Below are 72,089 nucleotides of genomic sequence, written 5' to 3'. Positions count from 1 at the left end.
AACCCTTGCCCAAGGGGCTGCCCCCTCAAACAAAACACACACAGACACACACACACCAATCCCTTGTGCTTAAGTAGTTTCTGCCTCCCCCGGGGGCAGATCGGCCTAATAGAAATAGACCGATCTACCCCAGGGGGGCAGAAATCAGAAATGGAACTAAAATAAATTTGCCCCCCAGGGGAGCGACCCTTGCCTAAGGGGTCCCTCTCCATCTATAAAAAATAAAAAATAAAAATTCCCTAGTGTCTAGTGGTTTCTGTCCCCTGGGGGGGGGGAGGGGGGGCAGATCGGCCTAATTAAAATAGCCTGATCTGCCCCCAAGGGAGGGCAGAAATGGCCTTAAAAAATATTTGCCCCCCCAAGGGAGTGACCCTTGCCTAAGGGGTCGCTCCACTTGTGTGAAACTGACGTAAAAAAAAAAAAACCTTGGGGGCAGAAATGGCCTAACAACAATTTGTCCCGTGGGGAGCGACACTTGCCTAAGGGGTCGCTTCCCACATGTAAAAAAACAAAAAAAATATTATCCCTAGTGTCTAGTGGGTTCTGCCCACCCAGAGCAGATCGGCCTAAATAAAATAGGCCCTTTTATAAGGGGTGCTCCCCTTATATGTAAACAGATATAAACAAACGCAGACACTGGTGTCTAGTGGGCATTCTGCAGCCTGATTGTGAATGCTCAAAGAGACATGAAAGGAAAGGTAAGGCCTTTCCTTTCATGCCTCTCTGCCCGCCCCTACCCCCGGATCGGAAGAGAAATGATTTCAGCATGATGGGGGCGGCCTCTGATGACATCAGTGTGCGATGGCGCGCTGATGTCATCAGATGCCATGGGGGTGGGGTTACCAGGGGTGGAAGGGGAAGCAATTCCCCTTCCATTCCTGTCCTGAGGAGGTGGGAGGGAGGCCCATGGGGTGAGCACCTGGTCCAGGACATAATGGTCACGTCCTCAGCACCCGAGCTGTGCTTCAGAGGACATAACCGTTACGTCTCCAGCACAGAAGGAGTTAAATGCAAAATCGCTATTGTTTTCTCAGCACTTCATGAAACCAGTCACAAACTCTACGTAAGGTAAACTTGCTTTTCAGAGATGCAAGAATTCTGTCATAATTATATTCTGTATGCTTAACTCGTTAGTGTTCGCTGTGTGCGAGTATGACAGAATGCTAGGACTGGCATAATGGTTTTCATTCTAGGGATATTGATTGCATCCGTGGTGCAAAGGTGCCTACCCATGGCATAATGGCAGCCTTGGCAGTATTGTGGTAATTCTTGGCATGTTCTGGACATCAATTGATCTATGTTGGCAAGTACAGCGTGTTAACCCTGCCATTGTGGTGGAAATTCCAGGCATTTTTTTGGCTTCCATGACACAGTGTGATTTTGGCAGTATGATTGACATATATACCATTTAACGGGCATCCTTTTTACAATGGTGGTGATTCTTGCCATATTATTATGGATAACCATGGCACCTACATCTGTTGTATTGTTAGCTTAGGCTTAATGTAAGTAAATGCTCACCTGTTGTGGGCAGTATGGTATGATGATGCCAGGGCACAAATTAATATAAAACGAGAACCAGTGCAAGTGGCATACTAAATGTGCATGCTAGTGTAGATTCTTAGCCAAGCCTGTCTCTAAAACATAGGATGAATGTATATTTGTCAGTGCCCACATTTTTAAGAAAGAACTGGGAAAGGTAAAGCAGTATTGCTTTCATAAATGTTAAAAAATGTGTCAATCCTGCTATTTGCATATCAGGAGAGATTGTCCTTACTATGCAATGCATTCAACCTAATACACTTTTAATGAGATACCTATTGACTTTGTCAATACTTAATTCATGATTTTTGAGGGGTTCAGAGCAGACAGGTATAAGCCCTTAATTTGGTTGGGGAAGCAGGGTCAAGACAGCAATGTATGAGTGTGCAACCTTGTTTTGCGGAGGACAGGGGTATGGAGACAACCTCTTATCAGTTGTTCTCTTTGGTGGGTGAGGAGGGGTGGTGGGACTGCCATCAGGGGCAGTACTATGGTCATTTATTTCTGTGTTGGGCAGGTGTTTTTTTTTCGTGCCTTTGGCTTACACATTAATACAAAATGTCTCTGAGTTAGTGTATGTTTTGTTGATAGCAGAGCTCAGAAACAATAAGAGGCAATTACAACCATATGTTTCTAAACTTTGCTGTCACCAAAAGACACACTAAGATATATCAAGTTAATGTATCTGTTATAGATGGCAAAAAGAAATGCACAGATCAATTCTGTGCTCACACAGTGCAGAAAAAGGAAGCTTGATACAGCACATAGGACACTCTGTTTTTGCTAGAGGTGGAGAACAGGTCAACCAGGTATGGATCCTGATTTACGGAAGTTGAAGATGACAGGTAACCAGTTTTGAGTTGTTGTTTCTAGTTTAACTGGATTAGGAACAACCATAAATTGACCCATGCTTGTGTTGAAGAAAGAAAGTGGCAGGCCATCCAGGTAGGGTAGTTGTTTTTGTAGGGGATAATGTTTGCCAGACAAACAAGGTATGGGCCTTTGTTTTACTTTTAGGGATAGTGGGCAGGCAACCAAATATGGGTCCTTGTAACTGGTGGAGCAAAGAATGGGGCAAAACAACCACTTGATATACAGGGAAAATATGTACTCAGTGTTTTATTAGAAGTGGTTGCATCACAGTGTGGCTGTTTTTTTCCATACCCACCTTATAGATACTGTTTTCTCCCACACTGTAACCATGAGAAAGTAGCACACGCAGTTGTGAAGGCCCTCAATGATTACATTGCCTTTCACAATGTATTTTCCTTTAATAATGACCATGCTGCTTACATTCTTAAGGCAGATAACCCTGTTTAAAATGATTTAAACACGCTCAATTCACATATCATGTTTGTTCTACATCTGCAACCTTATTGGTGAGTCATTAAGTAAGCCCTTTGTAGAACAGAATGACCTTCTGCTGCAGTTCTCAAGAATCTTCTACCTCATTGGTAGATTAAAGCAAATATACCATCAACACCTCTTTGAGGCACAGAGAATAAAAACTGCAAACGAAACCTGACTGTTGCAGTGCTTGGTGGAGCTCTCAGTTTACTGCATCATTGTGTCCCTGCAAGCACAATAACATGTATGCTGAATTTGTGGAATTCAAGAGGTATCCCTGCAAATCATCCCCACAGTCAATAGTATAGCTTCTAAGGATTCAAGGATTCAAATAAGTGAAACCATGAACTGTGTCAAAGTTCAACATGACATAGTGGTGAGCATGTTTCCTGGCATTCTAACTCTTCCAGAGTCAAATACCAGCGACTACAAAGGGGTACAATTATCTGGAGGACCTAAAGGTGAACAATTCAGTCCAGACTTTGGATTTTCTTTAAGCCTTCATGAACATCAATGAATAGGCAAAATTTACTATGACTCAGAAAAAACAAATCATGGCACAGCTCCATGAAGCTTTTCAAATTCCCTAGACAATGTGGAAACATACTTTGGTGATGCAATCTAGTAGTTGATTTCTTCAAGCAAGAAGCACCTGCTCAATCCTGTACAAGTTGACATCTTACGGCGAGGCAAGAGTACATATTCATCTTGCTCTGGTTCAAATGAGGCTCCAGAAGAGATGTTTCACCTGTGTTTTGAAGCGGTTTTTCCTGAAGCAGCTCAGGAATCTGTATGGAAGGTGATTATTGACAATGGCCTCTATTGGTGTGGGATAGCCAATAGCCTGCCAGTCATGTTACAGGTTGCTGCTGCATATAATGACTGTGTAATCAGTTCTGCTGATGTAGAAAGGAGCAATGGCCTTTACAAAAATATTTTTAATAGAAAGTTGTTGCTCCCTCATAGAGCAACCTATCTGTACATTTGCACCTTTGCATTACAAGCAGCAAGAGAATACTGAACTGCAGTCTGGCTCCTCGGAGGACAGGAAAGTTGTAAGCTGGATCCAAGTTAGGCTCGACAACTGCTGGTTGCTTAAAAGTGGGGCCCCGGTAATGTTGTCGACGATGGTGGAAAAACTGCGAATGAGCAAAGTCCAAAGTCTGTGACTAGGAACGCCTTCATAACACAAATGGAGAGTCAGGGAGATTGGAACCAAACAATTTAAGACAAATTTAAAGGAATCGACCCATACTAACTCCCTACATATAAAGCCAAAAACCACAAAAAGGGTATGGGGTTCACTTATATGAGAAGCTGTACCCAAAGGAGATTTTCCTGGGGCTCCTTGACCTCAATGGGTGTGTGAATGAAGTGTAAGTGCTGTGAAGTGGTGAATGGGGGGGGGTTCCTTTACAGACTAGGTGGTCTCACACACTATATAGTGTCATGCTTCATCATTTGACCACCTACCCCCAACCAGGTAGGACAATGCCACCTGGGCGGACTCAACCTCACTGTTAAAAGAACGGGAGGGAGTGCATACATTTTTTATTATCTGGAACTAGCGGGATCCAGCTAAGCTAGGGAAAGATATAAAAACACCTAAGCAGTTACCAGTGCTCAATCTACACTTTTAATAATGGTGTCTGCTGGTGTGTTTAAAAACAAAGATGGGACACCTGGGTGAGAACAAGGACTCACTGGGTTACCTATCTAAAAATGGCCGACATGTTTCTGCCCTCTACAATGAGCCAAGGAAGGTCTGGGGGCATGCTTCAGGGCCTAGGATCCCTAAACGTCATGCAATGCAGAGACAGACATCCAACACTCAGTAAGAGAGTGGGTACAGAAAAGTAAGAAATGATGCGGCCTACCTGAAGCGAAGAACTACCTAACGTAGGCCCCAAGTCTAAAGGCTACTTGCCCCAGTTTCCAGCAGGGGGAGTGTCCCTTTATAGTCACACTTACATCAAAGGAGGCGTTCCATGGTGAGCAAAAGAACGATGGATTAAACCCAGGTCTGTGACTGGGGGTGAGTGTTTGACAATGTTCAGCATTCCGTCCATCACTTGTTGTTTTTGCTTTGTCGCCCTAAGTGGGAAGGGTATGCCCAGACGTGGGTCCCGTGCTTCCCATGCCACTGGATTCAAGCTAGCCTGGCTGATGAGGGGTGAAACCCCGAAACCGGTCCCAGGATGCTTGTTTCCGGTCCAGTGAGGACCTGGCTTGGCAGTTCGGGCTGGATTGTTCCCATGAGGAACAGGGTCAAGACTGATTTGCATATGGCTGGGTCCAAACTGGGGTGGCATGGTGAGCAAAAGAATGATGGATTAAACCCAAATCTGTGACTGGGGGTGAGTGTTTGACAATGTTCAGCATTCCGTCCATCACTTGTTGTTTTTGCTAGGTGTGAACTATATCTGCCAGTGACAGATTAGGCATCATTTGAAGCTCAGGAAGAGACTGGGCATATCCCCCAGGCCATTCTACTAAAGGAGAAAAGACGCCCCTTCACTCCCAAAACTTTTGTCCATCTCATGCCAGGGGAGTCGTCAGGTGATACTGGACACTGGCAGAAATGCCAATCTTTGGCTTAGGCAAGAAAATGTGAACTCTATAAAAGTCCCAGTTTCAAAATATTAATAAAAATAACGATTAGACTATTAAGTTAAAATACTAAATTACTATTAAAAAAAAGTCCTGATACATTTTCTAGCTGCTCCCAAACTGAAACTAAAATGAAGAAGAAGTAACTACTCCCTGAGAGATACATTTGAAATTAATATTTCTATAAATCCCCTAAGAGAAAAAAAGATGGATCAGCCCTTCAGTTGCTAATCCACCTCAGCATAATAATTCTTTTTTGCCACTTTAGGTAACACTATTTATTGTATGTATGTCCAAACCTCCCACTCAATGCAATCTTTTGTATGGTTTTTAATTTTCATCAAATGCAAATCATTCATCTAAATTATGCATGATCAAAGATATTTCTGTATAGGTAAACATTTTCATGCACTGTTGGTCATAAATTGTCTTAATATTTTAAATACATCCAAATACATTGTTACAAATGTTCCAACCATTCTATAGAAATAGGGACTCTAGTAGGCATAGAGCATCCTTGTGTATATAGGTTCATCCGGACCAGTGATTGTGTTTTGGTCCAGGTTCAATAATGGAAGCTGTGTTATTTTGGTGGAGCCAAATTATTTTAGCACCTGCTTGAATACACCCTGTAGCCACTGTCTTGTGTTCTTAGCTAACCATAGGGTGGTACTCCCTGAGGGAATTATCAACGTGTTTCCGCTTTGTGTATTTCTTGAATCAGGCACATTCAGGAATTGCACAAGTATCTAAACATTTTTCTAATAATATGGTGTCTAAATGCTGTATTGACTGTCCAAAATGAAGTGAACAAAGCTGTAAAATCTATCGGCATGTAATATGTGCACCATATTATTTTAAACGCTAACAGTGGAACTTGTGAAGTGGTTAGTGGCACAGGGTTGACAAAAGGGTAATCATGGCTAATGGCAATCATGACATTTTTGTAGAAATTCGGACATAGGATAGAAGCTCTTCTGTCCTTCTTGCAAGAGGCTATGGCATACTTTCCTGGGTGCATTGAACTCTCAGATACTTAAATTGGGACCGGTGCTTTGGAAGTATGAAATAGATGCCTAGAGGATGTGGTACCTCGACAAATGTCTTGTGGTATATCTTAGGAAACAAGGTGTAATACTTTAAAAACATTGCAAGAATCACCTATAGATATAGAGTTCTGGGATCCCATTCCCACAGACTCTAACTATGTTCCATTTATTAATACAGTGTCTTGAATGCTGGTGTTATGGGAATGGACACTTAGGAACCAGTGACAGTAATTAAAGTAACAATACTGGTTTGAAATACCTGTATTGGAGTGATGTGGTTATTGTCCTCCAATACTGTTATAATGCTTATTTTACATGATGATAATATTGAATCCTAACTCATCTAATTACCCTGGTACCCTGAAATGTCCTCTGTGATGTCAAATCGTCTCTTGATGTAGAGAACCCTGACACCTCTGGGTCTAGTTTGCACTATATAAAACCTGTATGTGAAATATTTTAAAAAGTCTGCAAGTGGCACTCTAGAGATACCCTGCCATTGTACGCCTCCTCAAGAGTTGATTTGTTTATGTTAAGATTGTCTGTTTGAAATACCTAATTGTTAAATTTTTTATTTTGTTTTTATATGGAGGTTTTGGTGTTTGTTGTACTATATCTATTAGTTTTATTTTTTAATTACAGACGAAACAGAAAACTCCAAATTCCCATTCATTACCAGGCCACTTGCAAAATAAATTCACAAATGGGATACTTTTACATGCCCTGGAGGTAGAGATTGTTGGACTGCTGGTGAATATTGGTCTCTCTCACACACACACAAACAGTCTCCACCTTTTCACCACAGAAGTTGATGTTTCTCTCCAGGGCTCCGCTTGGACTGCTGGCCAGGATACAGATGGTACACCTGACCCCAGGGTGTGATACAGGGAATCACTTGGACCACTGGGCATGACACAGATGGTTCTCTTGACCCCTGAGTGTGACGTAGGGAAGAGGCCTCAATGCTTGGACTGCTGGGCGTAACACAGATGGTACGCATAGGCTCTGGGAGTGATTTATGGGCAACACCTCAATCTTATGTTTTAGGCTAAAGGTTTTCTCAGCACTACTGGTCTCTTAAACACTGGTGGTGCCTGAAAGAAGTGAGAGATGTTATTTGTTTGGACCGCTCGCCGTGACATAAATGGTATGCTACGCCACTTGGTGTAAAACACGGTGCAATTTGGACTGTAGGGAAAGATTCAGACCTTGGAGATTCGGTGTATCTTGTGCTTGGCTGAGGAGGGGCTGTAGTTGTCGAGATGTTCCCTCTTCCCTGAGTAAATTGTTGCTATCTTTGTCCCTAAGCCGATATTGCCAGACTACTGGGCTTGCTTAGTCCCATATACCACGCAAAGCCTCCCCCCGGCATCAGGCAGTGTGCACTAGAAGCAGACTCTGTGTTTTATTGGACAAAGTCATCATTTTTTCTTTGTCATTTTTTCCTTTTTCTCTTTATTTCCATTGTGGCTTTCAATTGATGCATTGTTGATGTTGTGGTGCTGATAACCTATTGCACCTATACTTCATGTTGAAATGTTATGTTTTGTTAAGTGATTTAAGGAGCATATGAAGGAATAGCTAATTCTCTCTCACAGATCTTTATTCCATATCTGCAACTGAGCTGCTAAAAAATGGTTCATGTTGAAATGTTATGTTTCATAATGTTTTGAACTAACCATTGCACTTGCATCATAGAACACACAAGGACACACATTCAGAACAAATTTGCAGGATGAAAGAAGGCTAAAAGAGAGGAACTGTTAGAACTATGGGCCATCATCGAGGTGGCCCCCACCTACAACCACCCAGGACGCGCAACCAAGGGTTCTGAACCTCCTCCACCATAGATAGGTGTAGGAAGTTGGCTCTCTATATAGTGTACTAAAATGAAGTGCACTGTGCAGAGAGTCCAGTGGATCCCCAATTGCTATTGCAGAGGAAAATTACATAGGACTAATGCTCTATTTTTGTGGTAGTTTGAGCGAGCAGTTAGGCTTATCAAGGAGTCGTGTTAAGCATCTGTTGTACTCAGAGAGTCAATAATGAGACACACACTCAATCAATAAATCGAAGACCAATTTAGAAAAATAACATTTGCTTTTATATATGCTTTGAACCAAAGAACTTTGTTGTATGATAAGCAGATTTTCAAGCATAAATACTTTGCAGTTTCAAAAATCAGCACAGTTCAATTTTTTAGTTTAGCAATGTTAACCTGTGGGAGGGAAACAAGAATACAGTTTTGCAGGTAAGTACAAGGGTTAGAAATGTAGTCTTTGGGATTTTAGGTCAACACCAGGCAAGGGGCAAATCAGTACTGAGAGTGCACCTTCGGCAGCTCATGGGTGGCCAGGTTCAGAGGACAAAGTCGACACCGGTGCCCAATGTTAACCAATGGAGACTGGGGGGTGGTCAAAGATGCGCTGCTCATGGTTGAGTAAAGCAGTGTTAGGGGTTGATCTTCTGGAGCTGTGGTAGGCACAAAGGGGGCCGCAAGGCAGCACCAAACTTACACCCTCAGTGGCACAGGGCTGGCCAGGTGCAGAGTGCAACCACAGTTATGGGCGCCCAATGTTAACTAATGGAGACTGGGGGTTATTGAAGATGCGTTGCTCACAGGTGAGTAAAGCAGTGTCAAGGGTCGATGTCCTGGGGTTGAGGTAAGCACAGGGAGGTCCTCAAGGCAGCACCAAACTTACGCACTCAGTGGCACAGGGGTGACAGGTTGCAGAATGCTATTGCAGTTTTTCGGCGCCCAATGCAAGTCAGTGGGAGAGGTCACTTTTGGAAAAAGGATGCAGGATCAGGCCAGCAGGCTGAACTAAGGAAACCTACAGCTGCCCAGGAAAGCTCTGATGCTAGGAGACATAGGGACATCCAGCTCCCCACGACCCAGGGGCTCATGTTCGGGGGTGTCATTTAGTGTTGGGAACAGATTAGTGGGCAGGTCGCGATCGGTGTGGTCTTTGGTTTGAGGCTGCTGGCTTTGAGGCAGAGTCCGACAGTGGACAGCCCACAGTGGACTCGGACTCAGAATCACCAGGGAACTTTTTCAGGACTGTTGGGCCACTTGGACTCAGGTGGGGGTGTTAGGTGCAGAAGGGGGTCCGGAGACAGTTTTGTTTTTCCTCAGGGCAGAGCTCTTTTTCTTTTAAAGTTGTTTCTTCTTGAACAGGTCCGCTGTTCTCTGGAGATCTTGATCTTTGTCAAAGGCAGGCAGTCGTCCCAAAGCTTTGAAGGTCACTGGGCTGCAGGATGGGTCGTCTTCTGGCACACGATCATAGAGAGCTGAGGGCAGGTCAGTAGGGCTGGGGCCAATTCAGTTGGTGTCCGCAATCTTCTCTGCTGATACAACTCTGTAGTGTCCGGCTCTTCTTAGGTCATCTGGAATTTGAATTCTAAGGATCAGGAGTTCCACCTAAATACTGAATTTAGGGGTGTTACAGGGAGTGCCAGATGGTAGACAAGGGGCTATTCACCTTTACGGTGACTACACCCTTTTTATGAACACTTCTGTTGGGAAGTGGGCATAACCCTAACCCTAGTGGTTTATTTCCTCCCAAATAAGATGGTGGAATTTAAAAAGCAGTGTCCACTTCAACTTATTCACCTTAGGGGTGGAACTGGCATGAAGTGGGCACTCCTCCTAATTTAACTAATTTTTTCACCTGTGCTGCAGCCAAAATTGGGGTCAGGATAAGGTGGTTGGTCATCTCCACCATCTGGACAGACCTGGGTCGCATTACAAAGATGGCAGGGCATTTGAAGCTCTCTGCCCTGGAATGTCCACCCTGCCTGGGAGAGAAGGTAACACCTCTGCCCAGTGCATGCTTTTGTCTCTGGCCCTCGTGAGCACTGGGTCTCACCTTGGGGATCCAGAACCACATCTGTGGTGGCTGAACTGGTTAGGACCAATCAGTCAACACACTAGTAGCTAATAGGTTTTCAGGGGGTACCTCTAAGGTGCCCTCGGAGTCCATGTATTGATAAATCCATCACTGGATTCAATACAAGATATTTTTATACCAAACATCCGTATCTTCAGTGAAGTCATTATGTAGTTGGGGAACTTGTAATGACCAGTGTTCAGCACATGTGCTTAAATGGCTTAACTGGTCACTTGCTATGTCTGAGTTATGAAGAAATAACAGGGGCCTATCTGCTCATGCAGTTATGCCCTAACACGTAATATAATGCACCCTGCTTTAGGGCTATAAGGCCTGTGAGAGGGGTGACTTACGTATATGACATGCAGTGTTAGGGGACATGGCACACAGGTTGTGTGCCATGTTGTGTTTTCATTTTATTTATGCACCAAAACACGCAGCGCCCCACTAACGCCACCATGGTAGCACAGTATTTAAAATAGACCGCACCATGGCAGTAGTTAGGGTGACCAACGTCATAATTTTTTACACTAGTCCGACGCTTTGCAGGATTAGCGCCAAAACTTATGACGCTAATCCTGCAAAGCACTTAGATGCTCATTGTAATCAATGGGAGCCTCTTTTTAACACCTGCACTTTAAAAATGCAGATAAAAATGGTGCAAAGGCATCTCATAGATTTCTTTGCACCATTTTTACGCCCCCCCCCTCTAGCGCCGGCACGTCCCCCTTGCATACATTATGCCTGGCGCAGGCATAATGTGGCGCAAGGGGTTACAAAGTGGCATAATGCAAGCATTGCACCACTTTGTAAATATGGCGCAGCGTTTTTCCCCTTCTAACGGCACGTTAGCGTAAACAAATTATGGTAATGTGGCATTGGAACAGCACAAGGCCAGCATAAATCTGGCCTGCAGTCTCCAACAGAAGCACAGTGTGCACTTAGTGAGAGGGTCCCTGAGGGTGCCACAATTCGTGCTGCAGCCCTCAGGGGCCTTCCTTTAGTACCCCATGTCCTTGATACCAAGGGAACCATTTAGTAGGGACTTACAGTAGTATCCAAAGGTTGACAATTGTGCAACATGACTGTGCAGTTTTGGGGAAAGAGATCTGGCACTGGGGACCTGGTTAGCATGGACTCAGGGCACTAGCAGTCAAAATTACACCAGAAACCAGGCAAAAAGCGGGGGATTGACCATGTCAAAAGAGGCACTTTCCTACAATAGGTATGGAGGTGCTCTCTCTGATGCCTGCCATTCTAGCTGTTCCTGCACTAGGTTACACCAATTTGCCAGGTATGGGGCCCAGAGAGTCCCCCACCGGGCAGCGAGCCACTGGGTCCAGGGCCAGGCTGGCAGGCGCAGATTGTTCTAGCCCCATCCCAGGTCAGTGCTAGGGTTCCTCTTAGCTTGCCCACCCATCTGCCACGCTCCATCGTTCAAACACCAGCACTACAGGGAGCATACACTCCAACCCGTCCGGTAGAACGCTCTCAGGTGATTGGGAGGTTCATAGCGGTCCTCAACAGTGACACCACCAGTGAAGGGGAGGGAAAATTTCCTAGCCTTTCAGGGCCTGACGTCTGAGAGGGAGCCACAGAGTGCACTCGCCCAAAGTATGCCCAGGCAGCGGAAGAGGTGACAGAAAGTGAGCTTGAGGGTATGTTCCCACCAAGGAGAAGCGCACACAGCTCCAAGTGAAGGAGGCAGCCCAGGTGTGAATTTGAAGAAAGGCACAGTTTGAGGAGAGAGAGGGAGCAAGCTCTCACCTGGGAAGTGTAAAGGGAGAACATAGCAGCATGCCCTTCCCTGAAGGAGAGCGGAGCCAGGCCCCTGGTTCCACGCGAAGAGGAGGCAAAGTAGAAGCAGAAGGGGAGCCCCCATCGGGGACCAAAACCCCACCAGACCATCACATAGGAGAGGGCCGACCAAGGAATAAGGGATCAGAGTAGCCTAGTCCAAACCCTATTAAGGTATAGGAGAAGGAGGATGGCATTTTTACACATGCACAAGGAGAGCAGTGACAAAGACACTTTACCCTGAATGCACAGGTCAAACAGACTGACCCCTAGAGCGATAGTGGCCCACATTATGAACTTGGCGAGATGCCCCGCCGCCAACTGTGCCGGCAGTCAACGGAAGACCGCCAGTGGGGGCAGTGGGCATCCCGCCAAATAATGACACCTGGAGCCTCACCGCTATTGAAGGTGGTGAAGGCCACCAGGCGCCATGCTGGGGGTCGGTGGCAGGAGTGGATGCTGATCCACCCTCACTGCCACGTCAGTCCAGACACCACCATGCCTATAATGAGGCATTCATAGGCGTGCGGTGCATGGAGAGGCGGGGATCGCGGCGGAGCAGCATCCAGGGAGCCCGTTCCCTCTCGGAGCAGCGCAACGGAAGAGGTAAGTGCTGTTCGAAAGGGAAGATGGGGAGAGAGGGGTGTGTGTGAGTGTGCGAGTGCATGGGGGAGTGTATGTGGGGGGATGTGTGTCCGAGTGTATGTATGCGTGTATGCATGTAGGTGAATGGGTGCAGGAGGATGTGGGGGGTTTGGGTTTGGGGGTACCTATATGTAGGGGTGGGGGATGGTGAGGGTTGAGCTGGGGGGGCATACATGGGGTTTTGGGGGTGGCGGGTTGGGAGGTCGGTTTCAGGGTTCGGGAGTGGGGCAGATCTAGGGGCTTTTTTGTCTTGGCAAGGGGGGGCCTGGCATGCCACATTAGGTGACAGGAGTGGTTATTCCTGTCACCCGTATGCTTTCTGCCAGGGATTACTTGGCGGGATATCTCGCCAGGAAATCCCTGGTGAAAATGGGATCAAAATCCCACCGCCGATCTGGCCTTCACCGCCAGGTCGAATGTGCTTACAGTCGGCCCAGCAGTCCAATCTGGCCTGGCGGTGGGTGGCTTTGCAGCAAGTTCACTACTGTGTTCAGAATATGGTGCTCTGGACCGCCATGCTGTTGGCAGTAATGACCACCATCGCCGGCCCAGACCGCCATGTTCATAATGGCCACCAGTGCGTAGGGAAGAAGACGAGGTCTTTGTGCGACCATTTTGTCGCCTGCTGGACCAAAAGGGAGGGTCAGTATGATAGACCCTGGCCACAAGAGGCATCCTTCGAATCAGAGGACATGGCCGTCGTGGAAGACTGCATCCAGTATGGAGGGGGAGATCTCAAGTTGAACTTCCCCTACATGCAGGAATGCCTGAGAAGATGAGAGCTCTACATTGATGAAAAACCAGTGGAGCTGCTCCATACCAAAATATGCCTGTTGTTACAGAAGGGCACGCCAGAGACTGTCAATGTGCCATGGGCACTGATTGTCAAAGAAGGGCTCTGGATCAAACTGTCCCCATTGATGGATGGGGAAGGAAAGTGGACCTCATGAAGCCTCATCGAATAGCTGACTAACATGGTGTTTTCCTGAGCCTCCATCCCAGCAGTCACGCTAACACCAAGCATGAAGGGGCCGCATTCAATTAATTCAGACACCCGATATGGACGGCGCTGAAGGAAATGTTCCCTAACTGCCCAGATGTAGGAGGATTAATGGCAGAGAGCATCAATCCTAGGGAAACCATGTTTGAATTCCTAAATAGAATGAGGGAATGATGAGGGCAAGAGACAGAACAGCCATGGACCGACAAAGGCCCCTAGGTTGCATTATTTTTCAATACCCTCAAAAAGGGCCTGCCCACTAAAATACAGAGTGGTCTGGGCAGTGTATTAGGGTTAGACACCAAACCTTGGTGGGAAATACAGGCCCATATACTACACTACTACAGGAAGGAATAGGAAAAGAACTTGGAAAAACAAGAGCAAGCCCAGAGAGACACACTAAGCTGATCCAACATAAGTTAAAAAGACCACTCTCAAGGTAACCACGTTGGCTGGGAGCATGCAAATGGCACCAATCTTGAAGAAAGCTCTGCCTCAGAACCCCAGAGAGTTTCCACCCAGTTCTAGCAGCAGAGGTCAGGGAAGCTGACAGCAGCGAGACCTCAGAGAGTGCTACTATTGCTGTAGAATGGGCCACATGTCCAACTGATGCCGCCTATTGGTGTATAATGAGCAAAGAGCGATAAGCCTTGGCAAGCCCCCGCAAAATCCCCATCCACAGAACCAAGCCCAGGTCTACCGAAATACATCCTACATTCAGCTGTAGGGAAATCAGGCAGCCACCGCACCACTACAGTAGGGACCAAGTGGTTGGCCAAACACATAGCAACAGCAGACAGGGAACCCTGCTCAGCAAGGACCAAAGAAACAGTCACAGTAGGGAGTGGTAACTGTCTGGGAAGGCAGTGCATTTACACAATCACAAAATCCAAGTATACAGTCAGTCCGAAATCCCCAGTAGGTTTACATTCACATCATATCCATCTCAAAACTCATCTAGTGACAGCATTAGTAGAAAATTCATGCTTTTATTTGCGTTTGGGAAAAGCTCAGGGCTGCTGTACACTTTGTTGCTTGGTATTCCATACTAGAGTCCGCCATTCGGGTGCCTGCAGGGGCATAGGCCCCGCTCTGCTGCTGATCCTCCAGGGCAGGGTTGGTTGGCCATACCACTGAAGAGGACAGTCTGACGAGGGGGCAGACCCCCAACCATCCATAGAAGAGGGCACCCAGGCCTCTACATCCTAGCCCAAATTGGGAGGGGTTCCTATCTCCAGGTCAAACGATCCCCATTCAAGGGCACCTAGCCCGGGACCAAAGTTCCCTCATGGTGAATAGTTACTACTGCAGCACTTCCAAACCAACTGGCCTCCAGCTAATGGAGGCCCCCATTCTGTTCCAAAGCAAAGCAATGTTCCAGTGCTGGGAGCCAGGTTCTTTGCGCACTTGGGATAATGATGTTCTCATAAAACATTTAAGTCCACACAAATTCAACAAGTTACAAAGCAACAACATGGCACCAGGTCAGTGGGGAAATTCACCAGAGCAATCAGCCATGCCAGTTTGTTACCCATATCGGGCACATCTCAATGAGTCCTGGCCGCGCACTTGACTTTCATCATAAGCAAATGACCTGCCACATCCTCTTCACAAAAGGCTTCCAAATATCAAGGGCTATGTGATTGCTTTGATAAAAGAGGTTATCCCAAATACAGCAGTGTTTAACCTGGAAGAGGATATTCAAAGAGTCCATCGTGATCCGTTCAAGAAAAATCCCGGGAGGAAGAATCCCAGGAGGATTCTGATAAACTTCAATACGTACTCTATCAAGGAAAAAATTCTGTCTGAAGCCCTTAAAGTTGGTGTTTTTTCCAAGGGGGATTGGGCCTTCAGGATAAGATCGGACTTGTCTAAAGCAACGTTAGATAGACAGTGGGAATTGGGAAATTTTATGCGCGAGCTTCGTTCTCTTGGGGCTACCGTACAGCTAAGGTTTCCGGCAGCACTCCGGATCATGTGGAAGAACAAAATGTATAACATGAGAGATCCGGGGGAGGTTAGCGCATTTATAGACCAGATTAAGGCGTCACAATAAGATCTAGTGGAAGTATCTCGTCCGATGGGGAGTTCGAATTTAGGATAACAGGATGGTTATCCTAGTAGAATCAGGGAGGGTTCCCCATGGTAGGGGGGTTGGGTTTGGGTGGGAGTTGGTGTTGGTGTTGGTGGAGGGGGTGGGAGGCATTGGGTGTGGGGGTTTGGGTTGGGTTAGGTGGGTTAGGTGGGTTGAAAGGATAGAAATAAGAAAGTCCTCATATGTTGTTTACCTAGGAGGGGGGTGCGCTGTGCTCATGACGTTTTCCTTTTCTCCTGACAGATATGTCTAAGTATGGGAATTTAAGATTGAAATTTCTTTCTTGGAATGTGAATGGTTTAAGGGTGGTAGGCAGGAGGAGGAAGATTTTTGAATATTTAAGATTGGCGGAAGAGGAGATTATCATATTGCAAGAAACTCATCTCCAACAAACAGAGTGGGAGACCTGGGTTAAACGGTTGAATTGGGTTTCTCTTAGCGTATGCTCCTCCCAAACTAGTGTGATAAAAGGCGTGGCAGTTCTGATCAAAAAATCCATAAAGCTTAGGATAGGATCGGTGCAAGTTGACCCTAGAGGGAGATGGGTAGTGGTAGAACTGTGCGTATGTGGCTATTGGGTCACGGTGGCAGGCTATTATGGACCTAACCTAGATGATCCCACACCATTTCAAGAGTTATTCAATATTTTACTTCTAGCTAGATATCCAGTGGTACTAGGTGGAGATTTCAACATATTGTTAGACCCTGTATACGATAAGTCAACCCCTCGAGGTACGGATAACTCTCCTAAAATGAGGGCACAGGTGAAACAAGCCATGCAAGATCTAGGATTGGTAGACATATGGCACTGCAGAGGAGGCGAAGGAGACAGATATACATTTTACAATAAAAAATATGGGCATAGATCTAGAATAGATTTTTTTTTAATACACAAAAGTTTATGCCCAGAGGTCAGAAAGGTAGCCCACAATCCAGCTCACCTCTCAGATCATTCAGCTGTAAAATTACACTTGGATATCAGGGTCGTAAATAAGGGTATTAGATGTATAATTAATCGCGCTATACTATTAGACGACTCTATAGTAGAAGCATTAAAAAAAGACACAAGAGATTTCTTTCTTTTGAACCAAGGTACGGCAAGTTTATGGTGTGTTTGGGACGCCTTTAAGGCCTATATTAGAGGGAGGCTTATGAGCCTGGCAATATACAAACATCGTGAAGAAAAAGAGAAATTGGGAGATATGGAAGTATCTCTAAAAACCTTGCAAGCTGCAATCCATAAAGCACGAGCAGAAGAGAAGGTCAATTTATTAGAGGACTTGATATGTCAAGAGGTTAATGTTCGGACTAAGCTAGAGGCTTTTTTGGAAAATCGCAGTAAGTTAAAGTGGGAAGCTAGTCGATATGCTCACCATGAATATGGAGAAGGTTGCAGTAAGCTACTAGCATGGAAGGTTAAGTCAGACCTCTCTAAAAGATATATTTCAGCAGTCAAATCGGACTATACGAATCTGATTTGTGTGGAGCAAGAAGAGATTGAGGGGGCATTTGTATCTTTTTTCCAAGACGTATACTCAGAAAGCCTGGTTAATTCAGACGAGTCGATTAGTGATTTTCTAGAAAAACTACACCTTCCAGCTCTAGAAGATTCTGAAAAGACCCTATTAAATTGTAAAATAAATGAGGCTGAGCTTATTGAAGGCATAAAAGCGTTAAAAAAAGGAAAGGCCGCTGGTCCAGACAACCTACCTAATGAATTGTACAAGGTCTTGGGGGAAGTTATTAGTCCATTTTTATTAGAATTATTTAATTCTATGCTGGTTGAGGGGGCTCAGACGCCTAAATCCTGGAGAGAGGCTATAATTTGTCTAGTTTTAAAGCCAGGTAAGGATCCAATGTCTTGTGCATCTTACAGACCCATCTCCCTGTTGAATGCCGATTACAAACTTTATACAGGGATTTTAGCCAGGAGATTAGGGAGTGCCATAGGCAATCTGATTCATACGGATCAAAAGGGTTTTATGAAAGGGAGGTATCTCCAGGATGTAACACATGAGTTATTCGCTGCAATAGACCTGGCGGAACAAGAAAAGGCTCCTTTGGCGATCCTGACTTTTGATGCAGCAAAGGCCTTCGATCGGGTCAATTGGTCTTTTTTGAGGTTAGTGCTGGAAAAAGGAGGCTTGGGATTTCCTTTTGTTAGGACAGTCAGGGAATTGTATAGACACCCCTCAGCGAGAATTCTGGTCAACGGCCAGTTATCACAAGAATTTAGGATTAGGCGGGGTACGCGACAGGGATGTCCATTGTCTCCCTTGCTTTTTAACTTATATATTGAGCCTCTGGCAATTTCTCTTCGGTTAAGTAAGGAAATTATTCCATTTCAAAGTGGGGACTGGGAAAAAAAAGTAGCATTATATGCGGATGATCTTATGCTATACACCAAGGATGTTAGTTCTACCCTACTTGCGTTCAATACTTTGATGGAGCAATTTGGTAAATTTTCTGGTTACAGCGTAAACACAGAAAAGACAGAAATAATGTGTTGGAATTTGACTTATGCTTCTCCTTTAGTCAAACAAGAGATCAGATATTTGGGTATTCGATTAACAAATGATCTAAATGAGGTACCTAAACTAAATTTTAACATAACATACAGAGAAACCAAAAAATTGCTAAAGACGTGGGCCGCTCTCCCTCTTTCCATAATTGGAAGATCCAACATTTTGAAGATGTGCATTCTCCCAAAATTTACCTTTTTATTCAACACTATTCCATTAGAGTTTAAGAACTGCTGGTTTAAAAAACTACAGGGGGATTTATCCTCGTTTGTATGGGCCTCTAAAGGAGTAAGGATCTCGTGGAAAAAGATGAGTAGAAAAAAAGAGTGGGGGGGCATTGCGTCTCCAGATTTCTTCAAGTATTATCTGGCATTTCAATTAAAAAACATTAGAAACCTATTGAATAAGAAGTCAGAATATGATCCGGCGTGGAAAGCCTTAACGGCACACCTCGAGGAAAGAGCAGATCATTTTCTATATAAATTCGGCCATCCTAAGTACTTCAAGAAGGTACGCTTGAAGACACTCAGACATGCATGCAACATTTGGATGTACTTTCGGAAGGTGCTAGAGATACCCTATTTTTGCAGCTCTGCCCCCATTTGGGATTCACCTGGTACTCCTGAATGCCTTACTGATAAATTATCAATTCCTTTGAGAGTGAGTGGGATTGTAAGATGGGGCCAGATAATGGAAGGACCAGAACTGTTAAGCTGGTCGACACTTTATGAAGGGACTGGAGGGACAGTCTCCAAATTCAAGTATCTTCAGATAGCTAGTTGGGTTAAATCGCAACAAACAGGAGAAATAGGAAGGAATATATGGGAAGGGAAATTAAACCAGAAAATCATTAATAAAGAAGTTGCTCTGTGGTACCATGCTCTGTTGGAAGCAACAAGGGATGGGATATCCCTTCCCTTGTTGAAGTGGGGGGGGATTTTTCCAACTCTAGATGTGAAATCTTTATGGTATAGGTCCTGCTCAGAATTGTGGTTCACGACCAGCCCGGCAGAGTTGAAGAAAAACCATTTGTTCACACTTCATAGGGTTTACTGGACGCCGGCCAGATTAACAGCTATCGGGAAAACTCAGAAAAACTGTCCGAGGTGTGGTGACGATAAGGCAAACGATATACACATGTTTTGGCAATGTTCAAAGTTGTGGGAATATTGGGAGGAGATAGGAAACACTCTAAAGATAATATTTAATGTGAACGTAAAATTGGATCTTTCTATGGTGGTGTTTGGGGTCAGTGAACAGGGTATGAATTATCAAAAATTGTCAGCACATCAGGAACACTTGTTGTTTGTATTAATACTTTTGGCTAGACGAGAAATTTGTCGTAAATGGGTTGACCCCTTTCCCCCCCGATCTAAGGATTGGCAAATATCTGTAAATCGAATGTGTATAATGGAACAACGAGGTCCCCTTTCTAGAAGGGATAACTTCTGGATGAATTGGGAAAATGTCTACCAATAGTATATTATTTCTTTTTTTTTTTTTTTTTTTTTTTTTTATATTACTGTTTTGCTGTCTGGTCTCCTCCTCGTGCACTTAAGTCCAATGATTAATACTCCCCTTACCCAATACTGGGCGATGCTTTGGTTATGACTAGGTTTCATAGAAAATAGTATATCCTGGTTGATGGCATACGATTGGGAGAATAATAATACGTAGACCAAACGGGACGACCCAAGGGTTACGTTTCCCCCGTCCGGTACTATTCTTCTTCTACCAAAGCATGGGTGATAATTATGAGGACAAAAAAAAAAAAAAAAAGGCTTCCAAATAATAAATGCTGCTCGTCGGACCATGTCCTTCCAAACCAACAAGGATAGCATGTCACTGAGTAGAAGTCACTGGTCTCAGCCGGGGCGGCAGACCCAAAAACATCCGGGAGATGAGGGAGAGAGGGCGCTGGGAGGGAAAAGGATTCTGTAAATGACCACCACAGCCCCAAGTGAGGTACACGGACACACTCACTGCTGCATCCTGCCTGACGATCAGATCACATAAGGCATCACACACGCAGTCCGAGGAAGCAATAGGCCCAATCCCAGTCATTATTGCATTAAAGGTTACACGGGAGCCACAGAGCATCTCTCTAACCTTCTCCAGCATACCGCAATAAAAACAGCATCGCACAAAGACCTAGGAAGGCGTCCAGCAACCTGCAAAAAGTAGCCCAAAATGAAGCTTCCAGAAAAAGAGCGTAGCCAAGCCACCTGACTCCGTTAGGGAGAACCTCATTGCATGCCACGTGCAGGAACTAGAGGGGCATACAAATGTCCTCAGAACACACTGTGACCACCAGCAACACCCAAATTACGTCACACACCCTTCCTTTCACATTGAACCACGCATGTGTAGGTCAAAAGGTTCCAACCACATCAGTAAAGCACACAAACATATTAGGGAAAATAGTTAGAAAAAAAAGGAATAATCCCACGAAGATCACCCCACAGAAACACTGTCCTCTCTCATACCGGGATGGGAGGGACAAATGGCCTGCAAAACAAAACACAGGCGACCCATGACTAAAACACACATGCTCCAGAAATACTTGCCCCAGCTGGGGCCACCTCCAAAATTAATGTACAGAACATAAGTAAAAAAGAAAGGCACATGAATATCCAGAGACTAAATAATGATGTATGTTTTTCTAAAGTTAACCTACAAACCACAGTTGTTATCCAACTGCGACCAAACCACCAGAGCACCACCTTTACAGCAGCCCACCATCTCTTCAGAACTCTGACAAGACCCAAGTGTGCAAAGACAAAGACCACAGACTGTTTTTTGACTGTTTTTTATGGACACTCTTCTTCAAACTCTCTAAACCAAAGCAAAGACACCCCCCCCCGTACCGCAGGAGTTGCCAGAGCAGAAACACCTCCGATCGCCAGAAGACCACAGATGTTTCCCCAGGAAGCCTTCCTGAGACCTGCAAGATTAAAATGTTATGTATTATTGTACCATTGTACACCCTATGTTTGCTGTGGGTATGGTCACATCCATCCCCACAGCAAGAAATCTTTCTAGTCACATGGAGTTCACCTCGACACTTCGACAATGCTTGTGTAGATGCCTTTCCCACATCACTTACAAACACACTGAGCCTAATGTTATAGAAGATAAACCTGTATAATCAGGCCAGCAGTTCTGCATGTAGCACATACACTTAGCTTTTTTAAGTGGCTGCTGACTAAATACCAGAAATGTTACATTATTTTACTAGTAAACTGTAAACTTCGCACTTGTATAGCGCACTACTCACTGGTTAGGGTCTCAAGGCACTGTACACATACCGCTGTGGAACCCCCCCTGGCTTTTCCCTGTGAGGCACCCACTCCTGGACAGCCCCAGGGTGAAGCCAGGCATCCAAGCGCTGTGAGGGCCGCTGTGGAGATTAAGCAAGCTATAGCCCAGAGTGGGACCCATTAATTAGATTAGGCACCGAGACGAGAAATCTCTGGTCCAAGGGAATTGAGCCCAAGACCCACCGAAGGAGGAATTGAACCCTGGTCCCGGGCCAGATCTCTGCATCAGGGTCTGCCGCTCTAACCATTGTGCCACACTTCTCCGCTACGTGCCAGTAGACTGGCACATAGCAAGAAAATTTCAATATTTACCCGTAGCAATTGAAATTAAGCTTCATTATTTACCTGGTGGCTGGCTAAATAGTAGACATTGTGCACAACTTGGCCAGTGGCCATGCAAATAGCAGAGGTACTTCACTATCTACCTGGCTGTTGGCTGAACAGCTTACATTTTATGCATATTATGCCTTATGCAGATTTCAACAAGTAGAACTGCAAACAAGGAGTCAACACAACTGGTTTCCACTTTGTTATGAAAGTTAGAGTGCTGATGTATTATTATTTAATTTGTAAAAAGTGGTCGCAAAATATGCACATGGTTTTTGCAAATGGAATAGCATTTTGCAAGCTGACATTTGTACTGTTTGGTTAGTTCACAAAATACTGAATCGTAGGAGGTTGCAGAAAAACCTGCCTAATTAATGTTCATTATTCAGGAGCTAATTGGTGACCCTCTGTGACTGGCTGCAATCACAGATATGGAGGCCTGCATGGGTCAGCACACCATCATCTCTATTACTGCGATCCAAAAAAGAAAGCCTTTTTTTCTCAAAACACCCCGTCTTCATTAAAGGAACCAGTACTGGTTTGAAAAAAACAATTTCATATGCCCTCTTATGAAGTGACCAACACAGTATAATTTAGGGGCTTCATTCCAATCTCATGACACAAGAAAGAAAAACCTATGGGCCTAAACAAAGTTGCGAGGGTGGAGTAAACTCTCTCAGGATGGCAATGGAGAATGCCTCCGCCATCCCAAGGGAACTCCACCTGTTAAATTTAGAGTTGTCTACTGGCCCTGTGGACAACTCTGTACATTGGCAGGAAGTACTATCATGGATGCACAAAATGTATGAAGGACAGTACTCACAGACATGACGGATGGCCAGCAACATTTTCAAAAAACTTTTGTTTTTCAAAAAGGAAACTCTTAAAGTGGGAAAAAACAAAAATGCTAATGGTCCAACACACTGAACGTTTTCTCATAGAATGACAGGTCATTATTGTTTTCCAAGGTTTTATTCTCAATGTGGTAAGAGTATAAAGTCCTTTTGACGGGCCCTACTCTGTCGGGCCATCAGAGGAAGAATTCTGTTGAGGAGCCGCAAGCAAAGAAATGGGACTAAAATTAATAGAACTGAAATTAAATGGCATTCAAATGCTTTTTTCTAGCAAATCGGGGACAGACATATAGACATCAAAGAAACAGAAGAAAAGAATCTCACTGAACTTTTTACTCATTGACTTTATTACAAACATTGTAATATATAGGACACTGAATAAACAGAAACAATCTGTTACCTCCATTCTTGTGACCTACGAATAAATCATTTTGCAATTCCACTTTATTACTGATTTTCCAGACAGAGGATGTGGATCCACTCTTGAGCTTTTAGAATTGATTTGAGATGATTCTCTTTCAATTATCATTTTCTGGCTGAAGCTCAGACATAGGCCCTCATTTTGACATTGGTGGTCTTCCTTGAAGACAGCCAGTGCTGGTGGTCTTCAGCCCACCATATTACAGATACTGCTGGATTTCCGCCACACTTTGGGTGGAAATCCAGCAGTAGTCATGCTGGCAGTCGGAGGCGCATTGTTGGTTCCACCACAGGCCATGCCCCACCAGAAGGACACCGCCCTCCGTATTATGTGCAATAATATGGCATGTTGGTGTCCTGATGGCGGGGTGCAGCTAGAGGTGGAAGTGCCTGTTCCCTGCCGGATGACCTCCCCCCCAGACCAGGTAAGTTGATCATCTCACAGGGAGGGAGGCAAGAGCGTGGGGGGTGTTGTGTGTGCGTGTGTGAGTGGGTGTTTGACTGCATGTGTGTATGCGTGTTTGGATGGGTGTATGCATGTATCTTTGAATGCATGTATGACTGTTGAGGTGATTGCGACTGAGGATGCGTGTGAGTGAATGCGTGTATGTAAGTGCAAGTGAATGAGTGCATGCGTGGTAAGTGTGGGTGTCTATGTGCATGTATGCGGGGAGGGGGGTGCTGTACCTGGAAGGGGCGAGGGGAGGGGGGCGATGTAAATGGGGGAGGGTTAGGGGGTGCTGTAACTAAAGGTGGGACGGGGTGTGGTGGTGTATTGTGCTTGCTGGGGGGGAGTCATCTACCAGTGACAAGGAAGAAATTCCCTGTCACCTGTAGTCTTTCCGCCAGGGTTTTCGTGGTGGTGCTACTGCCGCAAAAACCTTGGTGGAAAGGCGACTCCTAATACCGCTGGCGGTCTTCTGTGGACTGCAGGGTTGGAGATGCTCATGTCCTGCCCGGCAGGTCCAAGCGCCTTGGCGGTATGAGTGGAGATGTGGCGAGTTGGCAAAGGCCAACCCACCACACTCATGATGTGGCAGTCTTCACCGCCAGCCTGTTGGCGATGGAACTGCCACCTTTGCCCTGCTGGTCAGAATGATCCCCATAGTCTTTGTGCTAGGCAATGGCTCTCACAGCAGTAGCAACAGTGTTGGCTTCAAAACAAGGACATAACTAAGCATATGATATCAGCACCTAGTAGATATCAGCTTTCCTGAGCAGTCTTCAAACATAGATGAATGGGCAGTCATGCTTACAAACTGTGACGCCTTTAACAAGAGATATTAATGGCCTACCCCTTACTGTATGTCATCACTTAGGAACAACTAATCATCAGCTCACAGAATTTATTTGAGTAGACTTTTCTCCATTCTCTTTCACTTCAGTTCTAGGTCTCGATCCTCCATCCATAGGGATGCACTTAATACACCCACCCCCCTCCTGTGTAGAGAGGCTGTATCAACTCCACATCATGTAATGCAAAATTCATCCCACTATTCCAAGCACTTAGACTTTCATTATACATGGAGTCTTACTACAACACACTTTCTACATACCAACTGCACATACACATACGTGGATTGTTAGCTCAAGATTGAAAGGTTACTCAGAATCCCTCTTTAGGTCATCTCACACACTCCCTGGAGCATCCTTCACCCCCTCTTATGCACATTACAGCCTTCTTATTTTCTTGAGCTCTCCTTTGTTCTCTCCCTCTGTTAGCCATTGCCATTTTCCTGACCTCAACCAAATGAGTTTCTCAAACCTTTAGTGACAGTTTTCACAGCCCACACTCATTTTTACCATGTCCAGTCCCCTTAGTCTTTCTGGTTTTGGCTGTTCAAGTCCTCCTGATCTTCCTTACCCTGGTCCTGTTACACCAAGGTCCAGGTCTTTAGGCACTCCCAGGCATGTTCCTGGTCCTCTTGGTGCTGCTCCTTGTAATTCTCTTTCCTCTTGTCCTGGTTCCTTGATTATTCTGGTCACTTGATCCTGTTGGCCTGGATCTGGTCTTCATGGGTCTGGTCCTAATTCTTCTGGCCTTGGTCTTCCTGCTCCTTGTGATTCTACACAAACTAATCACGGTCCTCCTTTATTTGGCCCTCCTGAGCCTGGCCATCATTTTGTTCATATTCCTGGCCATCTTGTTCCTAGCCCTGTGGCCTGGACCTTCAGGCTGGGATCATCCTGGTCTTGATGTCCCTGGTCCTGATCCTCCTTACCCTGGTCGACCTGGTCCTGGTACCCAAGGTCCTGATCCTCTTTGCCGTGATCTTCCTGGGGCACCCTAGTCCTTTGTTACATGCTCCTCTTACAAGTTTCCTTCTGCCTCTGTTTGTCTGTGTCTCTGGTCTCAGCTTCTCGGGATATCTGTGTCAAGGTCATGCTACTGTTGTTTTCCATAGCCCTTATCATTCTCAGGTTTCTGTGTCCATTGTCCCCGATTCTCTTGGTTCTGTTCCATATAGTTTATGTTCTCCTGGGCCTCGTGTTCCTGGACCTGTGCCACTTGCAATCCTAGTCTCGGTTGTCTGGTCATCTTGGTCCTTCTTGTTCAATTCTGCTTGTTATCATAAACCTTTCCTTTCTGTCATCATGGCCCTTTTTGGTTTCCCCAGTCTTGGTCCATCTAGCTCTGTTCTGTTCTCGTCCTCTTGGTCCTGGTCACCTTGTCCTAGTTCTCCTCATCATCACTCTCCTAGTCCTGGTACCCCAAATATTGGTCCATCTTGCTTTTTGTGACCTTACACTCTTAGCCTTTGTCTTCCTGGTTTGGGTTCTCCTAGTTGTCCTTGATCTGTTGCTTGTCCATGTAGTCCTACATGTAAAGCAGCTATTGAGCCAGATTCTCCTGATACAGTTTCTCCTTGTTCAGGTCCTCCTGAGCGTGGTCATTTTGGTCCTGATCCTCTTGGTCACCACTGTCCAGTCCACTTGGTCTTCCATATTCTGCTTGGCCTTCTTACATCTGATCCTCCTCACCCAGGTCCTGCTACTTGTAATGATTTCTCTGCCCACTTCATAATCTGAGCCCTGGCCCCTAGGTCCTGATCTTTATGACCCTCTTAGCCCTGCTTCCACTCCTTGCGGTCTTGATCCTTTTAGTTTACCTAGTCCTCTTGCTCTGGTCTTCTGAATGCCATTGGAACTGCCTCAGGTCTTTCTAGTCACTGTTTTGATTATCCTGGATATACTGGTCATAGCCTTTCAGGTCCTGATATTCATAGTCCTCTTCAATCTGTTCCTCATCCTCCTGGCCCTTGTTCTCCCACTCCTTGACTGCATGGTTATGAATAATTTGTCCTGTCCCAGATCATGCTAGCCTTTCCTAGCCTTGGTGTTCACTGACCTCTGGTCCATGCTATGCCAGTCAAAGAACTACCTGTCCCTGTACTTCCTGGTCTGTCTGTTCCCATATGCTACTGCCCTTTGTCCTTTGGAAACTGGGTCTCCTGTTTCACCGGCTCCCGGTCCGGGTTCTCTTCCTCCTCCTCACACTAATTCCTGTCCATCAGTCTTCCTGGTTTGCCTGTTTTTAATCCCTCTGATCCTTGTCCCCTTGGGCCATGTAGTAATAGGTCTTAGTTCTGGTACTTCTTTTTCTGGTCCTCATGTATTGGGTGTTTTGGTGCTGGTCCCTTTGGCCTTGGTTTCCCTAGCATCCTAGTCCCCCAGGCCCCATGCCTCATTCAAGTCCTTCCAGTCTTCCTGGTCTCTTGGGTTGCTTGTTCTTCCTTACTCTTGTCCATCTGCCCTGGTACCTTCTATCATGGTGCTCCTAGTAACTTTCTCTTGGGTCTGGTCTGTCTCATCCCTGTGGCACTGGTCCTCATGGTTTCCATGTTGCATGTCACCATGGTTCATGTAGTCCTCGTCTAGTTTAGTATCCCTGTGAATTTGATCCTCACAAACTTTCTGATCCTACTGCCACTAGGCCTGGATGCCCTGGCCTTCATTTCAATCCTGGTCACTCTGATCTAGGGTCTGCTTTCCCTCATCTTTTCCAGTTGTGGGCTTCTTGATTTTGGTCCATTCACTTCTGGCCTGTTTGTCTTCTGTGATCTGTTCTCTGTGGTTTTGGCTCTTCTGTGCCTGATTCTTCTTTCCATTAGTCTCCTGGTACTAGTCGTATTTGGTCTTTCTGCCTGGGTCTGCTACTCCTGGCCCTGGTGGTCATTGTCCTCTTATCCTGGTTGATGAACTAAGGCCTTCCCTTCCTAGCCCTCCTTGGTGTTATGGTCCAGGGCCTTCTGTTTCTCCTAGCTCTGTCCATCCTTTCCTTTGGGCCCTTGCCCACTGTGTCTATATCCCCCCCCCTTTCTACATCCTCTGGTTCCTTCTCATCCTGATTCCTGCTAGCCCTGCTTTTCCTTGTTCTATACTCCTCATCTATTTTTTCTTGGTCCAATCTGGCATTGGTCTTCCTGGTCCTCGCGGATTAGGTCTCCCTGGGCCTGGTTCCTTTTGTACTTTTCCTCTTGGCTCTAGTCATCCTACCCTCCTGGTGGTTCAACTTCTGGCAACTATTCTCCTACTGGTCATCATTCTCCTTCTAGTGGTCCTATTGCTTTCTTCCCCAGACCCTTCCACAAAATCTTTAGTCAGGTACACCCTCTAAGCTTGGCACTCTGATTTTTGCTTGGCTTCTAGACTTCTTTAACTGAGACAGCACCTTCAAAGACAGAAATGAGGGCTCACACAAAACACTGCTTAGCATGTTAAAAATCAAACGTAGCAATCCCAAGATACATTGTGTGTGCTGCTAAAAAGTCAGTACGGCTGAATTGCCACTCATGACATGGGACAACTAAGCTTGTATTCCTGAAACCCACTCTGCTGGGTGAATAGTATGACAAAATATGTTGATTCAGCAAGCAGCTGAGTGAACTACTCAGATGCCTTGCTTACCTTTCTCCTGCTTTCACGTCCCCATTCCCATTACTGTACCAAAGCTGTATCTATACCAAAGCACAGTGCCCCTAAGGAGTTAATTATCCACTTTAAGTGCCCTCCCTATGTGGCCCAGATACAGCTTATCTGTCTGCATTCCCTATTTGCTGCTGCTTGTCGACTACAGCTGAGTTGCCAGGTTTGAAATACTAAGCAAGCACAATCCTGTTTAAAAGGAAGAACTCACAAATCATCAAAAGGAGAGTCACGAACATTAAAAAAGCAAAGTATTTGCATCAGTAAATAAAACATTTAGGTAACATACTTTAGAACCATCCTAATTATTTTTTGCAGACAGACAAATATTCCTAGGCTGCAGCGCAAAATATCTGTCTGCCATATAACGAAGCTCCTAAAACAGAAGTTGGCTTCCATTATTTTGTATTTCAGTATTCCAATAACATAAATTGACTTTACTGTTTTTCATCTATAATCAGCTTAGCTTAATACATGCACTTACCTTTGTACGAACTATCTTATATTAATATATGTGTCAGAAATTGGGTTGTTGGTTAACTGGGGTGTGAGCCCTGCTCAAGCAACAGCCCCAATCCCTGCAGTGTGAACCACAAAAAGTCAATAAACTAACCTGTGCTTACCCCTGGGTAGGTTGGCAGAAAAAGCAGTCAGGCTTAACTGTAAAGTATTTACGCAGCACACAAATAGTAAAAAAATACAAGCAAAATCCCCCACTGAATTTAGAAAACTAGAGTAAATTTTAATAAATTATTTTACACCATGATGACAAAAAAAACCAACAGTAGACCCAGTTATGATTTTTTAAAGTTTTTAATAAAAACTAGCACCTAAATGATCAAAGCTTGATCCATGGACATCTAGTCAGGCATGACCCCAATGGAGCATGGTTTGGATACAATAAGTGGATTGGGATTGGTCAGCTCTTACCTTTGAACTTAATAGAAATTTTGAGAAAAATGTTCTGAGAAGGTAAAGTTCAGTGGGGCAAGGCTGCAGGAGGTGTCCAAGGAGGGAGCATTGTCATCAGGGAACCTTGGGTTGAAGTTGCAGTGAAGATTTCTACAGTCGGCCTTAGCGTCTTTTTTGGAAGGTGATAATCTTCAGGGGGATGAGGCAGAACCCTTTAGTCAAATACAGTTCCACGAGGCCGGATAACCCTTTGGCAAAGGCCCGCTAAAAAGTATTTGCTGCTGAGGAGAAAAACACAGTGGGAGAAGCCACAAGGTCAATCTGACCAGCGATGCACCTTCCTGTACAGCTCGTCCTGTTTTCCTCGTGGTATCCTCCTCATCTATTTTTTCTTGGTCCCCTCTGGCATTGGTAATCCTTTGGTGGATAGGTGAGCAGTTGGTCCCAGTCGCCTCCTGGTTCTCAGAGCAGTTTATGGCCACAAAATCCTTATTTTGGGGATTTAACCTTAAGGGCACATTTACCACCAAAAGCAAGGTTTCAGGATTCGTGGGACACCGTTTGGGGTTCAAGACTCACTTAGGCTGGGCTCAGGTGTGGGTTCATGATTGTGGGAGCCTGTTATGACCCTTTGGCTCTGAACAGGAGGCCAGCATAACTAGTACTTGGAATCACTCTGGTAGTCCTGGGTTCAGGTGAGGATGCAGAGCTCAACAGCAAAGAGGAGGGTCTAAGGGAGGCTCCAGGCAGCAAAGCAGACTTTCCAGGTACAGCAAAGCAGTCTTGCAGTGTACACAGTAGGTCAAATATTTTGATGCAAATTTGCGCAAACAGAGGATAAATATGCCCCTAAATTCAGTGTTTTTGAGAATTCTCACTATGTCTTGGCTTTCCTTGCTATATGTTGGGATCATTTGACATAAAGTCCCCAAGGCTGTCTCCATCATAGCAAGGCCCAACTCCATCTTACCTCCTGGATGTTGTCTTCTTCTCTATCTTGGACACTGGACATCGCGATGTTCCCAGTTTTCACAGAATCATTGTCATGCCAGTATGCTAACACCATAATCGCCACACCTTATCTTTCTTAGAAATGTGGTATCATCCAGTTTCTTCATAAATAACATAGATACACCATCTAATTCAAATGTTGATTCCCCATTATGTCAAGGAAGAAAAACAACTAATATAGATATTTCATCAAAGGAGTGTAGTCTGAATTGACGTCTTTCTACCCTGTATGTTTGTAAAGACAATATCAGAAATGCATACTTTGATGTCCATAATCTAGGTCAAACTTTTCAATCCATGATAAGATTTACGATATAAGGACTGTCATTTGCCCTCTTGGTAGACAAGTCCTTCACTCAGATTATCACCCAAGATTCTGACAGAGACCATTTCATCTACTGGAAGTGAACTTCACAGATGACACATCACGCCTGGCGCTGATAGAGACCAGTCCAAGAGAAAGAGTGATTGACTGCTGCCACAGTGGGTGTTTGACCTTTGCTGGGAACATTGTCCTCATGCCTCCACTAATAAAAACAGCTCTTGCTGTCAACAAGGTATGAAGGGTGTCCCTTTTCCCTAAGAAACTCTAGATCGCAAGTTCCCTTGCCCTTTATTTTCTCAAGGTTTAGCGCATAGAAATAGACAACAGGGTGTTAGGTCTTAGATAATATTTTTAATGATGTTTTAGCAAAGCTGGAAATGTTCATTATATTCTTACTGCTCATAATGTGTAGATTGGCTGTTTTTATACTATTATGTGGAGTTGTTTTAAATGTGCTAAGAAACAGATTCCTTCTGTAGCAATAAATACTTTTTAACCTAAAAGTGTTTGTTCTTCATAGTACAGAGTGTGTGATATTGTGAATAATGAAACAAGGTTATTGTTCTTTTAACGGTGCCCCTGATCCCTTTCTGGGGTTGTTAGTAACCCAAAAGCATTACTTCTAAGTCAATCACACAATGAATAGTGTCTTGAAGGGCTAAAATTATTTGTCTTTCACACTCAGCACTGGTGTATTGAACAAAGTTCACTTGTGTCAGCCGTGGGTGGAAAGATACCCCCTTGTAGAGTTATGCCAAATTCGAAACTTTCACAAAAGATTCTTATCTCTGCATTATCTGATGTCTCCTTTTGTTGCTTTTTTTTATTTTTTATTGAGGTTTCCATGCAGGTGGTGTGTTTGAGTCACTCCAGGCCATTTTTATGTCACCCCATTTGTATCCTCTTTTTGCAAATGTCTTGGAGACTTTATCACATTTTTCAGTTAAGTCTTTGTCATTTGAACAGATCCTTCTCATTCCTAGCATTCCCCATATGGGATCGTTTTGATGAGTGCTCTGGAAGCTAGTGCCATGCAAGACACTGTTCGTTGCTGTGATTTTCCTAAAGACGGTGGTCTTGATCATATTGCTCTTAATGTATATTGTTATATCCAATAAGTTTATTCTCTCTTTGTTCATTTTATAAGTGAATTGCAGCGGGGGCGTGGCTTGGTGCCGTTTGGAGATGGCTGCCTTCTGTTAAGCTCTATTTTTACTTCATATGACGAAGGCAGACTGCAATTTCTGAATTCGTCAATCTGGTACAACAAACTCATCAAGTTAAATAATAAAACCATTTACTGGAAATCGTGGCATTTGAAGGGTTTTAGTGGGTCCACCAACTTTTTGACAATGATTCCCCTCTTTCTTTTGAGCAAGCACGTTTTCTTTTTTCACTTCCATCCTCTTTTAATAAGAAATATGGGCCCTCATTACAACATTGGTGGTAAAAGCCGCTTACCGCCGTGCAGAAGACCGCCAACACACCGCCGCGGCCGCGGAATTCCGCCACAGCTATTATGACCCACATTTCAGAAACTGCCAAAAGTCAGACACCCACACAAGTCCGCCACACCAAAGGTCAGTGATAAACTGGTGAAAACAAAACCTCCACCGTCACGCCAACAGAAATACGCCCACACTATCACGACCCACGAATCCATGCAGCGGTCTTTCAACCGCGGTATTCCATTAGCGGTACACACCGCTGCGCTCAAAATACACACACATCTACAAAACACAGCCACATTGGACAATTTAAAATACACACACCTGATACACATACACACACCACTCCCACACACTCAATACAATATAAAACACACACCCACATCACCCACAAACCCCTATGAACAAAAATGACAAAAGAAGGCCAGAGAGAGACAACACCAGAAAGAACAACAGCATCCACAGGCATACAACACCATCACCCACAGAACTTCCACGCACCTCACACAACACACCACTACATATCAGCACACTTATCACCACACACTCCACCCCACACATCACCTACACCACCCCATGGCATGGCAAAGACACCCCAGGTTCTCGGAGGAGGAGCTCATGGTCATGGGGGAGGAAATCGTCTGGGTAGAGCCACAGCTATTCGGAGCACAGGTGCAGCACACCTCAATAGCAAGGAAGATGGAGCTATGGCGAAGAATAGTGGACAGGGTCAATGCAGTGGGACAGCACCCAAGAAATCGGGAGGACATCAGGAAGAGGTGGAACGACCTACGGGGGAAGGTGCGTTCCGTGGTCTCAAGACACCACCTGGCGGTTCGGCGGACTGGCGGCGGACCCCTACCTCCTCCCCCACAACTAACAACATGGGAGGAGCAGGTCTTGGCGATTCTGCATCCTGAGGGCTTTGCAGGAGTAGGTGGAGGAATGTACTCTGGTAAGACAAATCTTAATTATTACATCCCCCACCCTACCTGCATGCCCGCACATACCCCCACCCTCACCATCACCCCCAGCACCCCAACTCCTCACATATGTCCCAACATCACAAACCACCCATCCCAACACCAAGCCCTACATGCAACAACAAAGCATGGACACACATCACTAAAGCATGCCCACTGCACATACCCATACACCCCCCTAAACCATCATCACACAAGGTCCCACACAGGAATGTAAGCACTGGGGTACACGGTCACCCACCCATTGCACACCATGACACACACAGATGTAACAACCATCCTTTTATACCCCTTCAGGACCCCTACCCAACGTCACCGGACAGGAGGGTCCACACATGTCCACACAACCAACAGAAGAGGCCCACAGTGATGACAGCAGCTCTGTCCAACTGGATCTAGATGACCAGCCCGGTCCACCGGGGACCTCGGGACAGTCGGTTCCCCTCACCAAGTCACAGGCCACCACAGAGCTTCCACCTTCTGGAAACACCAGCACAGCACCCACCCAGCGGGCCCATACCTCCATCCCCAGGACACGTCAAGCAGCTGTGTGTCCACCATTACAGGGAACCCAGGCTAACCCACCACCCCAACAACAACAGGGACCTGGGGGCAGTGGCACTGGGCACACGGTCCAGGGGACGGAGGCCCAGGAACACAGGGGAACTGGGAGGGCTGCTGTGCGACAGGGGGCAGACAGGCCAAGGGAACCCACTCTCCACGAGGCCCTCTCCTCCATCATGGGTGCCTACCAGCACTCCCAGGAGACGATGGCAACGGTACTGGCCAAGTTTCAGGAGACCCAGCGCCTGCAGGAGGAACAGTATATGGGCTTCAGGGAGGAGCTCAGAACCATCAGCTCCACCTTGGGCACCATCGTAGGGGTGCTGAAGGAACTTGTGAACACCAAGAGGGACACTGTGGCACTACAAGGGGCCCCTGACACTAGCATGGACAATGAACTGCCCACCACATCCGCAGGCGCTAGTGGACAGGACGCCCCGCTACAGGACCACCACACCAGCACCCCACCCCCTGCAGAGGGAGAACCACCCCGCAAACGGTCCCAGAGATCCAGAACAAAGACAGAGCATGATGCCAAGACCCCCGCCAAGAAATGAGACCACCCTGATTGTCATCCTACTGTCCCACTTTGTCACCCTGTCCATACTTAAACTGCCCCAGTTCCACTTCCTATGCCCATATGGGCAATGCACCTGTGAGACTAATAGACTGGACTCTGCCATGGACATTTCTCCGCCATCACCCCTCACCATTTCACTACCCCCTCCAATATTGAGCACTTAAATAAACACACTTAAAGCACAAAACAATCTGGAGTCTGTCTGTGATTTAGAAATAGTGTATTAGCAATTACAGTGACAAAATGCTCTTTCAATTGTAATGTCAACATACCTATGTCACACAGCTCTAGTCCATGAGGAATCTAAGCAGATGTCACACAGTGGGACCCACATCTGTGAAATCGTAAGGGAAAGTGACAACTCAGTGACCATACACTGGGTGAAAACGACAGACAGTAGAGAGGTAGTACTGTTAAAGTACATGTAGTAGGCAGGTCTGTAGTCTTACCTGTGTCTCACTGGAAATATTTCTGGATCACTGAGTCCCTGTTGTTCATGTCTTCTTCCTCTGCTTCCTCGTCTTCACTGTCCACAGGCTCCACAGCTTCCACAATACCGCCATCTGGACCATCCTCCTGCAGAAAAGGCACCTGTTATCGCAAAGCCAAGTTGTGAAGCATACAGCAGGCCACAATGATCTGACACACCTTCTTTGGTGAGTAGAATATGGATCCACCTGTCATATGGAGGCACCGGAACCTGGCCTTCAGGAGGCCGAAGGTCCGCTCGATCACTTCCTAGTTCGCCCATGGGCCTCATTGTAGCGTTCCTCTGCCCTTGTCCTGGAATTCCTCATTGGGGTCAGTAGCCATGACAGGTTGGGGTAACCAGAGTCACCTGCAAATGGTGAGGGACAACTGTTAGACACGCACTAACCTGGAGGGATATCCCCAGACCCAGACAACCATTCCCACTGACTTGCTTCCAGGTGCTCACCTAATAGCCCCACACGGTGCCTCTGGAGTTGACCCATCACATAAGGGACACTGCTATTCCGCAGGATGTAGGCGTCATGCACTGAGCCAGGGAACATGGCATTCACATGGGAGATGTACTGGTCTGCCAAAGATACCATCTGTACATTCATCGAATTATAACTCTTCTTGTTTCTGTACACCTGTTCACTCCTGTGGGGGGGGACCAAAGCCACATGGGTCCCATCAATGGCACCTATGATGTTGGGGATGTGTCCCAGGGCATAGAAATCACCTTTCACTGTAGGCAAATCCTCCACCTGAGGAAAAACAATGTGGCTCCGCATGTGTTTCAGAAGGGCAGACAACACTCTGGACAATATGTTGGAAAACATAGGCTGGGACATCCCTGATGCTATGGCCACTGTTGTCTGAAAAGACCCACTTGCAAGGAAATGGAGCACTGACAGCACCTGCACTTGAGGGGGGATTCCTGTGGGATGGCGGATTGCTGACATCAGCTCTGGCTCCAACTGGGTGCACAGTTCCTGGATTGTGGCACGGTCAAGCCTATATGTGATAATCACATGTCGCTCCTCCATTGTCGACAGGTCCACCAATGGTCGGTACACCGGAGGATGCCGCCATCTCCTCACATGTCCCAGCGGACGGTGCCTATGAAGGACAATAGTGAGCACAGAATCAAACAACTCAGAGGTACGTACACACAGTTTACACAGAACACCATTCATACACAAAAGATGGCCTGTATGTGTGTAGAGTCTAGGCCTAGGTATGTGTGACGCATTTGAAAATGAAGCCATGTGGGCCCCTGAAATGGCGGCTGCCTGACCTCTAAAGTGGGACAATGGGATGTGAGGTAACTGCGCTGGCGTTGTACACCGTCGCGGTAGGCGGTCGAAGACCGCGACGCAATGCTGCATTGGTTAACATTGGACCCTATGGGTCCCAGGAGCCAATGACGATGTACACCGGCGGTGATGGTACGCACTGCCGCGGACGTCTCCGCCATTTTCTATCTGTTCAATCACTCAATACCTGATCTTCAACAGGAGAGGACCTACACTGCAAGTGCTGCTGTGACCTCGGTCTGAAAGAGACAATGGCTCGAGTGTTTGGGGAAAGGGCTCCTGCCATCACATTGGAGAAGTTGGAGAAGCTCATGGATGGGGTCCTCCCCCAGTACACGCTACTCTACGGTCCTCCAGACAAACAGGTAAGTACACAGGGAGCATGTTGTATGGGCCATGCCTGTGTGGAGAGGGCTGGATGTAAGAAGGAAGGGGGGAGAGTGTAGCGTGCATGAAAGACGGTGAATGCATGTGCCACATGGCAAGGGTAGGGATGGGGGCCAATCACTTTGATGGTGCAGTTGGTAATAACTTATCTTTTTCCCCTGTACATTTCATGTAGGTCAGCGCCCACCAGAAAAAAGATATTTGGCGTGCCATCGCCAAGGACGTCCGGACCCTGGGGGTCTACCACATACGGAGCACCCACTGCTGTAAAAGATGGGAGGACATTCGCCGCTGGAGCAAGAAGACGGCGGAGCCTCAGCTGGGGATGGCCTCCCAACGTGGGAGGGGTGCCCGTCGCACCATGACCCCCCTGATGTTCAGGATCCTGGTGGTGGCCTACCCAGAGTTGGATGGGCGCTTGAGGGCATCACAGCAGCCACAAGGGGGTGAGTACACTCTCATTCTGCTGACTTTGGGCGCAGTGGAGGTGTCTGGGTGGGGGATGTGGGCTGTGGGTTTCCCTAGGCCAGGGGGAGTTACGTAGGCAAGGCACCTCCGTAAGGCAGGCCATGTGGCACCCCACCCCACCTCTGTAGAGTGCCAAGTACACCTAGTCATGCCCCTGTGTCATCTATGTGTGCAGATGTCGTTCTTGTTCTTGTGTGCATTAGCATCATCAGGCAGAGGAGCAGTGGCACCGGAGAAGGAGGGAGCTGCATCCCACATGGCCCTGGAGGGCGAGACTATGGACTCAGAGTTCACCAGTGGGACGGAGAGCGAAGGAGGCTCCACGGCGGGGACAGGAGCTGACATCAGCGACACGGACTTGTCCTCTGATGGGAGCTCCCTTGTGGTGGCGGCAACATCTGTGCCCCCTGCATCTACAGGTACAGCTGCCACCCCCCCTACCAGCACCGCCCTCCCAGCAGCCCCTCAGCCTTTGCCCCGTGCCCGCTCACCCAGGAGGGTGGGCATCACCTTCGCCCCATGCACCTCAGGCCCTGCCCCAGTCACCACTGCTGCCCTCAGTGAGGAGGCCATTGACCTCCTCAGGTCCCTCACTGTTGGGCAGTCTACCATTTTGAATGCCATCCAGGGTGTAGAGAGGTAGTTGCAACAAACCAATGCATTCCTAGAGGGCATTCATTCTGGTCAGGCGGCCCTTCAGCAAGCTTTTCAGATTCTGGCCTCAGCACTGATGGCAGCCATTGTCCCCGTCTCTAGCCTCCCCCCTCCAACTTCCTCCACCCAGACACAAACCCCTGTACCTCAGCCTATCCCAAGCACACCTACAGACCAGCATGCACACACGTCAACACACAAGGGAAGCTCTGGCAAACATAAGCACCACACATCCCACAGGTACTCACGCAAGCATCATACACATGCAGACACACCAACATCCACTGCCTCCACTGTGTCCCCCTCCTCCTCGTCTCCCTCCTCCCTCCAAGTCTCGTCTACACTCACACCTGCATGCACTACCTCTACAGCCACTGCGTCCCTCTCCAGCACACCCACCACCACACCACGCTCACGTGCAGTCACCACCCCGACTAAAATTCACACGTTCCCTGTGTCCTCTCCCAGTGTGTCTGTGACACCCCCTCCCAAGATACACAAACGCAGGCACACACCCACCCAACAGCCATCCACCTCACGACAGCCTCCAGCGCATGCACCTTCACCCAAAGTCACCAAACGTACACCTCCTTCAACCACCACCTCTTCCTACACTCCCAAACCCCCTCCAGCTACCCGTCCCAGTGTCTCCAAAAAACCTTTCCTGTCCAACCTTGACCTCTTTCCCACACCTCCCCCACCCCGTCCGTCTCATAGGTCCCGAAGTAGCACCTCAGCCACAACATCTCCGGGACCAGTGGTGCCTGTAGTCACCGGAATCTGGAGTGCACCGGCCACCAGGGCAGCCAGTGTGGCACGGAGCCACAGCACAGACAGTCCCCCACCTGTCAAGCATCAGAAATTGGCCAGTGCCCGGCGGGAGAGGGGGAAGACTCCAGCCACCAAAGCCGCTCCCAGGGGTCCCGGTGGGAGTGTGGAGTCCGCTGTGACACCTTTCAAGGTGGGGAAGGGCCACAAGAAACCCTGCAAGTCTGGGAAGAGCAGCACGGCGGAGAAGACCGCCATCATCCCCGATGCCTCTGAGCCCACCTCCAGCACAAGCCCAGCTGCCCAGGACAGGACCGCCAGCACCAGCCCACCTGCCCAGGGGGCCACCGCCAGCACCAGCCCACCTGCCCAGGAGGCCACCGCCAGCTCCAGCCCAGCTGCCCAGGAGGCCACAGCCAGCACCAGTTCACCTGCCCAGGAGGCCAGCACCAGCCCAGCTGCCCAGGAAGCCACCGCCAGCACCAGCCCACTTGCCCAGGAGGCCACCACCACCACCAGCCCACCTGCCCAGGAGGCCACCGGCAGCACTGGCCCGCTGGGCCATGAAGGACCACCAGCAAAATCCCTGTTGGGCCATGAAGGACCAACAGCAGCTGAGACCCTGCAATGGAGACCGCCATCTCAAGCACCGCTGCACAGGGCACCGCCGTCTCAAGCACCGCTGAACAGGGCACCGCCATCTCAAGCACCGCTGAACAGGGCACCGCCGTCTCAAGCACCGCTGAACAGGGCACCGCCATCTCAAGCACCGCTGAACAGGGCACCGCCATCTCAAGCACCACTGAACAGGGTACCGCCATCTCAAGCACCGCTGGCCCATGAGCGGCAAGGGCACTGACGCAACTGAGTCCGTCACGGGGTGAATGATGCACTCTGGGCACCATGCCCCCTCCAGAACCAGTGGAGACTGTCATCCACTACCTCTGTACTTAGCAGGATGAAGCACTCTGGGCACCATGCCCCCTCCAGAACCAAATGGAGATTCACATCCACTACCTCGGTCCTTGGCAGGATGAAGCACTCTGGGCACCATGCCCCCTCCAGAACCAGTGGAGATTCACATCCACTACCTCAGTCCTTGACAGGATGAAGCACTCTGGGCACCATGCCCCCTCCAGAACCAGTGGAGACTGTTATCCACTTGAGAGACTGTGGCTTTGCACTTCCCAGGATTGAACAGTGGGCAACCCACCCACTGTAGAGACTTGAGAGACTGTGGCTTTGCCTTCCCCAGGATTGAGCAGGGTGCAACCCACCCACTGTAGAGACTTGTGAGACTGTGGCTTTGCACTCCCCAGGATGGAACAGTGGGCATGTGGCCCCCTCGTGGATTTGGCGTCATGCACTCAAGCGGCTGAGGTGCCCCCCCTTTCACTCCTCTTGAGGTGCCTGTTTAGTTGCTGTCTGATGCCCCTGCAGTGTTCTCTCCGTCATGGTCGGGGATCTTGTGTGGGCCTCGCCCATACCGTGTGGTCCCAGTGTTCCACAGACTCTCTTAGAGCACTACCTGGACTACTATGCTTGGTATATATTATGTACATGGTGTATATATATATTTCTGCCTACTTGGTTTTAATATATTACAATGGTTACTCATTTTCTATTGTCTTTGCATTCTTTCGGGGGGTTTGGGGGTGTAACTGTGATGTATTGATATGCATTAGTGTGTGTGTTGTAGTGGGTGAGGGTGGGGGTGTTGCGTGTGTGTGTCCCTGTTTTTTCCCTCCCCTGTGTAGTAGGTGCAGTACTCACCGTGGTCTTCGCCGCCGGCGTTTGTGCTCCTGGTAGAGGAGCAGGAAGACTATCACAGGGAGAATTTGGAGTTCCGGGTCCATGGCATCCTCGTTCCTCGTGGGGTGTGTAGAGGTGAGCGTTTTCCCTTCTGGATTCCTGTTTCCGCTGTGTTTTTATCCGCAGTGAATCCGCCCCGGAAAAGGTGGCGGATTGGCCTGTCATAATAGTGTGGGCGGTACATTGTCTCCCGCCTGTCTGTTGGCAGTGACCGCCACGCTGTTTGTTTCTACCGCCGTAGCGGTCGGAGTGTTAAACTGGCTGTCTTTGTTGGCGGTTTCCGACACGGTCGTAATTGCAATTTGTTTACCGCCGGCCTGTTGGCAGTCTTACCACCGCTTTAACACCGACCGTCAGGGTTGCAATGACCACCATGATGCCCTAATACAGGCTATAAATACTTCTTCTCAATCTTTCTCAGTTCAGCAAGCACCATTGGTTCGTTCTTCTCCAAATGAGAACTTGTTGCTGCACTCTGCCTCAGCTTCCCGTATTTACCAAACAATTGCAGCTCTTCCTGCAGATAGACCTAAATCAGTAATAGAAATACAATGGGAGAAAGATTTGGCTATTTCACTTTCTCCCTCTTTTTTCACTTCCATCCTCTTTTAATAAGAAATATGATGCCCTAATACAGGCTATAAATACTTCTTATCAATCTTTCTCAGTTCAGCAAGCACCATTGGTTTGTTCTTCTCCAATTAAGAACATGTTGCTGCACTCTGCCTCAGCTTCCCGTATTTACCAAACAATTGCAGCTCTTCCTGCAGATAGACCTAAATCAACAATAGAAATACAATGGGAGAAAGATTTGGCTATTTCACTTTCTCCCTCATTATGGGATAATGTGTGGATTAAAATACGAAAGACCTCAAGAGCAGCTAATGCAATTAAAACTTTATTTTTTATTTATAATAGACTATTAATTATATCTTCATCTGTACATACAATGAATTTAAACCTTTCGCCCACATGCTGGTCTTGTAGTGAACCGGTTTCACATCTTAAACACCTGCTCTTTGAGTGCCCATACACTTTTCAATGTTGGATTAAGGTTTGGAATCAGATTATTATCATTTTTAAAACTCAAATCTCCTTAACTTTTGTAAATATATTTTTAGGTAGCCTTGCCTCCAACTGGTCACGTTTTTCAAACAACTCTATTGTAATTTTGGATCTATTGTTGGCTGTTGCTTTTCAACAAATTACGAAATCTGATTCCTCTCAATTATCTGTTCAAGCTTGGTGGTATGGTATATGTTATAACCATCGGTTGGATGGAGCTTATGTTTACCCTGTGTCCCTGGGTATTAAAAGAGACATGTTATGGTTGCCTATTACGAATTACCTTAACTCTTTGGCTTACTCTGCATGCAATCATTTTCCTAGAAATGAAGAGGTTTCTAAACCACCATGAACTGTCTCTCCTTATTGTTTATTGTACTTAACCTATTGCTTATCACTTTTTCTACGGATATATTTAAATATTTGCATTTACATTTTGCAATTTAAAGTATTAATATATGTATTGTGCCTCTTATGATGCATCTTTTAGAAATTGAACTGTTACTGTTTTCTTTTCTCTCTTGTTATCAAATGTATTTATATCTTTTGAATATTGTATGAATCTTCAATAAACATTCTATTTTCAAACTTAATAAGTGAATTGCAGCCCACAATCATTATTGTTTAGGGCATTCAAGTATTTGTGAAACCGATCCTGTGTTCCATGCCATGTTCAATGTCATATTACGAATAGGTCATCGATGTACTGTGACGAGATAATAAGCTTTTCCACACATTTTTCATTGCCAGGCCCCATGCTAGCACATTTCAATCATTGGAATTAGCATTTTTTAGTGCTCTCCCACATTTCATTGCTTTTAAAAATATGCACAAGCATTATTTCCGATGTTGTGTGTTATAGAAGGGTGGAGCACAGGAACATCTATTGTTACTAGTATAAATGAGTCATTCCAGGTGTTATTGACAAATATCCTTAAAAATCTCTAGTGCCTTTTATGTATGAATTTAGGTCCTTCACTATGAGTGCTAAATAATGATCTACATATATTGAAATCCTTTCATAGAGGGAACTACAAGATGATATGATTGGTCTGCCCGAAGGATTGTCTAGTGTCTTCTGTATCTTTGGCAAAAAATAAATGAAGAGCATTATCAGATTTACTGTTGATAGGAATCTGTATCACTCATCATTTATTAGACGTTTAATGCGCCATCCTTTTAGTTTGCTTTACGATGTTACAATCATTCTATTTATGTGATTGTGATCAATTCTTTGTAATTGTTTTTAATCCCTTTGTTGTCTTAATGCTACCTTTATATAGTCTTTTGTTGAAGCTCATAATGTTGTCTCCTTTTATCCGTCAGCTTTATGGTTATATTGGAAATTCTCAAGGGCCGATTTTTCTTTAGAACTTGAGTCTTTCATTTTGCCAGTTTGTCATCTCATTTTCAATTTATCAATGTCAGCTGTGACTAACCTGTGAAAGGTATCACATTGTTGTCCGCCGAAAGAACTGGACAGAACTTGGATTTTTCCTTCAGATTGCTGTAGATGTGTTTATTGGTATCAATCCCTAATTCTGCTAGCATTTCATTGTCAGTGAACTTGTTTCCTTCTAAATCATGACTTGGGTCTAACAAATTTTTCAAGTGAGGTACCTGTTCAATTGTTACCTGTGAATTTTGATAGTGTTGATCCACTTGACTTTCTTTAGAATTCTTTTGCTTTGAGGCATATGATGTCGCTAGTTTTAATTTCCTGATAAATTTATAGGTATCAATCCAAGTTTCAACATGGTTGAAGTGTTTTTAAGGGCAGAATGTTAAATATTTATTCAAAGGTTTGATCATCTTTGGTTAGTTCATAGTCCTGTAGGTTTAGAATTAGAGTAGGGTCACTTTGTACGTCCATTTCCATTTCCATTATGTTCTGCAAATGTGGAGAGGGATCTGTCTTTTTTTCATGCCCTCTTCTGTTTTTTCTTATAATTTTGCATGTTCTCTTCCACATCCCAACCCCTGTCATGTCTTTTCATTGTTCATTGATCTTGATACATTAGTTGCATTTCCTCTCAAAAAAGTTGTCTTTCCCATGGTTGCGCCTGTGGATGTATCTTCTCCTTTACTTGGGGCAACGTTAGGTTCACTGGTTTCTTAACTTATTAGTAGCTTGGTGAATGTCTGATCCGATGTGTATTTTTTCTTTAATATGTCAAATCTTCGGGTGAAGGTGAATATTGTGCCCTCTGTATAATCCATTTCATTTCTCAAAAATGTGATTTATTTTTTGTATAAACTTTCTAGCTGATTGAATTTCTGTTTCAACATGAGCATTTTCCTCTCTCTCCTGAAGTGTCTACGGTTGCAGTTTTACCTTGCAATTACTGTTTGGTTTTAAAATATTGATGGTTTTGTCAAAATATTTCATGTTTATTAAGGCACTGAGTAATGAAACCAAATGTCCCAAAATGCTGCATAGAAAGCAGAGTGGGCCATTTGATAACTTAGAAATTTATGACGGACTCGCCACAGTTCGAAAAACCACAAAGGCCAAAACACATTGTGCAGGCACTTGTAAGTGACAGTGTGTGTGTGTGTATGTGTGTGTTTGTGTGTGGGGGCATGTATAGCCCACTTTGTGAGGACCGGTTCAGTCCTCATAGTGTGGGTAAACACTGTACGTTCCAGACAAACACTATCCTTGTGAGGATCGGTGCGTTTGGAGGACCGTACCCCATTGTGTGTTTAGGTAGTTTCGAGCAACAGCATCAAAACTAAAAGTGCAGTTATATTTGCCTTGGTCCGCTTTATAACCTTCCCAACTATCAAAGCACATGTGAATTTGGAATAGTAAATACACACTTCATTGCGGTCAGTGGCAGGTCCTCATAATTATAGGTATGCATTGTTTGGTGTATGTGTGTGTGAGAGAGAGAGAGAGAGTATTTTAATGCTAAAAAATGAACAAATAAATAGAAAATAAATATTATTTCAGGAAAAAATGTTAATAATCCTTCTTTGATTTAAAAATAAAGGTAACCTTTTTAAACAAAATAAATAATAAATACACATTTTTCTTCAGGTTGGATACTTTTCTTGACAGATTTTAAAAACAATATTTTTATCCTAATTTAATATATTCCAATTAACTAAATGTATAAATCAAAATTAGGTTAATAGTGTTGTAGATTTTTAAAATGTTTCTCTGCATTTCAAATAAACATATAACATTAATTACAATATTATTTAACACTCCTGTGGCAAAGATCTCCCTGGGGAAAAGTATAGGAAAAATTACAACTTTTAATGAACTTGAGTCAATTTTAGACATGTATTTTAAATGTAGAACAAAAAAAATGCCACAGCACTATTAACTTAATTTTAAGGCAAAATATATTTTTAATATACAAATTCAATAACAATTATTTTTCTGACTTTTTTTGAGTTTTCTTTGAAAAACATTCCACTTAAAGTAATTTGTAAGTAAAAGTAAGTAATTAAAAAATGGTTCCTCGATTTTTTAAATTAAAAAGGTTATCATAATATTTTAAAATAAAATAATAAAAATCCTTTATTTCTAGCTATATGTTTTAGATGAAATTTAATGTTTTTATATTTATAACCAGCTTAAATACTTTAACTAAATTCATCAATAATTCCAATGGAGCTTTATTTTAAGCATCTATTGCCATTATTTGTCTGTGGGATAGTGTTGCAGTAGCAGTGGTTGGTCATTTCTGGTACTGGACGTACTCTAGCTCTGATCTGGAGTACATTTACAAGTGTTGTGGGTCCTTTCTGGCTGTAGTAAATTTAGAAGTGCAGTTTGGGACTGGCAATGAGCTTACACTTTGTATGGATGAGTCACTCTCATATTTAATGCTATAGTGTGAGGAACGTACATAGAAAAGATAGGAGAGTTAAAGGTGGACATTTGCACCTGTAAGTTTGTGAATTTAATTTTGTAAATAAGTAGTACTACTGTAGTATTCATTTATGTACCACAAAATTCTGTTTGTGAATCAGGCCTTTAGTCTTTAACTGCAGAGAAATTTTCTTTTGGTTAATCATGCAGGCCTCATCTCCTCAGAGAAGGCTGGGGGTACAAGGTCTCTTACAAGACAGGTGTCATTCAGGCTGTAGAGACTTTAGTTTTGTCCGAAGGGGAGATGTTGGAAAATGCCTCTTTTCACATGGTCAGCCCCACCCCCACTTTTTGCTGATATCAGGTGCAATTTTGACTTTAGTGCACTGGGACCCTGCTAAATGGTACCCAGGACCTGTTCTCTTTCCCTAAAACTGCCCAGTCATTTTCCCAAATGCCAAACCTTTAGCTACCATTGTAAGTCCGTAGTAAATGATACCCCTGGTACCTAGAGCATGGGGTACTAAAGCAAGGCCCCTGAGGGCTGCAGCACAAATTGTGCCACCCTCCTGGACCCCCTCATTAAGTGCACACAGTGCTACTTTTGCAGGCTGCATGTCTTGGGGCAGAACTAAAATGAAAACACAAAATGGCACACAGCCTGTGTGCCCAGTCCCTTTTACACTGCATGCAATATATGTACGTCTACCCTCTAGCAAGACTTCCAGCCCTGAATGCAGGGTGCAATATATTACATGTGAGGACATACCTGCATGAGCAGATATGCATCTGCTATGTCTTTGTTGATTCTTACAGATAATAAGTGAACAGTAAAGCCATTTTAAGTACATGTGCTGGCCACTAGTCATTACAAGTTCCCCAGGTATGTGATGGCTTCACTGACAATAGGGATGTTCAAACATCTCATATGACAAACCCTCACTGAATCCAGTGATGGATTTATTAATACATGCACTCAGAGGGCACCTTAGAAGTGCCAACTGAAAACCTACCAACTCTTAAAGTGAGCACTGACTAGTAAAAACCAGTACAGCCACCTTAGACAGAGTTCTGGTGCCCTGAAGTGAGAGCCAATGCTCTCAAGGGCTCATTGCAGAAGCCTGCTCTGGGCAAAGGTGTGACCTTCTCTCCCAGGATGTAGATTCCAGGGTGGGGAGCTACAAAGGTCTTGCTGCCTTTGAAATGTGACCCAGGCCTCTCCAAATGGTAGAGCAGGCCGACCCCAGTTCTTGATACTGACAGCAGGACTGGCAGGAAAATTAAGTAAATTTGGAGGTGTACCCACTTCATGGCAGTCCCTCCCCTAGGCCCATTGCCAATAGGGTTAGGGCTATGCCACTTCCTAAGGGAAGTGGTCATAGGAAGGGTGTAGTCACCCTAAAGGTGAGTACCCATTGGCTACCACCTGGCACTCCTTGTAACACCCCTGAATTCAGTATTTGGGTGGCACCCCTGAACCCTAGAATCAGATTCCTGTTGACCTAAGAAAAGCCGGACAACACAGAAGTCACACAGCAATGAAGACTGAAGGCACCAACTGACTTGGCCCCAGCCCTACCGTCCTGTCTGCAGCCTTCAAAGAAACCTGCACCCAGAAGATGACTGTCCTGCAGCCCAGCAACCTCCAAAGCCTTGGAAGGAATCCTGCCTTCGATAAAGAGCAAGAACTTCTGTGGATAGCAGACCTGTCTGGAAGAAATCATGTCTAAGGAAAAAGAAGTCTGCCTGAGGAATCGCAATCCCGACACTAGAAGTGCCCACTGCACCCGAAACTCCCAGCCTGAGTCCAAGTGACACACCAGCCCAGTGAAGGTTCCCTACCGCTTCTGACCAAGAGTCCACCATGGGCTGACCCTGCCGGACTCCACAGCAACACCTGCGACCTAAATCTGAGGACTCCTTCTGATCACGACTTGCTCGGTAAGCTGTTTCCAACACCAAAAGACCCCCCTGCACCCGAAGCCCCTAGACCATCGGAGTCCCTACAAACCCAGGCATTTTTACTTACCTGGGCAGCTGTGGGTTGACCTCTGCCGGCCTCCTGGCCAGAGTCTGCAGCCTGTTTCTGACTGTGATCTTCTCCCATGGAATAACACTGGGCGCCCGATGCTGTGTTGGCACTCTGCACCTGGCCTCCCCTGTGCTGCTGATGATGTAAGTTTGGTGCTGTCTTGTGGCCCCCTCGTACTTACCTCAACTCCAGGAGATCGACCCTTGACCCCGCTTTACTCACCTGCAAGCGGGGCTTCAGCGGATACCCAGTCTCCATTAGATAGCATTGGGCGCTCAACACTGTGTTGGCACTCTGCACCCTGCAGCCCATTTGCTTCTGAGGGTGTAAGTTGCATGCTGCCTTGTACCACCCTGACGCTCACCTCAACCCCCAGAGACCAACCTCTGACACCGCTTGTACTTACCTGGGAGCAGCACTTTTTCATCCACCCCAATCTCTATTGATTAACATTGAGCACTGACTCTGACTTTGGCCACTGCACCCAGCCGCCCGTGCCACTGTGGGTGCACTCTTGGGGTCAACCTGAGCCTTGCCCAGTGCTAGACTAAACCCTGAAGACTGGGATTGTAAGTTGTGTACTTACCTATGAAACTGCATTCTTATTTTCTTCCCATAGGTTAAAGTTGAAGACTCTGAAAACTGCAGTGTGTCGATTTTTGAAAGAGCAAAGTATTTTTAAAATAAAAACTGCTTACCTTATAATGAAGTTCTTTGGTTCAAAGCATGTATAAAAGCTATTAAAGTTGCCCTTTGGTTGCCTGTCAACTGTTCTTTTCGCTCCCAGATATTTAATACCAGCTAAGTGGTCAGCAGGTCACACTCATTTGCCTTTTGTGGTCCCAGAAACAAGTATTGTCCTCTGAGCCATAGTTGTTACCTCTCCAAGGCAAGGATGTGTATTGTAGTCCTAAATGTGTGATAGGTAGCAGAAATTATCTCTCTCCTACATTTACTAGAGATCTGCTATCTGGGAGGGTCCCTGAAAGCACTTCTTGGGCTCAGGAAAGGCTGGAAACAATGGTCTGCCTCCAAGCCTTCCCTGGGCTCAGAGGGAAGCTATTGTTATCTCAGCCAGGGTTGTTGACTCCCACCTAAAGATGTGTACTCCAGCTCTGAAGGCATGATGGGTGTCAAAACTGCTTTTAAGTCAATCCTGGCTCAGACAGCCTAGAGTACATTTTTACAAAGTTACTTTTCTATTTACAGTATAGTGTAATAAATTGATTTATTATTTGGGTTGGGTGACTGTCCACCTCAAGGAATGATCACAACCCTTGTCAGGGTGAATGCCCAAAGTCACCAATACCATTTGAGTTCAACCCCTCAGTAGTTATGCCACAAAGCACACAGGATTAACTTAGAGCAATGTCTAAAATATGTATGCAGTTCCACGGTAGTAATGAGGTCAAAACTCCAAGCAATGAAAATGCCTGAATTAGAAAAATAGAGTAAACAAAATTACATTAAAATGTCAAAAATCTAATAATGGGAACTAGAGATATGAATTTTTAAAATATCACCAAAAACATGAAAAGACAATGATAGTCTATGAGAATGGTAGATCAGGACCTAGGCATGATTTGAGGCCAACCATAATGGAGTCCTGCTCACATACAACAAGCAGATTGGCCCCAGTGAAAGGCCTAGAAGGCAAAAGGTTTGAAAAGGTTTCTGATTACAGGAGAATCCCCTTGGGGGGCTCATGGGCACTTCCTAAACAGAAAGATAATGTTTCTAAACGAATAAGCGTACCCTTTTTCACTACTTCTTGTTTGCCTTACTGTAAATAGACTGGTAAAAATTCTTTAGTACCAAGTTGCAAACAAAATGTATTCAAAGGGAATGATGAAAAACAAAGTCAAGACACATAGAGGCACAGTGAATAGTGGTGCACAATAAGCATGGTTGATGCTCTCTTTAGAGGTGATACCCTCAAGTGATAATGTGTGTGTATCAATAAATGATCAGCACTTCGCATTCCAAACAAGCTCTCAACAATCAAATAGGGTCCATGTTTTTAAAGTTGACGGTGTTTTGATCCCAATAAAAATAGATGGATCATCATCAGGACTCATAGGGATACAACAAGCCAGAGAGAGAGATTGTGAAAGGGAGGAAATGGTCGAGCTGGAAATATGCTGGATACCCATAGGGCTTTGTGAACTCATTGGTCAAAAAGGCATCCATGCTGCCAGCTAGCACTACCAGTGCATCTCCATTTTTTGCCTGCTTTGAGCCCAGTGAAGGAGACTGGCACTCACCTTTGAGAATCAGACCAAACCTGTGCTTACCACTACAGGCTGATTGGAGCTCCCTATGGGTATCCCACATATTTCCAGCGGAGGCCATTCCTACCCACCTTGTTCCAAAGGGCTTGTCACCCAGGACCCCCTTCTTTAGCAACTACATTACCTTTTATAATCTCTCTCTGTGGCTCATTGTATCCCCATGAGTCTTAAGATTATCCTGCCATTTTTATTGGGATTGACATAGCATCAACTTTAAAAACACAGAGCCGATAAGATTGTTGAGAACTTGCTGTAACGGACCATGCTGTATATGTGTTTGTTGATACACTTGTTGATCACAATTTATCACTTGAGTGTATCAGCTCTAAAGAGAGTGCCAAGCGTGTTTATTTTGCATCAAGATTCACTGTGTCAATATGTGTCTTGAAATAGTTTTTTTATAACTTCTTTGAATTCATTGTACTTACAATTTGATTCTTTAAACCTAAAGTTTTGTTACTAGGGACCAGTGTGTTTTCTGTTATAGCTAATACCCAAGGCCCCCAGTGATCCTTGGGTCTCCCTTGTTGAAATATTATTATTGTAAACAGGCCCAAAATGCCATATGCCAGGAATATTCAGCCAGACTAAATGTGGGCTACGAGGGCTTAGTGTGTGTGTGGGAGTGTCATAGGAAAATAACTAGTGTCGTCCTACACCTAACTTCAAGATCCATATTGAACCAGGCCCTGAACCCACAACAAACGAGGAGATAGAAGACTAATGAAATAAACAGAGTTCCTCGGGCCCAGACAGGAGCTACACAATAATTGCTCTCTTGTCCTGTTTGATTCCTTTTTGATCCCAAATGTTTTACATGTGCTTCAGACAGATCTGCCAGGCAGAATGTAACACTGTTGTGCAAACAGGATGCCAATAGAACCCCACCATGAATGTTCTTCAGTGCTCAAAGGTGTCACACTTGCCCTTAGAGATCAACCTGTCAATCGAACAGACCTATTGTGTAGCTCCTGGGGGGAATTTAACACACGTTCACACCTCATTCAGATCAAGTACAGGCTGGGATTTGCTGGAGAGTTAATATAAATGGTACTCCAGGAGCTTCAGGCGGGGCTTTTCTTTAGTTATTGAAAATTCAACTTCAATTGTAATTTTAATAACTACTAAAAGTAGTGGTTTAACTATTTTGCTAGCTAGTCCTGTAACCGAGTTAGCAGTATTAGTATTTAGTAGGGTGATTTAAAACTCTGTGGAATTCCGCAGAGGCGGAGTTCAGTGAACAGTGGAGTGCCACGGCCATTTGCCCTAGTGGCACCCTGTTCTGAATGTGCCTGATCTCGGAAGCGCTAAGCAGGGTCGGGCTTGGTTAGCCAGGTGGACTGTGCTAATGCGCCTGATCTCGGAAGTGCTAAGTCATGCTTAGCACTTCTGAGATTGGGCGCATTCAGGACAGGGCCGTAAGCAGTTAAAGCTGCAGTTTCAGGCCTCTTGTGCACACGGGGCAGGCCGTTGCACAAGAGGCCTGAAAAGGCAGCTTTCACTGCCAACGTACCTGCCTGAATTCAGGCCAGGACCATAGGCAGTGAAAGCTGTTGTTTCAGGCTTCTTGTGCACACCAGTCAGTGCACACAAGAGAACAAAAAAAATAAGGACTTACCTGAGTCAGCCAGTGGCCTGACTCTCCACGTCCCTCCTCCCCCTGCACCCGGGCTGCTGGAAGAGGGAGGCCCGGATCTGGAGCTGGCACTGGCAGCAGCTCCATGCAGACATTGGGTCGAGAGTGCACACTGCAGTCCAATTATGGGCAGACTGTCTGCACTTGCGCTGTGTGACCTTAGTGGATGGCAGAATAGGTGCTGTCTACAAGTGATTTAACTTCCTGGCTATGGGTGCATTTTATACACCACATAAGTGGGACTTACATTACAGTTGAATGTGAATGTACCAGTCAGGAATAAGAAAATGTAACCTTGTTTAAAGGGGGAGCACAGACACTTCATGAAAGGTTAGCAGCGGTAAAGGGCACAGAGTTTTAAAGCCAGCAAACATTTTTTCCAGTAAATGATGAAAAATCTGGGGTAGGCATGCAGAAAAAGTGAATTTTTCACACTCATATTCTATTTGTGTTCTGAGGTTTGCAAACATTAGAAGTGTGTTGTAAGAAATTGAGTTTTTGATTGAGGGGGATGAAAACCATTCTCAAGCAATATCCCCAACCCTTGTCAGGGTGAACCACAAAAGCTATTAAATTAACCAGCACTTCACCCTTTGGTAGCTTGCCACAAACGCAGTCAGACTTAACTTAGTGGCATTGTGTTAGGTATTTATGTAGCACCTGAGCAGTACTAAAATGTAAACAAAACACAAGAGGTTATCCCACACCAACTGAGAAAAATAGAATAACATTTAATAAATAAAATGAGACCACAAAAAAAATCGAATCAAGAGACCTGGAGATATGCATTTTTAAGGTGTAAATAAAAATAGCGCCAATAAGCAGAAAATGCAAACTGTGGGTATCTTGTCGTATCTGGACAAAGTTGCAAGATTAGGCTGGCCGCAATGGAGGGCGGGCTGGATAATGGAACCAGGTTAGTCCCACTGAAAAGGTTGTGTTCTCAAGGTCCTGTAATCAGAGTTCAGATTTTAGGATTTCACAGGAGAAGTTCAACTGATGTCAGTAGAGAGTGCACGACCCGGGGAGACACCTCTTGGGAATCAGGAAATCACTCCACCAGAGTCCAGCAGGGTTCAGCCAGGCCAGTTGCAGGTCCAAGAAGATCCAAGCAAAGAAAATTGCAGCAGGTCAGCTGAGCTGTTACTGGGAGGCCTCTGGAACTTGTTGTGCCTCTGTAGCTAAGAACAGGAGGTCAGCCTACTGACCCTTGCAATCACTCAGGTTAGCTTGGGACGAAGGGGGCAGGTATAGTCTTCCTTCTCAGAGAACAGAGCAGAACTCAAGCAGCAGGGCAATCCTCTGGAGGACAAGGCAGGCCTCGAGCAGAGGGCAGTACTCTGGGGAAAAAGGCAGGCCTCAAGTGGCAGGGCAGTACTCTGTGGGAAAAGGCAGTCCTTCTTCTGTAATGTTCAAAGGTTCAGAGGTGTATTGATGAGTGGCTCAGGAGGTCCCATATCTATGCCTAGTACTACCCTTTGAAGAGGGGGAAACTTCGAGTCCCCCCCCACATCTGGTTCTGGAAATTTCCTTCCTTCCCCTTTCTTCCTCTGCCCAAGCTTTAAGAGGTCTAAGGTGACAAAAAGCTGGTGCCAGGTTCCTCTATGTGTGTGTTGGGGGCAGCCCTTTAAAGTGTAAGGGGGACAGGAAACGGCTCCACCCCATCCATCCTGGCAGGTTGGCCCTCTTCCAGTTACACCCAGGTCCTATTGTTCACTTTCTGGGGCCAATATGCATTCCTGATGGGGGAATAATTACCAACCCCAGGCAGCTGGAAACTCCTAGAAGGCCTCAGAAAGTTTAGGACAGGAAAATGCCAACTGTCTAAAAGTGGCATTTTCAAAACTGTAATCGACATTTTAACTTTGTCATTAAAGAGGATTTTAAATGACAATTAATTTGAGTCCAAATAGGATCCCACTCATAAGTTAGCACTTATTCAATGTAATAAAGTAACTCAATGTTTTCCCATAGGTCAGGTAGGCCTCCACTACCAGGGCATGCAAAGCTTCTACTTTTGTGACTACACTGCACCCTGCTCTGTGGGCTGTTTAGGGTCTATTTTAGGGGTTTCTTTTATCCATTAAAAAGGAAAGTTCAGGACTGGCAAGGGGTTTATTGCACCAGGTCAAATTGGTAGTTCAAAACTGCACTACAGGCTGCCATGACAGTAGTGAGGCATGTTGTAAAAGGCTACTTTTACTAGCTGGCACAATGAGTTCTGTTACCTACTAGAAGCATTAATGTACAGGCCCAGGTATCCATGGGCCCACATAAGAGGGGTTTACAAGTAAATTAAATGTACCAGTCAGGTATAGGCCAACTGCACCCTGCTTTAGGGAGAGAGAACAAGCACTTATCACAGTTTAGCAGTGCTAAAGTGCACGGAGTAACATAAGCCAACAAAAACGAGAACAGAAACTAAGAGGGAAGAAGCAAAAAAGGTTGCGGTGACCCTGCAGACCCTTCACTACATGGAGTGTTTAGTCAGGAGCCCTAGTTTGATTTTTGTGTAGTGTTGCTGCAAACTGATTACCAGTTTCTATATGACATCCCTTTCTTGTTTGTGAGATTGTGCTACAGCTGTATATTGTGTGTGGAAATATTCCTATTTCCCAGTAACAGTTTAAACTGTAAATATATTTATAGCAAATCTGTCATTTTCTGCATTGTTGCCCTAGATTATTTGCCTTTTTCTGGATCCTATGTTTCTGGCTTTATGACTCCAGGAAGGTTACCACTACAAACTAATAGTGAAGTGATTTGCTTTCCCTCTAAAGCATGCTGTACAATGGAACTCCCTATGCAGCCTATTTAACTTTCCTATCAGTTCATTTTAAATGGGTCCTAAAGTGTACCAATGGCATGGAAGGGTACAAGTCATTGTAGGCTGCAGTGTGTATTTCAACCACCCACAGGTATAGGAAAAATATATGTTTGCCAAGAACATGACTGTGCTCTGGCTGGGCTGCAAGCTAATGCTCGGCAGTAAATACATAACAGAGAAAAGTGCGGTTGCCATTTAGGAACCGTCTATTTTTATGTATTCATAAGTCAACCCTAAAGTGTGTCCTTTATACCCACCGGCCAGAATGCTAATATATGAAAATAGGGCACTCTATGTATTGTGGCGGTAGAAGATGGAGTTGGCCTCAATGAGCAGCATTTATCCTTCATCTGGCAAAATACCATTCTTTCAAAACTAACCATTTGTTATCAGCTACTTGTAATCAGAACAACAATGTTGTCAAAAGTATTTACTGCGTATTTTTTATTCTAATGTTTGTAAAGTTTTACACCATTGATGACTGCCCATCATGTTTGCAAACATTACATTCAGTCAAAAACTAGATACAAACGGGCCACCAATTGTCACAAGTCTCAGAGGTTAATTTACATTGATAGACCAGTAACAGTCTCCTGATAGGAACCATACACTCCAAAGACAAGACTACACTGTCACGAGAGAGCGTGTATAAGAGGTGTGGGGTATGGTTGCCTACACCCTTCAAAAGGGTGTGTTCTCCACATTAACACAGCACACCACTGGTTGTTGGTAATTTCACTAGAGAGGGGGGTGGGGGCCACACACACACAAACAAACACACAAACACACCCATGCAAGCACACCCATTCACAAAAACACATACATTTACACAAACACACATGCATCAAACATAAAAAACACATAAAATGTAACTTCAATGTAGAGAAGGAAGCCTCAAATGACTCTGGAGGACTGCTGCTGCTGCCTTCTCTAACTTGTCACATTGTAGGATGGGGTCAGTGAGACTTCTGACCCCACCCTATTCTGTAACAATGTGTCGCTGTTTGACAGTTAGCCTTGGGCACTTCAGGACTTAAAACTGAAGCTCGCAGTTCTAAGGCAATCAGTGATGCTCCATGTGGTGAGTAAATGTGATATCCATGCTGTAAAGATGTTCAGATAAGGGTTTATTGGGACAGCACGACCTAGCGTCCAAACATGCTAGAGGGAAGTCAGTAACTGCCACCTGCAGAATGTCAGGACAAGTACATTCTCTAGCACACGACATCAGAACAAAACACAACATATCCTCTTCTCTTCACATCAATGAGATGAAATAGAAATCAACATGAAACATAAAAAAATGAAATAAAAAATGAAATTAAACATGAAAATTACCCCATAACATAATCATGGAAGTTTGTGTACCCTTACAGGATGTTTACGTGTAATCGTCTCCAACCCAAGTGCATCCTGTAACCCATCCTCCCCAGGCACCTCATAAGCACCCCCACTCGTGCCAGCCTCAAATGTTCCAGTATCAACATTCACCTTCCTCTCATCATTCATAAAAAGGGCACCAGAACAACCTTCCTCCTCCCTCATAGTACACACACCACCTCCCTGATACAGTGCCACATTTCTAATATTCCACTTCTCTCCCCCTTCCACTTCAATCTGGAACTTCCCTACCTTCACCACACAAAGGGGCCCCCTAAATTTTGAAACACCCCCTTGACCCTACCAGACCTGACCTTGACCCAGTCTCCTACATTCAATTTATTAGCGTCTTGTGAGACCATAGCCTTCTCACTACCAGAGGCAACTAATTCCTGAAGCCATGAGGGAATCAGCTTCGAACCCACTGATCGCCCCCTCATCAATTGGAAAGGAGGCTTTTTGATAACACTGTGAATTGTGGAACGATAAGCCCACACCATATCAGAAATCATTTTCCTCACACAGCAATGATTAGCAAGAGCTAACTGTACCATGCCCTTGATCAATCTATTGATCATCTCTTCAATTCCATTGCCTTGAGGATAACACAAAGAAGTCCTTGAACGTCTCACTCCACAATTCTTTAAAAATGAACACACTTCATTTGAAGTTAATTGAGTACTATTGTTAGTAATTAAAACCACCAGAAAACCCTCCTCCAAGAAAATCTCATCCAAGACCTTTATGGTCGTATTTGTGGTCACATCATGCACAAATTTGACCACCTACCACCTTGAATGTACATCCACCACAACTACTACAAATTGCATCTGAAGCGGGAGTTCTAACAAAGGACCAATGAAATCCAAACAGATGGCATGCCAAGGCCTCCCAGGATCCTCAGTGTGTCCATCAACCTTGCCTACACCAACCTTCAGCCTTTTCTCACTCTCCTTACACAGTCCACACTGTTCCACCCATTCTTTAACTTGGGCATCCAACCCTGGCAACCAAAAAAAACTCCTTTAACCTTCTGCTCATCATCCCTTGACCCAAATGACCTTCATGTGCTAAGGCAAACAATTGGAACCTCAAACCACACAGTGGAATAAAATGCTCTCCATGCATCAATACACTGTCCCCACAACAAGACAACTCATCCAAAACACCAAGAAACGGTCTTACCAACAACGGAAGAGAACTTTCTCTCCTAGCTCCCTCAAAGACCAATTTAAAAACCTGCTTAAGTCAAGTATCCGCAGCCATCTCACTCACCCATTCTTCTTGTGTAAATGTACCCAAACCCCACTCAACCACATCAAGGACAGACGCAACTGCATCCCCAGTATCACTACTCTTCACTGATTGAACGTCAACCCTTTCCCAGTCAAGGGATAATCTAGACAAACAATCAGCTTGGACATTCGTCCAACCTTGAACATAGTCAACATGGTAAACATACTCTTGTAGCCTTGCAGAAAGTCTAGATAACCTTGCTGACCCTTTACAAGCACCTCCAGAAGATAAGATCTTTAACAAAGGCTTATGATCACTCCGCAACACAAACTCCAAACCCCACAAATACATCCTAAAATACTCTGAACCCCAAACAGCAGCCAAGGCCTCACGTTCGATCACCGAATAATTGCGTTCCATCTGAGTCAAAGTTCGCGAAACTAATGCAACAGTCTTTTCTTGACTCCCATGTATTTGCGATAGCACAGCACCTAAACCGGTACCACTGGCATCCAATGTTAGAGCAGAGCACAGTTTAATGTTGAAAGCAGTAAGAATACCAGCATCACAAATTTCATTTTTGATATTGTCAATACAACAGGATTGTTCAGTTGTCCAAAGGAACTTACTCCCCTTCCTCAACAATTTTCATAGCTCTTAAGTCTGGTCTGCAAATTGCAAATGTGTCTAAAAACGTAGAATAGTACTCAACCAAACCCAGAAAAGACCTCAATTGGTCCTTATCAACAGGTGCCGGGGCTAATCTAATGACTTCCAAAAGACTCTTCTTAGGTTTGATGTTCCCCTTTGAAATAGTGTACCCCAAGTAATCAATTTCTTCCACCAAGAAGGTGCATTTCTCCCGATTCAAACTTAACCCTGCCTCCCCAATGGCCTTGAGAACATTCTTTAGTGTGAGGTTATGTTCAGCAACAGTTTCACCCAAAACAAGAATGTCATCCTGAAAGAATAAAACATCCTTAAGATCACCAAAAATCTTTGCCATCATACGTTAAAATACACTTGCGGCAGATGCAAGACCAAAAAGCATGAGGGTAAACTGGAAGGTGCCTTCAGGAGTCACAAATGCTGTAATATGCTTAGACTCAGGATAAAGTCTGATCTGGTGATAGGCATTCCTCAAATCCAATTTAGAGAAATACCTACCATTCATTAATATTAGGGAGAGCGTAAGTGTCCACCACAATGTTTTGATTTACAGACCTCAAGTCAACACATAACCTCAACCTTCCATCAGATTTCCTTGTGATGACCACTGGAGAAATCCAAGGAGATACCTCAATGGGTTCAATAGTACCCTCAGACAACATACTGCTGATTACTTTTTTTACTTCATCCCTCACAACAAGCGGTATCTTACGCACTTTGTGTTGTTTTGGGAGGGCATCATCCTTCAAAACTATTGTATGCACATAGCCTTTTAAACATCCCAAAGATTTTTTAAATACATCTTTGGCTCCCTCGAAAATATCCTGCATCTGCATATCTTCTACCACAAGAATTTGATTGGATGCTCTTGGACTAATGACTATGTTGAGATCAAATTGATGCATCCATCCCAAAATAGGTGGACCGTCAACCGCTGCATAAATTTTTCCCATGACCTTCCTTCCCCCAAATTGAATATCTTTAGGAAACAACTTCTCATTCTTCCAATGTCGTCTAAACAGGCTCTCAGGAATTATGGTGTACAATGAACCAGAATCCACCATAAGACTAACCTGAACCTTACCTATAGAGAAAAGAGCTGCAGGCCTAGAATATCTGCATTCACTCTCATTCTCCATCATGCTTTGATTATCCCCCACCACAAGTATTCTATCTTCGCAAGGAGACTCACAGTACTCTCCCACAACATTTATATTCGTCTTGACACCCTTAGAAGATTTCCCACTCTCTTTACACACACAAGCATAATGTCTCTGCGGCCACACTTGCAACACTCTTTATTAATGGAAAAACACTTCTTGGACTCAGCCAAATGATAAGTACTCCCACAACAAGAGCACTTCTTCCCTTTAACTTTGGCAGGAAACACTTTCTTTGATACCATCCCAATTTCCTGCTGAGACCCCATAGAGTCCCCAGAGAAAGCCATAACATCCGTAGGTTTCTCTTTTTTCTCCAATTCCTTTATGCAGCGTTGCAATTCTTCAATCACTTTTGCTAAGTCAATTGCCTCCTCTAAAGTAGGATTCTTTGCCGCCCATAACGTCTCCTGAATCTTTCTATTGCGGCACTGAACAATGAGTTGATCTCGTATCAATTCTTCTGTCATGGTCCCAAACCTACACTTGACAGATAACTCTCTCAAACTTTACACAAAGTCATCAATGGACTCATGATGATCCTGAGGTTGAGTATAAAATGTATATCTGGCCAACACTAGATTGATCTCTTTGGCAAGTCTATTTTCCAACCTCTTAATGGCTTCCTTGAGTACATCATCCATAGGTTGACCATAGGGCCCTAAAACAGGAGGTAAGTATTTGAAAATGCGTTGACCTTCCCACCCCAAAGTGCAGAAGAGAATAGCCTTTTTCCTTTGAGAAGAAATATTTGTCCCTCAAGAGCAATAATATAGTTATCAAGTATCTCTACGCAATCTTCCCAAGGAAGAACAGGTGTACCAGGAAGAGGTAGAAGTGATGGTGGTGGAGAAATGTTGGTCTGAGCAGCCATCTCAACAATACTGTAAAAATCACTGTAAAGATATAAATTACCAAGAAATAAAGTCTACTTCCTCTTCCACAGAGAAACGGACTCACAATACTCATCGAGTCAGTGCTCCGATGGTGGGGCGATGGAGGAATCGCACCGCCCCTTCCTCCTCCACAGAGAAACGTGTGCACAATACTCAGTGCGTGTCCACAAAAATTACCTTGCTGCACTTCACCCAGAACCTGTCGATGGCAAGGTTCAGCTTGACCAACAGTTGTCGCATCGAAGCACCCAACTAGGAAACCAGCGGTGAATAAGGTCGCTTGCTCACACCAACAGCTGCGAGGTCCGTCACCAATCCAATCTGCCATCGCTGAAGGATGCCGACAGTCAGTTGCTCCAGGCTGTCCTAGGTCGTGCTCCCATGCTCCCGTACACCCTCGTCGCCAAAATGTGGTGAGTAAATGCGATATCCACACAGTAGAGATGTTCAGATAAGGGTTTATTGGGACAGCATGATCTAGCGTTCAACCATGCTAGAGGGAAGCCAGTAACTGCCACCTCCAGAATGTCAGGACACGTACATTCTCTAGAACACGACATCAGAACAAAACTCAACAGTCCCCCTTGTCACAAGGAGGAGGGCCTCAAGGCACTTTTGTAAGGCTGAGGAGGTTATGCCCACAGGTCTGTGAAATCCTTAGCCTGGCAAAGTTTAGCTTGGGCTCCCAGGAGCATGTCCATTTAGCGCATGTCTAGCTCCTGGCTGCCTGACCTGAACATGCAGAGTCTGTCAGGCTGACCTTTGTTCAGTCTGACAGACATTCTTCTTGCAGGGGAAAAAGGTGAGGGGTGTGGCTCCCTAAGCCCATATTGATGGGTCATGGCTGCAGCACCCCAAGGGTGTCCTAAGAAACATCAAAGCTGCAGTTTGAGGTACCCCTAGGCTTTATTAGGGGCTCCACAAACTCTACCAAAAAGCAAAACACGAGGGCAAACGCAACATAAATAAAATGGTGGGTATGACACAGCCTCTGTGCTTGTCTTGACTTTGGAGCCTCCTTGCCTTTTCCCCCTTACAATTCCAGTCAATGAATCTGTCAACGAGGGACAGATCCTATGGTGGAGGAGTGTCACCCCCCACCACCACCAGCAGCAGGAGCTGCAAACCTTTAAAATTAAAACAATAGTAAACTGTGTTTATTATCATTTTATTTTTAAAGGGGGCAGGCCATGGGAGTGACGAGCAGTGAAAGGAGTGCACAGAGCACTCCCCTCAGTGCGCATGTATGTTTGGTTGGCTTTCTCGGGCCAGCCAAACACACATGCGCACAAGGCTCTCTTCAACCCGGCACTGTGTTGCCCGAGTTGGAGAGAGACATCCCAGGCTCCCAGTCTGCGTTGGAGCGCCCAGCCAGGGGGCTCCAGCCAATCATAATGCTGCTTTGAGCAGTGTCATGATTGGCAGCAGGGCAGGCTGACAGCCTGCAGTGCAGTGGAGAGCGGCAGAGAGCGGCGGCAACGTTCAGGTATGTTTTTTTAAATTCATATTTTATTTTTGTTTTATCCCCCCACCCCGCCACTTTACCAAGTTGCCAGCCACGACTGCTGTCAACTAATGTTTGCCAGGTGATCTGGAGAAGAAGCAGATCACAAGAAGCCTTGTCTAGGGAGCAAAGCTTGCTCTGGGGCATGGCAATACTAGATATGCTCCTAGGACAGCAAAAATAAAGACCGTCTGTTTAGTCCTAAAAGCAGCAACCAAGACCAACGTGCCAAAGTTATGGAAGTATGACACTTTGACTAGGGTGGAAGAAATCGTATAAAATGGCCCAAATGAATTTTTTGTGAGCGTGAAAGATGGTCTCCTAATCTCCTTTTAAAGGGCTGTAGAAATTAATAATCTATTTCAGTTTAAAAAGCACAATTAGTGATTTTCACCAACCACTGATTTCTATGTGACTAAGTATAATAACAACACATTCTTTAAAAACATATTTTTGTTTACAACAAATATAGAGGAAAATGGCCACATTAACCCCCCTTCTTTTCCACGTCGATGCCCCTTCAAAACAGAGAATCGTCTTGTGGCCAACGAACATGACAAAATGTGGCTGAGTCTCTTTCTAAAGCAAAATAGCAGACCTTCCCTCTCGGAGTTCATGGAAACTCACCTCATCTGGCATTATTTGGTCACGTTACATTCCATCCCCGTGCAAGTCTGTGTTATGTGACAGCCGCAGAAAGCACTTCCTTGTATGTGCCATTTCTGCAGGTTATAGTTTATTTTGCGTTGAAAGGGCCTGGCTAATCTCAAAACACATAAGGATGCCTCCCCCCTCAACCCCACCCGTCGCTTTCGTAAGTAGGACACCACCGGTGTCAGTTATATAAGGCCTCTTAAAGTGACAGGACCGTGCTCCACTTTCATGTTATAGCCTTTATCTGGTGATTATCTGCCAATCCCACACACGGGTCCTTTTGTGCATGTCTTCTGTCAGCACGGGATGGGAACAATTGATCCTTAGAGCCGATAAATAAAGTAATTAGGCCCTAAACAACGCAAAATGTACTTCATGAATGTGAAACTACACACTCAGAATAGGGGATAGGATGTGTTCATTATTTCAGGCCTCCAAACTGCAAGTCTGTAATGTTGTTAATTTTAAACTGAATGCAGAACTCATTATACAATACAGATGTAAATATGAGTGTTCCAGTATCATTAATGTATTACGAAGAAATGTAGGGGCGCTGTTAAAAAATAAACAGAAATAATCACCGAAGAAAAACTGTACCAATCGCAAGTGTTGAAAAGCAATAAATTATGCCCTATAAATTAAGCAACTATTAGCATTAGGTAAAAAAAATGTTGCTAGTCCTGCGTAAGGTGGCACTAGGGGCTTGTAAATATGCCCCACAGTGTGCTATGTCAAATATACCTCCTGACAATCGACACTACAAAAGTGATGGAAGCAACAGCTAGAGGGGAGGTCTTCGTACCTGTCTATTGTGCCCGGGTAGCACTTCCACATCACACCTGATGTCTGCCATTGGATGGAAGTCCCACGCCAGGTAGATTCCTGGAAAGGCATGGCGGGGGTTCAGCTCTCTCCAGAGAAACTATGCTGGCCAGAATATTCGACATCTCTCAGGAAATCACATATGTTGAGCGTTAGACACTGCCCAAAATGCCCAGCAGTCCAAGAAAGAATACAATGAACAATAATCTTTAAATACTTAGGACAGAGGCGGGTAGACAGCAAAGGCAGCGAGGAGTTTCAGAGCGCCGAGGAATAGATAATATGTGGCCAATGATTAGTTCACACATCTATTGTTTCATCAAAGCTGCGGGTTACTTTTTAAGTTAGTAGCCAATAATTACTCTTCATTCTCACCTGCCCCTCTTTCCAATGCCCTCCGGCACCCATTCTGCTTCTTTTATTAGACATACATTTTCTTCACAAGGGCCCAACAGTTGCAAAGTACTGTCAGAACCCTCAAATGCATTTTTCAAAACTTTAATTTGACATTACAACATGGCCATCTGCCATGTAGTAACAGTAAATTAAATATGGGTTTTTGTGTCACAACGCACATACACCCATGTGTAACAATGCACGCACATTTGAGGCACAAAGTACTGGCAAAATCAATAGCTCTTCTGTGCAGAAACGTTTTGGTTTTGCCAATGCTTGATACTCTTTTGCGTATGCATTCTCATAGTTCTGGAACAATTTTTTGAGTGGGGATGAGGGCCAACTGTGTCCCTCAATAAGAGTTTTCAACCGTCCCCGTGCCAATGAGCACAGCCTCTTCAGCCTAGAATGATAGAGACATTTTTGGCCAAATAGTGTAACTTGAACCACATTTGCCTAGATATATATGTAAAACATGGTGCCGTTGTTTCTCTTTGTTTATAGTGAACATATTCCCCATGGAAAGTGTTTGGCTCTAATAGTTTACAAGAAACATCCAGTGTAGTCAGAGTCTTATTTATATAAGGGACATGACTTAATTGTCCTCCATAACCTCACAACAAGATGGGCTGAGAGTGACCCCCTGAATTCATCTAATACCTCACAATTTACCACAGTACCCACATGAAGGAGATATCTTCAGCTCGGGAAGCATTTCTATGGCCCTCCCTTAAATGATGTGCCCATTTAGAACCATGAAGGAATGATCTACAGAAATCTGCTTGTGGGACAGCCAAACAGTGTCTTTAGGACACACCAAGTCACAGTGGAACTAACACACTTCACAAATACATTCCCATAACCAATAACGATCATCAAGCATAGCATATAACTGTTTAAAAACATCATGAGCCTTCCTTCACCAGAATGAAATAATGTCATCACAAGTAACGTGTGCCACATAGGAATAATTAATGCTCTAAAGCCTACAGTGTAAACAAAATATCCCTCAGAGGTCTGTGGCACGGAGGAGTGCTTCTCAAAATACTGGATACAGTTCATGCCCAGAGATCGTTAGGTCACAGAATACGGTCTAATACAATTGTGGGGTCCAACTATTCCCTCGTCCTTTCTACTGAATTAAAGAATTTACAATAATTATTACGGCTGGTGTATTCTGTGAAGATGATAAAAATGTTCATATCTGCCAACAGGCCTACTTGAATGCTGATAACAGGTTCAGCAGGGAAAATACTTTCATATTTACAAGGAGGCTATGGCCCTCATTATGACCGCCAGGGCCGTGGTGGTGGTCTCACTGCGAAGATCACCACATTTCTAGTCTGGCGATCTGGCCTCTGCCAAACCGCCACATCTCCGCTGGTACTGCCAGGGCAGTAGGAGAGCCGGGCCAGAGGACAGCACCTCCGAGCCGGTGGTCCTCTGAAGACCACCGGTGGTATGACGAGTCACCTTTCTTCCAGGGTTTCCGCAGTGGTAGCACCGCCTCAAAAACTCTGGCGGAAAGGCTGCCGGCAACAGGAAATTTCTTTCCTGACGCCGGCAGATGATTCCCCTAACACCCCCCTTAAATTCCATGACCCTCCCCACCCCCTTTGATGACAGCACCTCCTTCCCCGCATACATACACCCTGCATACACGCATTCACCAACACTGACATACACGCATTCACCAACACTGAAATACATGCATTCACCAACACTGACATACATGCATTCATGAATACACACACGTATACACACTTACATTCACACATGGAGCTATACACCCAACGCACACGAACACACAACATCCCCACCCTCCCACCCCGATGCCCTGTCGGACGATCGACTTACCTAGTATGGCAAGGAGGTCGTTCGCCAGGGAACAGGACCCGGCACTTTCACTGCCAGCAGCACCCTGCCATCAGAACACCACCATGCCGTATTACTGCTTGTAATACGGCTGGCAGAGTCCTTTTGGCATGGCGGTGACGGCAGTAGAAGCACCTCTGCGTCGCCGACCGACAGCCCCACTGCTGATGGATTTCTGCCAAAATTGTGGCAATTTGAAGGTACGATTAGGAGCAAGCAAAGGCAGAGCCTGCTGTGTTTACAAGCAGGCAAATAAAATAAAAAAGGCTACATGGTTCTTTTAGAGATACAAGGGCTTAGACCAATATAAATACATGTTAAAGAGAAAAAAACACACATTAAGGGGGTCATTACAACATTGGTGGTAAAAGCCGCTTACCGCCATGCAGAAGACCGCCAACACACCGCCGCGGCAGCGGAATTCCGCCACGGCCACTATGACCCACTGCTCGGAATTTGCCAAAATTCAGACACCCACACAAGTCCGCCACACCAAAGGTCAATGATAAACTGGCGAAAACAAAACCTCCACCGTCACACCAACAGAAATACGCCCACACTATCACGACACACGAATCCACGCGGCGGTCTTTCAACCGCGGTATTCCATTGGCGGTACACACCGCCGCGCTCAACATACACACACATTTACAAAACACCACCACATTGGACAATTCAGAATACACACACCTGATACACATACACACACCACTCCCACACACCCATTACAATATAAAACACACACCCACATCACCCACAAACCCCTACAACAAAATTACAGAGAGAAGGCCAGAGAGAGACACTACAAACAACTACCAAGCATCCACAGGCACACAATACCATCACCCACATAACTTCCACGCACCTCACACAACACACCACTAAATATCACCCCACTTATCACTACACACACCACCCCACACATCACCCAAACCACCCCATGGCACGGCAAAGACACCCCAGGTTCTCTGAGGAGGAGCTCGGGTTCATGGTGGAGGAAATCGTCCGGGTAGAGCCACACCTATTCGGATCACAGGTGCAGCACACCTCCATAGCTAGGAAGATGGAGCTATGGCGCAGAATAGTGGTCAGGGTTAACGCAGTGGGACAGCACCCAAGAAATAGGGATGACACCAGGAAGAGTTGGAACGACCTACGGGGGAAGGTGCGTTCCGTGGTCTCAAGACACCACCTTGCGGTTCAGCGGACTGGCGGCGGACCCCCACCCCTCCCCCACAACTAAGAACATGGAAGGAGCAAGTCTTGGCGATTCTGCATCCTGAGGGCCTCGCAGGAGTAGATGGAGGAATGGACTCTGGTAAGTCAAATCTTAACTATTACATCCCCCACCCTACTTACATGCTATCACATACCCCTACTCTCACCCTCACCCCATCACTCCAACTCCTTACAAATGTCCCAACATCACAAACCACACATCCTAACACCAAGCCAAGCATGCAACAACAAAGCATGGACACCCATCACCAAAGCATGGCCACTGCACATATCCATACACCCCCCTAAACCACCATCACACAAGGACCCACACAGGAATGCAAGCACTGGGGTACACGGTCACCCACCCATTGCACACCATGGCACACACAGATGTAATAAACATCCTTTCATACCCCTGCACGACTCCTACCCAACGTCACCGGACAGGAGGGTTCACACATGTCCACACCACCAACAGAAGAGGCCCACAGTGATGACAGCAGCACTGTCCAACTGGATCTAGATGTCCAGCCCGGCCCATCGGGGACCTCTGGACAGTCAGTTCCCCTGACACAGTCACAGGCCACCACAGAGCTTCCCCCCTCTGGAAACACCAGCACAGCACCCACCCAGCGGGCCCATACCTCTGTCCCCAGGACACGTCAATCAGCAGTGTGTCCACCACTACAGGGAACCCAGGCTAACCCACCACCCTCACAACAACAGGGACCTGGGGGCAGTGGCAGTGGGCACACGGTCCAGGGGACGGAGGCCCAGAAACACAGGGGAACAGGGAGGGCTGCTGTGCAACAGGGGGAGGACAGGCCAAGGGAACCCACTCTCCACTAGGCCCTCTCCAACATCATGGGAGCCTACCACCATTCCCTGGAGACGATGGCAACGGTACTGGCCAAGTTTCAGGAGACCCAGCGCCTGCAGGAGGAACAGTATTTGGGCTTCAGGGAGGAACTCAGATCCATCAATTCCACCCTGGGCACCATCATAGGGGTGCTGAAGGAAGTCCTCAACACCAGGAGGGACACTGTGGCACAACAAGGGGCCCCTGACACTAGCCTGGACGATGAACTGCCCACCACCTCCGCCGGCGCTAGTGGAAGGAGGCACTTCCACAGGACCACCACACCAGCACCCCACCCCCTGCAGAGGGAGAACCACCCCGCAAACGGTCCCTGAGATCTAGGACAAAGACTGCCCCAGCTCCACTTCCTATGCCCATATGGGCAATGCACCTGTGAGACTAATAGACTGGACTCTGCCATGGACATTCCTCCACCATCAGCCCTCACCATTTTACAACCCCCTCCAACCTTAAGCACATAAATAAACACCCTTAAAGCACAAAACAATATGGAGTCTGTCTGTGATTTCGAAATAGTGTATTAGCAATTACAGTGACAAAATGCTCTTTTAAATGTAATGTCAACATACCTATGTCACACAGCTCTAGTCCATGATGAAACAAAGCAGATGTCACACAGTGGGACCCACATCTGTGAAATTGTAAGGGAAAGTTAAAACTCAGTGACCATACACTGGGTGAAAACGACAGACAGTAGAGAGGTAGTAGTGTTAAAGTATATGTAGTAGGCAGGTTTGTATTCTTACCTGTGTCTCACTGGAAATATTGCAGGATAACCGAGTTCCTGTTGTCGATGTCCTCTTCTTCTGCTTCCCCGTCTTCACTGTCCACAGGCTCCACAGCTGCCACAAGCACTGCTGGCCCATGAGCGCCAAGGGCACTGACGCTACTGAGTCCGTCACGAGCAGGATGAAGCACTCTGGGCACAAGGCCCCCTCCAGAACCAGTGGAGAGATACATCCACTACCTCTGTCCTTGGCAGGATGAAGCACTCTGAGCACAAGACCCCCTCCAGAACCAGTGGAGTATCTCATCCACTACCTCTGTCCTTGGCAGGATGAAGCACTCTGGGCACAAGGCCCCCTCCAGAACCAGTGGAGAGATACACCCACTACCTCAGTCCTTGGCAGGATGAAGCACTCTGGGCACCAGGCCCCCTCCAGAACCAGTGGAGACTGTTATCCACTTGAGAGACTGTGGCTTTGCACTCCCCAGGATGGAACAGTGGACAACCCACCCACTGTAGAGACTTGTGAGACTGTGGCTTTGCACTCCCCAGGATGGAACAGTGGGCAACCCACCCACTGTAGAGACTTGAGAAACTGTGGCTTTGCACTCCCCAGGTAGCACCGCCTCAAAAACTCTGGCGGAAAGGCTGCCGGCAACAGGAAATTTCTTTCCTGACGCCGGCAGATGATTCCCCTAACACCCCCCTTAAATTCCATGACCCTCCCCACCCCCTTTGATGACAGCACCTCCTTCCCCGCATACATACACCCTGCATACACGCATTCACCAACACTGACATACACGCATTCACCAACACTGAAATACATGCATTCACCAACACTGACATACATGCATTCATGAATACACACACGTATACACACTTACATTCACACATGGAGCTATACACCCAACGCACACGAACACACAACATCCCCACCCTCCCACCCCGATGCCCTGTCGGACGATCGACTTACCTAGTATGGCAAGGAGGTCGTTCGCCAGGGAACAGGACCCGGCACTTTCACTGCCAGCAGCACCCTGCCATCAGAACACCACCATGCCGTATTACTGCTTGTAATACGGCTGGCAGAGTCCTTTTGGCATGGCGGTGACGGCGGTAGAAGCACCTCTGCGTCGCCGACCGACAGCCCCACTGCTGATGGATTTCTGCCAAAATTGTGGCAATTTGAAGGTACGATTAGGAGCAAGCAAAGGCAGAGCCTGCTGTGTTTACAAGCAGGCAAATAAAAAAAAAAGGCTACATGGTTCTTTTAGAGATACAAGGGCTTAGACCAATATAAATACATGTTAAAGAGAAAAAAACACACATTAAGGGGGTCATTACAACATTGGTGGTAAAAGCCGCTTACCGCCATGCAGAAGACCGCCAACACACCGCCGCGGCAGCGGAATTCCGCCACGGCCACTATGACCCACTGCTCGGAATTTGCCAAAATTCAGACACCCACACAAATCCGCCACACCAAAGGTCAGTGATAAACTGGAGAAAACAAAACCTCCACCGTCACACCAACAGAAATACGCCCACACTATCACGACACACGAATCCACGCGGCGGTCTTTCAACCGCGGTATTCCATTGGCGGTACACACCGCCGCGCTCAAAATACACACACATTTACAAAACACCACCACATTGGACAATTCAGAATACACACACCTGATACACATACACACACCACTCCCACACACCCATTACAATATAAAACACACACCCACATCACCCACAAACCCCTACAACAAAATTACAGAGAGAAGGCCAGAGAGAGACACTACAAACAACTACCAAGCATCCACAGGCACACAATACCATCACCCACATAACTTCCACGCACCTCACACAACACACCACTAAATATCACCCCACTTATCACTACACACACCACCCCACACATCACCCAAACCACCCCATGGCACGGCAAAGACACCCCAGGTTCTCTGAGGAGGAGCTCGGGGTCATGGTGGAGGAAATCGTCCGGGTAGAGCCACACCTATTCGGATCACAGGTGCAGCACACCTCCATAGCTAGGAAGATGGAGCTATGGCGCAGAATAGTGGTCAGGGTTAACGCAGTGGGACAGCACCCAAGAAATAGGGATGACACCAGGAAGAGTTGGAACGACCTACGGGGGAAGGTGCGTTCCGTGGTCTCAAGACACCACCTTGCGGTTCAGCGGACTGGCGGCGGACCCCCACCCCTCCCCCACAACTAAGAACATGGAAGGAGCAAGTCTTGGCGATTCTGCATCCTGAGGGCCTCGCAGGAGTAGATGGAGGAATGGACTCTGGTAAGTCAAATCTTAACTATTACATCCCCCACCCTACTTACATGCTATCACATACCCCTACTCTCACCCTCACCCCATCACTCCAACTCCTTACAAATGTCCCAACATCACAAACCACACATCCTAACACCAAGCCAAGCATGCAACAACAAAGCATGGACACCCATCACCAAAGCATGGCCACTGCACATATCCATACACCCCCCTAAACCACCATCACACAAGGACCCACACAGGAATGCAAGCACTGGGGTACACGGTCACCCACCCATTGCACACCATGGCACACACAGATGTAATAAACATCCTTTCATACCCCTGCACGACTCCTACCCAACGTCACCGGACAGGAGGGTTCACACATGTCCACACCACCAACAGAAGAGGCCCACAGTGATGACAGCAGCTCTGTCCAACTGGATCTAGATGTCCAGCCCGGCCCATCGGGGACCTCTGGACAGTCAGTTCCCCTGACACAGTCACAGGCCACCACAGAGCTTCCCCCCTCTGGAAACACCAGCACAGCACCCACCCAGCGGGCCCATACCTCTGTCCCCAGGACACGTCAATCAGCAGTGTGTCCACCACTACAGGGAACCCAGGCTAACCCACCACCCTCACAACAACAGGGACCTGGGGGCAGTGGCAGTGGGCACACGGTCCAGGGGACGGAGGCCCAGAAACACAGGGGAACAGGGAGGGCTGCTGTGCAACAGGGGGAGGACAGGCCAAGGGAACCCACTCTCCACTAGGCCCTCTCCAACATCATGGGAGCCTACCACCATTCCCTGGAGACGATGGCAAAGGTACTGGCCAAGTTTCAGGAGACCCAGCGCCTGCAGGAGGAACAGTATTTGGGCTTCAGGGAGGAACTCAGATCCATCAATTCCACCCTGGGCACCATCATAGGGGTGCTGAAGGAAGTCCTCAACACCAGGAGGGACACTGTGGCACAACAAGGGGCCCCTGACACTAGCCTGGACGATGAACTGCCCACCACCTCCGCCGGCGCTAGTGGAAGGAGGCACTTCCACAGGACCACCACACCAGCACCCCACCCCCTGCAGAGGGAGAAGCACCCCGCAAACGGTCCCTGAGATCTAGGACAAAGACTGCCCCAGCTCCACTTCCTATGCCCATATGGGCAATGCACCTGTGAGACTAATAGACTGGACTCTGCCATGGACATTCCTCCACCATCAGCCCTCACCATTTTAAAACCCCCTCCAACCTTAAGCACATAAATAAACACCCTTAAAGCACAAAACAATATGGAGTCTGTCTGTGATTTCGAAATAGTGTATTAGCAATTACAGTGACAAAATGCTCTTTTAAATGTAATGTCAACATACCTATGTCACACAGCTCTAGTCCATGATGAAACAAAGCAGATGTCACACAGTGGGACCCACATCTGTGAAATTGTAAGGGAAAGTTAAAACTCAGTGACCATACACTGGGTGAAAACGACAGACAGTAGAGAGGTAGTAGTGTTAAAGTATATGTAGTAGGCAGGTTTGTATTCTTACCTGTGTCTCACTGGAAATATTGCAGGATAACCGAGTTCCTGTTGTCGATGTCCTCTTCTTCTGCTTCCCCGTCTTCACTGTCCACAGGCTCCACAGCTGCCACAAGCACTGCTGGCCCATGAGCGCCAAGGGCACTGACGCTACTGAGTCCGTCACGAGCAGGATGAAGCACTCTGGGCACAAGGCCCCCTCCAGAACCAGTGGAGAGATACATCCACTACCTCTGTCCTTGGCAGGATGAAGCACTCTGAGCACAAGGCCCCCTCCAGAACCAGTGGAGTATCTCATCCACTACCTCTGTCCTTGGCAGGATGAAGCACTCTGGGCACAAGGCCCCCTCCAGAACCAGTGGAGAGATACACCCACTACCTCAGTCCTTGGCAGGATGAAGCACTCTGGGCACCAGGCCCCCTCCAGAACCAGTGGAGACTGTTATCCACTTGAGAGACTGTGGCTTTGCACTCCCCAGGATGGAACAGTGGACAACCCACCCACTGTAGAGACTTGTGAGACTGTGGCTTTGCACTCCCCAGGATGGAACAGTGGGCAACCCACCCACTGTAGAGACTTGAGAAACTGTGGCTTTGCACTCCCCAGGTAGCACCGCCTCAAAAACTCTGGCGGAAAGGCTGCCGGCAACAGGAAATTTCTTTCCTGACGCCGGCAGATGATTCCCCTAACACCCCCCTTAAATTCCATGACCCTCCCCACCCCCTTTGATGACAGCACCTCCTTCCCCGCATACATACACCCTGCATACACGCATTCACCAACACTGACATACACGCATTCACCAACACTGAAATACATGCATTCACCAACACTGACATACATGCATTCATGAATACACACACGTATACACACTTACATTCACACATGGAGCTATACACCCAACGCACACGAACACACAACATCCCCACCCTCCCACCCCGATGCCCTGTCGGACGATCGACTTACCTAGTATGGCAAGGAGGTCGTTCGCCAGGGAACAGGACCCGGCACTTTCACTGCCAGCAGCACCCTGCCATCAGAACACCACCATGCCGTATTACTGCTTGTAATACGGCTGGCAGAGTCCTTTTGGCATGGCGGTGACGGCGGTAGAAGCA

This window comes from Pleurodeles waltl, chromosome 4_1 (genome assembly GCF_031143425.1).
Source record: "Pleurodeles waltl isolate 20211129_DDA chromosome 4_1, aPleWal1.hap1.20221129, whole genome shotgun sequence".
NCBI lineage: Eukaryota > Metazoa > Chordata > Amphibia > Caudata > Salamandridae > Pleurodeles > Pleurodeles waltl.
This window is presented reverse-complemented; position numbering follows the sequence as displayed.